Source organism: Vicia villosa, linkage group LG1, assembly GCF_029867415.1.
Source record: "Vicia villosa cultivar HV-30 ecotype Madison, WI linkage group LG1, Vvil1.0, whole genome shotgun sequence".
NCBI lineage: Eukaryota > Viridiplantae > Streptophyta > Magnoliopsida > Fabales > Fabaceae > Vicia > Vicia villosa.
Genome location: NC_081180.1, coordinates 176,071,575 through 176,143,663, shown reverse-complemented (window position 1 = coordinate 176,143,663; position 72,089 = coordinate 176,071,575). Strand labels below are relative to the sequence as shown.

Genomic DNA, 72,089 nt, shown 5'->3' with positions numbered 1-72,089 from the left:
TAAACTTCTTGAGAAGGTTTATCTCTAATTTGAGTGGACGCACGCAAGCTTTCTCCCCTCTACTTCGACTTAAGCAAGGAAAGTTCGAATGGCGTGCTGAACATCAAGAAGCTTTTGATAAAATCAAGCAATACTTGATCCATCCACCAATTTTGTCTCCCCCAAATGGGAAGAAGCACATGCGCCTGTATATTTCGGCTTCAGGTAATACAATAGGCAGTATGTTAGCGCAAGAAGATGAAAATGGCATCGAAAGAGCCATTTATTATTTAAGTAGAGTACTCAATGATGCATAGACTAGGTATTGCGCAATAGAAAAACACTGCCTTTGTTTATATTTCTCTTGTATCAAACTTAAGTATTATATAAAGCCAGTTTATGTTTCGTCTTATTGTGATGTTATCAAACATATGCTATCAAAACCATTATTGCATAGTCGAATTGGAAAATGGGCTTTAGCCCTTACTGAATACTCACTGATATTTCAACCTCTTAAGGCAATGAAAGGTCAGATTGTATCAGATTTCATTGTTGACCATGCAGTGGTTGAGAACCCTCAACAGTATGTAGACTTGAAGCCTTGGAAGCTATACTTCGATGGTTCGACTCATAGAGAGGGAACTGGTGTTGGAATGTTGATAATTTCTCCTGATGGAATTCCAACAAAGCTCAAGTACAAGATTGAAGGTCCCTTATGCTCCAACAACGAAGCTGAATATGAAGCACTGATTGCTGGACTTGAAGCTTTGTTAGAATTGGGGGCAACCAGAGTCGAAATTAAAGGAGACTCCGAACTAGTGATTAAGAAACTAACAAAGGAGTACAAATGCATCAAAGAAAACTTGATCATGTACTTTGTCATTGCAAATAGGTTGCTTAAAAAATTTGAATATGTGGAGTTAAATCACGTCTCGAGGACCAAGAATCAAGAAGCAAACGATCTGGCACAGTTAGCCTAAGGATACAGGGTATCAAAAGAGAAATTAGAGGAACTGATCGAAGTAAGAGGAAAAGCAATCGCTACCAAGCTTTCCCCAAGTGACCTGGAGAATTCACAATTAGGTTTTGCCAGCAAAAAAGAGTTTGAAGTATTAAATATATACTCTTTAGCAGACACAGATTGGAGGAGTCCAATTGTGAACTATCTAAAAGATCCTTCGACAGACACGGATAGAAAGGTGAAGTATAGAGCTTTATCATATTTCCTGATGGGGAACGAATTGTTCAAGAAAACTCCTGAAGGAGTCTTGTTGAAATGTCTGGGTGAAGCAGAAGCATATTTGGCTCTCTCAAATGTACACAGTGGAGCATGTGGTGCACATCAAGCGGGGCACAAAATGAAATGGCTTCTATTTCGATATGGAATGTATTGGCCTTCTATGTTAAAAGACTGCATAGAATTCGCAAAAGGGTGTCAGGAATGCCAAGAGCATGCAGGTATTCAACACGCTCCAGCAAATGAGTTAAGTTCAATAATAAAACCATGGCCTTTCAGAGGCTGGGCACTAGATCTGATTGGAGAAATTCACCCTAAATCCTCTAAGGGTCACAGATACATACTAGTAGGAATAAACTACTTCACAAAATGGGTCGAAGCGATACCGCTGACGAATGTGGACCAAGAGGCTGTGATTGAGTTTATTCAGAAACACATCATATACAGATTTGGAATCCCAGAAAGTATAACCACAGATCAAGGATCAGTGTTCACTGGGCGAAAGATGCAAGACTTCGCCAATGAAATGGGTTTCAAGTTGCTTACTTCTACACCTTACTATGCTCAGGAAAATGGACAAGTCGAAGCAGCGAATAAGATAATAATCGGTCTCATAAAGAAACATGTAGGAAAAAAGCCTAAGAGTTGGCACAAAACCTTGGACCAAGCGCTTTGGGCTTGTCGAACATCTCCAAAAGAAGCTACAAACACTACGCCTTTCCAACTGACATTTGGACATGACGCAGTACTCCCAGTTGGGATATATTTGCAGTCAGTACGGATACAAAGACAGGCAGAAATTCCTCCTAACATGTATTGGGAGTTGATGATGAACGAATTAGTAGACTTGGACGAAGACAGACTTCGAGCACTAGAGATGATAAAAAGACAAAGAGAAAGAGTGTCCAGAGCATACAACAAAAAGGTGAAAGGTAAAACGTTTATCAATAATGACTTAGTTTGGAAAGTTATTTTACCTATAGATCGAAAGAATCAAACACTTGGTAAATGGTCCCCACACTGGGAGGGACCCTTTCGAATCTTGAAAGTATTCTCGAATAACGCTTACGAGATAGAAGAGTTAGCAGAAGATCGCAGGATCCTAAGAGTAAACGGGAAGTATCTGAAGAGATACAAACCAAGCATGCACGAAGTAAAGATTGCAAAAACGTAGATATTGAGGTATACTACGTAAGCCAAAATGGTTGAACTAACACCAAAATGGATTTGTGTTCAAACAAACATGTATGGAAAATAAAGTAAGAAGATAAAGAAACTTCAAAATATTTTCCATTAATATCAAAGGAGTACATTCATTACAGAAAAGGTGGTTCCCAAAACATTGAAGGTCACAAAATCCAAAACATTAAAACCTAAAACAAACCACCTCCTAGTTGATCCTTTGATCTAAACCCTCTGGGGGCAACATGGGCAAGCTTTCCGCCTCGAACATGTCCATGGATCCAGAGTTACGCATCCTCCTTACTATTCCCTTTTTGAGGAATATGTAAGATAAGTGCCTTTCATATGGAAGACACGTTACGACCCCTTGACGAGGAGCAGCCATAGAAACTGCTTCAACAAGCCCTTTGAAAATCATTAAAGGGAAGTTGATTTTCTTCCCACGGAGGGCACAGAGGATAAATTCCAAATTCTCCATCATGATGCTGTTTTGATCATGGTTTCGTGGATGAAAGTTGCCCACGAGGAGTTGATGCCAAACCCTAATGACCTTGGCGCTGAAAGGATCGTTATCCATAAGAGTCCTCAACAGAAGATGAGTAGTCATGTTGAAGCTATTGTCATCAAAAGTCTTACCAGAGTTATTGCATCTCATCAGGTTAGAGATGGTGGAGGGAGTGATTCTAATGTGGGCACTTCGAACCTCAGAGACTATAGTGGTTCTGCCTTCCGGATCTATGCGTAGAGACGCAAACATCCAAAAGTCTGCTAACATGTTGGGATAAACAGGTCCCTCTAGGATTTCATAGTAGAAATCAAGTTCTTGGTTAGAAAAAAGGGCACTGATGCTTATGGAGTTTTCCTCAAGTTCTTCTTCAGAGAGTTTGAACTCCTTTTTTATGCAAGCCCTAATGTTATTGTAAAGGGTTTGAAAAGGGTTTTCTGACTGTGTTTGAGAGAATGCAAGAAGAGAAGCGAAGTTTTGGACAAGAGTTTTGAAGCAAGCGTGAAGAAAGAAGTATAATGCTAATCCTTTATATAGACCTAGGGCAATAAAGGAACGGTTCACTTTTAATGATTGATTAGACTGCATTTGGTATTCCAAAGAGAATTTATGGCTTCCGCCGTTTCCCGCCCTTGGAAGTTGAGTTGTAATCATGAATAACTGGTGCACGCACGTCTCAAAGAGACATTTTGAAGAAAGTGACGTCATCACTTAATGATGGTTACGGCTAAGGGAGTAGAAACGTCAAGTCTAGGCTAAAAGGGTTGCGAAGGATAGTCAGGTCACGTGCTTACATTTATTAAGATTACTGTGGCAATAAAAATATATTTTGGCAAGCTTTGAAGAATTGCTAGATTGCTACTCATGACCATTGCAAAATGAAATAAGTGGATAAATTGACAGATAAAGTTGCACGTATATAGATTCTTGGAGAAACTGACTACAAAACAAAGAAAAGATAAGTGCGCAGCACAAAAAGAGAGTACAAGGTTCGAAGCAACTAATTAAAATCCCTAGGAAGATTATCTTTTATCTTCGAATACTGAGTTTCCCACGAAGACATACGAAGATCAAGCAATGCCCGTTGTCTCTTTAGTTCTTCAATTTCTGGCACTACAGTTAATTCCTGCTGATTGGTTTGCTGAATTATTGCCTGACGAGACTCAGCCTCCTTTATCTTCTCTTCGAGCATTTTAATTTCCTGTTTCCAGGACTTGATATTATTTTCACATTCGTCATACACTTCTTGATTCTTCAAGCGCTTTAGCTTAAGGGTGTCACCCTTTTTGGTTGCGTCAGTAGCATCTTTCCATGAAGAACTATGAGAAGCCATCTTCGCAATGAGTTGTTCGTCAACATTTTGCTTCCGAAGAATGTTAGACTGAAGTTGTTCGATTAGAGAGCTTAGCAATACAATCACCTCTGAGACTTCTTTTGAAACCAGAAGTAGATCCACCTTCTTCAAAAGTTAGTTCAAGCTATGACCTTTGGTAGGATCCTTACTAAGAATTTCGACAAGGTTGGTTTCGAAGAACTTCTCCTTTATCTGATGAAGAAGACCAGAAGTATCCTCTTTGTCACCAGATTCTGTCTGAACAGCTGGAGAATTTTCGAGCTCAGAGTACGAAATATTATCAATATTCATCATGGCCCTGAGGAAGCTGAGAGGATCAGTTTGCTTAAGTTGCTCCAATTCTGAAGGGGTAGGCTTTGCTGGGGCAGGCATCAAAGTAGTTCCAGAAGTAACTACGGTCCCAAAGGTCGAAGTTTCGTGAAGATCGGTTTTGGCCAATTTGGAAGTTTCTTCCATAGCATTTTGTTCAGACACAGTATCTTCACTACCAATTGGTTGTTCAGCTGCATTGACGCTACCTGAACCCTGACGATCTTCTCCCATATTGTCGTTCGTATGAGTAGGAGGAGAATCATTAGTTGAATGGCTTTCTTCAACTGCCGTAGTAGGAATGATAGTTGCAAGAGGCTGAGTATCTTTGAGGACTGGGGAGAGCACGTGAGATTGGTACTGAGAAAGATCTGCGTCAAAAAATTAGAATTAATCATGTTGGAACGGTTGGAAAAAATTTATTCGCCATAAAGAAGAACATACGCTTACTTTGGAGATTATCAAAGTCAATGGCGAGATCGAAAGCCTTAAGATTGGAAGTAGCTGTGCCAGCATCGTCCTACAGTTACAAGGTAAAATGTCAACTTGATCGTTTACGTTAAGATTTACAGAAATGATTATGTTATGAAATTCAAATACCTTGGCTGGAATATTATCTGGACTTGAGTTATGGTTTTCCACAACGAGGACATTACTAGCGGCTTTCAGGGGTGACTCTTCGGAAGACACTTTATCACTTGGCGAAGTAATCTTCAAAGAACCAGACCCCTTTTCTTTGCCTGAAGGAGTGACAACCTTCTATCTTTTCTTGTGTCCTTGCCTGGTGCGAGGAGGAGATTTGTCTTCATCGTCTGAAACAACTATTTGAGAAGCTTTTCGCTTCGAATGTACCGGAGGTTTCGAAGTCTGAAGAATATAAATTGAGCAAAGTAAGTACTATCCACAGAATATACAAGTTGGAATATAAAATGCGTATGTACCGTGGGTTTCTTGCCGGTCGTGGTAGAATCACTCCCACTTGTCTTGTTGCTCATCAAAACTCCAGAATCCTTTTGTACAGCGGCTTCTTTGATCTTTCTCTTTCGAGCAACGGCTGTAGTTGAAACTGGAATCAGTATTTCAGCGAAAAAAGAAAAGTTAGTCGAAAGTTGTCTAAACCCAAACCTTCAGGTATTGGAGTCAAGACACGAACATGTTCAAGATCTATATGAAGATGTCCTTTGAAAGTATCCAGGGTATGCTTAGTCGGGACCACTCATTCAGCGTGTTTTTTAGTGCTTTCCTGAAGAATTTTAAAAGCGTTCCCACACACGAACCAGTCTGGGAAAGGAGGGCTTAAAGCTACACCAAAATCAGCACTTGGTAGTGGAGGGAATTTTGGAGGATTAAGTTTGAAAGCCACTTCATAACGCAGTTCTGGTCGAACAGACGAGGGCAGTTTCAACTTATCCAGTTTAGCAGAAAACTTTTCGCGTAAAATGACTGCAGCTTCACGAACGGTCCGACTAAGATCATCAGGCCTGTAGATAGTCTCAAAGAATTTTTGAAAGGCTTGGATTTCTTTAATATGGGTCGAAGTACCTTTGTGAAAGTTTTCCTGCACATCAGCAAAAGCTGCGGTTAGTTCTCAAGTAAGGCTCTCAGCATCAAAGATTTGTGTGGTGTAGTAATCTGTCCACCATTGATGGAAATCTGGAGTAGAATAAAGGGCAGGTTCAAAAGAAATAGGAGAAAAATTGGTAACACCAGCGTATCTGGCAATTTTGGACTCGCACTCTTCTTCAGTTAGATGTAAAGTGTATAGACACATGTGGTTCCTCTTGTCATACAAGCATTTGGGTTTCATCTGGACTAATCCAAACTGTCTTGATACAAGGTTTGGTTGGTAGCCAAGGAGAACACATTGGCCCTTGGAGGGTTGAAGTCGGTGATAGAATAGCCTTGGAGTGAGAAAAGCTTCCCAAATGGTCATGGGTTCAACCTCTTGATCTTGAGACATTGCTGGAAACTTTCGAGTGAACCATTCAGGACCCACTGTCCTGTTTACGAATAGAGCCATCGAAGGGCTGAATTGATAATGTTGGGCGAACATCATTGTATATGCTAAAACATGTTCACGAAGCTTCCCGGTTTCTTCTTTTGAAGTGAGCAGAGCCAACCGTGTTCCTTCTACAGTTCGATTTTTTATGTTTGGATCTTCTTCGTTGACAATACCTCAAAATGGGAGGTGAGCTTCGAAAGTAGCATTGAGCCACAGTTGCAGAAACCAGAAAGGACCAGCAAAGAGCAGAGATCCTGATTTATAACTCTTAACGAGGTCTGTTGCCTCACCAAGGTTTTCATAGAGGAATCCTAAAATTAACAAGCTTAGGTTTAATCTTTTGCCAGCATGTAGCTGATTAGCCATACAAAGGTACCTCTTTGCTACCTGTATAGACCTAGAACAGAAAGCGCACCTCGAAAGCCATAGCGCTAGAAAAGCAATATGTTCTTCGTCCGAAACTACTGCATTTGCTTCGTCATGGTATTTTTGGATAAAAGCAGTATAAGTAATTGTCGCTTCATTAAAGTTGATGGTATCAATATCCATGACATTGGGGTCAAAGGTTTCTCCGGTTGGTCGAAGCCCTGTGATAGCGGCTATGTCAAAAAGGGTGGGAGTGACCATTCCACACGGAAGATGGAAATTATTATGGGAAGCATCCCAGAAGTGGACTGACGCTACTAACATGGTTTGGTTATATTCTAGACCTGTTTTAGATAATTTAATTAGGTCATAAATCCCTAATTGTTCCCAGAAAGATGCCTTTTGTTTTTCTACCCTTGCTAGCCAGGCATAGTACAATTCATGATCTTTTGCTAAAGGAATAGACCTAAAGACTTTCACAAAATTGGTTACATAGTTTAACCTAATTTTCTCTAAGGTTGAAAGGGTCGCAGTCGAAGTTTCCTTTGCACGGTCAGGATCTGCTAAGATTGGATGACCATCTTCATCTATCCTATTCTTGCTAACTAGAGGCCTAGTTTTATAATAAGCAGGAAAGAATTTATTCAAAGAGGAGTTAGTTTCTCCTGGTAAAGGACCCATGAAGGCATGAGTTTTTCCAGAAAGTTCAAAGGGAATGATTACCTGAGAAGCATAAATGGCACGCACTTCTGCAGTATTTGGGTTTGGTATGTACTCTTGATCCCCCATCTGTGTAGATTTCTGAAGTTTCAAAGCGGGTTGAAGAACGTTTGAAGAAGACGCCATGAGTAAGTTTGATTTGGGAAATGGGTTTGAATGTAACCAGAGACGTTTTTTTTTGGAAAGAATGAGGAAATAGAGGTGAAAGTTATATGAGGGTAGGAGTTCAAGTATTTAAAGGTTTAACGGAAACCCTTTCAAATCTTTTGGGTAAAAGCCAAGAGACACGCGGCAGGCGTTGATTTAATCCAACGGAGGTTGAATAGTTATTAGCTTTACTCCTAGTATATAGGAGTAATGATCATGAAGTAAGACCAGAACGTGGGAATGTAAGTTATGAGTAGACATCTTTCAAAATGACAAGACGTTTTGGAAACAGAGTCATAAATGATTATGACGTCAGTCAATAGTCTCGGAACTCTAAAACGAAATCTTATTATAACAAGAAACGCCTATTTCTCTTGTTTTTCGAAACAAGCATTTATTGGGGGCAATTTGTTAGCTGAAGATTTCGTTTGAGAAGAATGTCTTTCGAAGATTTGGAATTCAAAGGAAGATGGTTACTGATGATCATCTTTGAAGATAAAAATGGCTACTGATGGCCATGCTTCGAGAATGATGTTTAAGTTGGAACAAAGATAGTGAGCGCCGAAGCTAAATTCGAAAAGAATGGTCTTTGGGACTTAGACGTTTTTTGCGAAATATGCGAAGTACTGAAGCTTAGCGTGTTTTCGTGGCATTCTCGATTCTGATTACGTTGCCACGCGTCGAAAGAGGATTCAGGCGGGAGGATTTGAATTTCGAAGTAGTTTATATAACGGCACAAAGACAGATGGCATCCTAGGGATTCTCGAAGAATAACGTGACATCAGATTAGTGTAGGACCGTTAGGGTCAAATTTAGTATAAATAAGGGTCTTAGTATTAGGATTCCGTGTGTTCATTTTGTACAAATCACTCACATATTACTCAAGTATCAAGTGTTAAGAGAAAGAGTTTGCTGAGAAATGTATGTATGACACCAACACCATTTTAAATACATGTGTATTTTTCTTTATTCAAGTATCTTTCAATATTACTGCATTCCATTTACTTTATGTCATTTATATTCCTGCACTCTTTACTTTCATGTCATCTAATTTTCGAAGCATTTAACTTTTCTGCACTTTAAGATTCTTGCACTTTTACAGTTTTTTCTTATGTTTTATCTTTAACTTACCTTTCGCTGATGTTATATTTACGTGTATAACAAGGTGATTGCTAATCTTTATTTCCTTGATTAAGTATTTCTTATTTCGAGACACACCAACCATAGACATAATTCGAACTATCATGAATAACAACCTTTTTGACTATGTCCTAGGATCAATCTATTCGATCCTGCGAGTAACCAAATCATATTTATTATAGTTTGGAAGACTAGCGGTTGTTTACCGGAAATCACCGTAAACACAGGGTGAATCGAAATTTGAAAGAATCCTGAGTAACCATCCAGGTAACAGTAATAGGAATGTTTTGCTAAGCGTTCGAGCATCTGGTCAATAAAGGGAAGAGGGAAATGGTCTTTCCTCGTGGCTTTGTTTAACTTACGATAGTCTATACACATCCTTGCTCAAGTTACCTTTCTCTCGGCTATAGATTCGCCAGACTTGTTTATGGTAACTGTTATGCCTCCCTTCTTTGGCACACAATGGACCGGACTTACCCACTGACTATCAGAGATTGAATATATGATTCCAGCATTCAGAAGTTTGGTAACTTCATCTTTAACTACTGTGCTCAGGACCCTTCTTTGATACTTCATAGAGGTTTTGCAATCTTCTTCCAACATGATGCGATGCATACATATGGAAGGACTTATTCCTTTCAGATCAGCAATGTTATATCCTAACGCAGATGGATACTTTCTTAAAACTTGTAATAGTTTCTCCGTCTCTGTGGCTCCTAGATCTATGTTGACTATTACTGGTCTTTTGAGCTCATTGTCTAGATATTCATACCTAAGAGTCTTGGGCAATGGTTTAAGGTCCAAGGTTGGTTTCTTTGGGCAAGGCATAGGGTTGGGTGTTAAGGCTAAGCATTCGCTTAAACTATCGTCTCGATATACCGGACGCCAATTGTCATCTTCGAAAATCAGGGGCATCGGAATCCTTATAACTTCAGAGTAGGATTCCTCCGGTAATCATATCTCTCTTATACATTCATCAATAACATCCACTAGATAACATGTATCTTCTATAGCTAGGGCTTGAAGGAATTGTGTTAGAATAAACTCGACCTTCTCCTCACCTACTTCGAATGTCAACTTGCCTTTCTTAATGTCTATAATAGCTCCAGCGGTAGCTAGAAAAGGTCTTCCTAAGATTATAGGAGTATTGTCGTCTTCTTTTATGTCCATAATTATGAAATCCGTAGGAATGTAGAATTGTCTGATGCGGACGGGTACATTCTCAAGCACACCTACAAGATACTTGACAGATCGGTTTGCAAGTTGTACTGACATCTTGGTTGGTCTTAGATCTCCCATGTTTAGTTTCTCGCAAATGGACAAAGGCATTAGGCTAATACTAGCTCCTAAGTCGCATAAAGCTTTGTCTATGACAATTTTTCCTATATTGCAGGGTATGGAGAAACTTCCTGGGTCTTTCAGCTTAGGTGGCATTTTATTTTGAATTATGGCACTACATTCAGCAGTGAGTGTTACGGTCTCATTGTCTTTTAATTTCTTTTTATTCGATAAGATTTCTTTTAGGAACTTAGCATACAAGGGCATTTGGGTAATGGCTTCTGTAAACGGAATTGTAATGTTCAATTGTTTAAGAAGTTCGACAAATTTCTTAAATTGCCCTATGTTTTTAGATTTCTTGAGTCTTTGAGGGTACGGGATAGGTGGTTTATAAGGTGGTGGAGGTATGTATGGCGCTTCTTTCTCCTCTATCTCGCCTTCCTTGTCCTTTTGCTCTTTTGGATCATTCGGTTTATCCTTGGGTCTACTTTCCTCCTCAGTTGTCTTCCTAGGGCTTTGGAACATAGCAGGGTTTTTAAGCCTAGGGTCGGTCGGTTCATCCATCTCTCTACAACTTCGCAGAATAATAGCATGAGCATGTCCTTTTGGGTTTGGTTGTGGCTGTCCTGGAAACGTCCCAGCAGGTGCGGCAGTAGGTGCTTGTTGTTGTGCCACTTGAGAGATTTGTGTCTCAAGCATCTTGTTGTGAGTGGCCAACGCGTCTACTTTGGTCGCTAACTGTTTGATTTGCTCATTAGTGTGCACGTTCTGGATTATGAAATCCTTATTAGTCTGGGTTTGAGTGGCTATGAAATTTTCCATCATTATTTCTAAGTTAGACTTCCTAGGGACATTAGGAGCAGCGAATGGTGCCTTTTGGTATCCAGGTGGTACACTGGGTGCTTGACCAGGTGCGTACAAAGCATTATTGTTCTTGTACGAGAAATTAGGGTGATTCTTCCATCCTGGGTTATACGTGTTTGAGTAGGGGTTTCCTTGAGCATAGTTTACTGGTTCAGGGGAAACTCCTGCCAAAAGATGGCAATCAGAAGCAGCATGTCCAGTCATTCCACATACTTTGAAATTGGGGGAAACAACAGCCACGTCGGCTACAGGTACTATAGTGAGGTTTTCAATCATCCGAGTTAGGGCATCGACTTTGGCGTTAACGCAGTCGAGGCTACTTATCTCGTACATCCCATTCTTCGTTGAAGATTTCTCTCCATAAGTTTTCTCTGATTGAGCTCTCTCGCTTCCCCATTGATAATGGTTTTGAGCCATGCTTTCGATAAGTGTGTAAGCATCAGCATATTCTTTATCCATCAGTGCGCCACCTACGGCGGCGTCAATTGTAAGTCTCGTATTGTAGAGGAGACCATTGTAGAAGGTATGGATGATTAACCATTGTTCTAAACCGTGATGCGGACAAAGTCTAAGCATGTCTTTGTATCTTTCCCACGCTTCGAATAAAGCAAATGGCGTCAGTTCGGAAGCTATACGACTGCGCCTTTTTCCTTTCTCACTGAGGGATAGAGCTAGAGCTTGGCTCCAGTCTTTACCCGCCAATTCTGTCATGACCTGGAATGAACTTAAGAAAGTCTTCCTGGCGCTTTATTTTCCACCTAGCAAGACCGCCATGCTAAGAGCCCAGATCAATGGGTTTAGACAAAAAGGCGTATTGCAAGAACACTGACAAATGAAGATTAGGATCTTCCGTCGCATTTCCAGAAAATTGGTTTTGTTGTACAGCTGACAACAATGATGGTTTTAGCTCGAAATTGTTCGCCTCAATAGCAGGAGCAGCAATGCTATTGTGAGGTTCAGCTTGCGAAGGAATAGCATAAGATTTAAGAGGACGCGGTTGTTCTCCCATGGTTGATTATTCGACTGGTTCAGAAGTAGGAGTAGGAACAAGAGTGCGAGTACGTTGTAATCGACGTGATACGGTGATAGAACGCTCCGGTTTGGGAAATGGCAGCACTAAGTCTTCACTTCGAGAGCGAGTACTTGGCATGCATAAAGGGAATTAGAAAAATTGTTGCCTTAGTCTCTACAATGTAACAGTTAATTACGATTATCGACCAAATTAGTCCCCGGCAACGGCGCCAAAAACTTGATTGCGACAATGGGGTATGTCTATGATTATGACTGCAAGTGCACAGTCTATCGCGTAGTTTTAAAAGATATCGAACCCACAGGGACTAAGAATCGACCTAATGTAGTTAATGCTACTACGTAAATTTAATGCTCCCAACGGTCATCTCCTCTCTCAGCGCCTATAAATAGAAGTTCTGATCAGAAGCAAAAGAGAACACTTGTGCAAAATACTGAAACGCTGTCAAAATCAAATCTCACGAACTTCATCTTCAACCTCACAAACTCTTGTAATATTTAGTGAGTGTTAAGCTTAGAACTTAAGAGAAATATCACTGTTGTGATTATAGCTTTATTAGAAGCAATCTTACTCTTGTAAACATTATTTTACATTGTTTGTAAAAGGTTCCTAGAGTGATCAAGTTGTGATCTGTAGACTCTACAAGACTTAGAAGGTTTCTAAGTGAGGATTTCCTAGAGTGATCAAGTTGTGATTTGTATACTCTAGAAGACTTAGAAGTTTTCTTAGTGGACAACCATTGTAATCAGTTGGATTAGTGGATTAAATCCTCAATTGAGGTAAATCACTCTAAGGGGGTGGACTGGAGTAGTTTCGTTAACAACGAACCAGAATAAAAATAATTGTGTTCATTGTTATTATCTTCGAGTTTTTGAAGTCACACTTATTCAAACCCCCCCTTTCTAAGTGTTTTTCTATTCTTCAAGATCTTCCAGGTCAATTAATGAATCCTGATCCAACGCGCTATATGTTTTCTGCTTTGTTTCTTTTTTTTCATTTTATTTTCTTTTTTTTCATTTAACTTCAAAAAATCATATATCCTTTATTTTTATTCCAAAAATTATGAAAAAAAAAGAAACCAAAAATACTTTAAATCATTTCTGGTTTTATGACTATTTTTCCCTATTTTTATTTTATCATTTGATATTTTTAATATTTTCTCTCATTTTCATTGAGTATTTATTATTTTAAAATTGTTTTTGAGTGCTATAAATTCTAAAAAAAATGGAAATGATCCTATGATGGTCCCTAACCTATGGTGATCTTTGGTTTGAATTTATTTGGTGTTATGATATTCCTTAAGTATTTTCATCACTATTTTCTTATTTTAAACCTTTTTTTAATCTTTTTTCATGTGTATTTTAAATAATAATTTGATTCCTTGTGATTGGTTCTGACTTTGTGAATATTTGAGGATATTTTGACTTAACTTCATTAATATCATTGGATCTAGGATATTGATAGGTCATAATATTAGATGAATGATATTAATGATAGTCTAAGTCTTTGTTGGTTTTTGTTATGATGCTTCTCTCCCTCCATCTCTCTTTCTTCTTAATTAGTGGGTGTAAGTCTTGTTTGACTTTATTGTGTAGAAGTTTTGATTCTATCAATCCTATGATGAATCATCAAGATGATGCTCCCTAAAAATCAAAAGAAATCCATCTGGTTATATCCCTCTTTCTTCATCTAAATCCCATTCTTTTCATTTTACATGTGTTGCAAGTTTTAGGAGGATGGTCTTCTATATCATTTCTCTAACTTGTTCTTAAACACATACATTGTTATTGACCGTTCTCGTTGTAGGGTGACTTCTATATAAGTTACCTGGTGATTGCTTAACATAGCGCTACATTTTATCCCTTAAAGAAAAAGATCAAATGGCAGATATTCTATGACAAATGACTCAAGCCTTTTGTAAACTTATTGTGTAGATGTTTTGATTCTATCAATCTTCTGATGAGTTTTCAATAACTTTGAACCGAAGTTCATTAATCACTCACCATTGATCACCAATTACTAAAAATTGAAAATTAACAACTAACTTTACTTTATGCTCTTTATTACGTTGCCATTTATTTTTTATGTATTATGATTTACGATTTTGCATTCATCATGTTTATGTTTATGCAATTTTTCCTTTGTCCACTTGGACATATGTTTATGTTTGTGAAATTTTTCCTTTGTCCTTTCGGACATATGTTTATGCTTATGCAATTTATCCTTTGTCTACTTGGACCATACTTTACTTTTGTGCTTAAAACACTAATAATCAACTTGAATTATAAAAGACTTAATGTGGACTTGGACTTTGGTTACCTTACCCTAAGCTTGGAGGATGGACCTATGGACTTAGAATTAGGATCCTGACCCTAGCACTTTGGAATTTCATCTAAGTTCTTGATACTTTGATTGTATTGTGCTTTCTTATCTGGAAGTCCTTGGAGTTTACTCCAAGGCATTGGGTTATTTCTCTTAGTGTGTGCAAATTATTCTTTGAAAGTCCTTGATGGTTAATTCCAAGGCATTGTAATAAGGAATTCATCTGAACACAATTGTTATTCTGCCCAATTGTTGTCTCAAGTTCTCATGGTGTAAATTCCAAGGCTTTGTGCAAGGTTGTACATAAAGATATCAAGTTCATTTGGATCCCTAGTTGGTATTTTGTTTGCTTGGTTATGGTAGTCAAAAGGATGGGAAATCTACATTGACCCTTAATGTCAAGTGTTGGCTTGTTTGGTTAGATCGCTCTTTTCCTTAGCTTTTAATTTGTGCATTAGGATTGTCTCATCATCTCCTCCCCCCTTCTTTAATTTTCAAAATGTTCTCCCTTTTCAAAAACCTTCTTATGTTTGCAAACTCTTTTAAAAACCTTTTCTTTAAAAATATCTTTCGCCCTTAGTGGCTTTTCTTTCAAAGTTTAGACATCATTAATTGTTGTGGTGAGATATAAATCCCCAAAGTCTTGATATTGATTGATATGATGGAACCTTTCCCACTTGAAAGAGTTATTGGCATACTTGTTGATTTTATCCAAGTTGGAGCCCTTCTTTCATTTGTGATGCAAAGGGTCCATTTGTTCTCATGTTCAAATTTTCTAAGTATTCTCTATTACGACGATAAAGCGTCTATCCAGTTTTTTTTCAAATCTTTTCCTTTTAAGTGGAACTACATTTGTTCTGACTTCTCCATTGCATTGAGGAGGTATGTAGGCACAAGATGTAATGTCTTGCCGAGCATAATTTTAAAATCAAACAAGGCTCTTTCTTTTGCATACAATTCTCTTTTTACACATATTTTCAAAAAAGGTTCATGTGGAGTACCACAGTTATGAGGGGTGCTAACACATTCCCCTTGTATAACCAACACCCGTACCTAGAACCTCTCTTTTTGTTGTTTTTATTTTAAAAAAAAAAACATCTTCGTGTTTATTTCGCTCTTTTCCCATTTCCTTTGGAAACAAGAAAGCGCGGTAGCGACTTTCACTTAAATAATGAGTCAAGTTAATCCTATGGCTTTGATATCAGATTTTCCCCGCTATAGTGATAACGCGAAAACGTATCGTATATTTAGATTAATTTACATGCATTATTATTTTATTTTATTTCGATTTTATTATTTTATTTTGTGTTATGCCTGTATTTCGTTGTGTTTCAGGTAATTGAATAATTATTGGCTCATGTGAGAAAAGAAAGAAAAAGTATTAAAAATTGAAGTTAAAAAGATAAAAAGATGCAAGAAAGAAAGGAGGTGCGAAAAGCAACAAAGGAAGAAGCCAAAGGCCCAGACTGCAAGCAGGCCACGACGGATGGCGCATAGGCCACCTGCTGGTCGGCGTAGCCCCTCCCCATCCGTTCGTCACCCCCTTAATATATGTGTGTGATGTAAGTCTCACACTCAAGCCCAGAAGAGATGTTACACTACTTTCTCTCCTCCATTTTCTCTGCCGAAAGAACAGCAACTGCTACGAGACAAGTTAGAAATCCAAGAATTGAGAGCTCTATATAAACCCTTCAAGAATTATTGAAAGGGTGACGTACTTTTACCCTATTGTCGTCAAGATTTCTTCTGCATTTTCCAGCTCTGTTCTTGTTTCCTACCCACTTCTTGCAATAGATTTCCACACCGGAAATACTATTGCGATTGAGTTTTCTTTTCTAGCTTCAGATTTAGTTTCACTTTTCAGTATTAGATTTAATTTTAGAATTTAATTCAAGTCCCGGATTCAAGATTCGGTACTGCAAGATACAATTTTCCAGTCTGCAATTTAATTCAGGTTATTTATTTGCATTTAATTACTATAGTTTGTTTATGTTAATTTATCAAATTATGTCCGAGTTATTTAATATATGTTATAAATGCTCTGATTTGTCTACTAAAACCATGTCTGGCTAAATACCTTTTATCGGTATGTAAGGTCACATAACCGAGGGAATCGAGTAATCAGTCGATGTAGTTTATTAATAAAATTTATTTGTCTGGCTGATATTTCTAAACGCTTAATTAAACTGTTTTGTAACGAGAGTTAAAAACAATAGAAGTTAGGATCAATAGAAACGAGAGTTTGAGATTTTAACTGGACCTTAGAAATTAGGCATTAACCTTAAATACAGCGAGAGCGCTTTAAGGGTAATTAGTTTTCATTGGTTTTCAAAAATCACTTTGAACTTTAATTGATACAGCGAGAACGCTCACTTAGATTTAATAGTGAAATCATAATCAATAAACACGAGAGTGTGAGAGGAGGATTTTTAAACTAATGATTTCTACAGAAAAGTGATTTTGAATTACGATCCGCATCGATGGCTTACTAGATCCCTGAAGTCCGACCATTGCATACCGATATTATTATCCTAATTTAATTGAATCATATTTCTTTTTCATTCCCGTACCGATTGATAATCAATCGAATAATTAGCCTTAGATTTACGTAGTAGCGATTAACTACATTAGGTCGATTCTTAGTCCCTGTGGGTTCGATATCTTTTAAAACTACGCGATAGATTGTGCACTTGCAGTCATATTCATAGACATACCCCATTGTTCGCCGTTGCCGGGGTCGGTCGGTTCATCCATCTCTCTACAACTTCGCAGAATAATAGCATGAGCATGTCCTTTTGGGTTTGGTTGTGGCTGTCCTGGAAACGTCCCAGCAGGTGCAGCAGTAGGTGCTTGTTGTTGTGCCACTTGAGAGATTTGTGTCTCAAGCATCTTGTTGTGAGTGGCCAACGCGTCTACTTTGGTCGCTAACTGTTTGATTTGCTCATTAGTGTGCACGTTCTGGTTTATGAAATCCTTATTAGTCTGGGTTTGAGTGGCTATGAAATTTTCCATCATTATTTCTAAGTTAGACTTCCTAGGGACATTAGGAGCAGCGAATGGTGCCTTTTCGTATCCAGGTGGTACACTGGGTGCTTGACCAGGTGCGTACAAAGCATTATTGTTCTTGTACGAGAAATTAGGGTGATTCTTCCATCCTGGGTTATACGTGTTTGAGTAGGGGTTTCCTTGAGCATAGTTTACTGGTTCGGGGGAAACTTCTGCCAAAAGATGGCAATCAGAAGCAGCATGTCCAGTCATTCCGCATATTTCGCAATTGGGGGAAACAGCAGCCACGGCGGCTACAGGTACTATAGTGAGGTTTTCAATCATCCGAGTTAGGGCATCGACTTTGGCATTAACGCAGTCGAGGCTACTTATCTCGTACATCCCATTCTTCGTTGAAGATTTCTCTCCAGAAGTTTTCTCTGATTGAGCTCTCTCGCTTCCCCATTGATAATGGTTTTGAGCCATGTTTTCGATAAGTGTGTAAGCATCAGCATATTCTTTATCCATCAGTGCGCCACCTGCGGAGGCGTCAATTGTAAGTCTCGTATTGTAGAGGAGGCCATTGTAGAAGGTATGGATGATTAACCATTGTTCTAAACCGTGATGCGGACAAAGTCTAAGCATGTCTTTGTATCTTTCCCACGCTTCGAATAAAGCAAATCGCGTCAGTTCGGAAGCTATACGACTACGCCTTTTTTCTTTTTCACTGAGGGATAGAGCTAGAGCTTGGCTCCAGTCTTTACCCGCCAATTCTGTCATGACCTGGAATGAACTTAAGAAAGTCTTCCTGGCGCTTTATTTTCCACCTAGCAAGACCGCCATGCTAAGAGCCCAGATCAATGGGTTTAGACAAAAAGGCGTATTGCAAGAACACTGACAAATGAAGATTAGGATCTTCCGTCGCATTTCCAGAAAATTGGTTTTGTTGTACAGCTGACAATAATGATGGTTTTAGCTCGAAATTGTTCGCCTCAATAGCAGGAGCAACAATGCTATTGTGAGGTTCAGCTTGCGAAGGAATAGCATAAGATTTGAGAGGACGCGGTTGTTCTCCCATGGTTGATTATTCGACTGGTTCAGAAGTAGGAGTAGGAACAAGAGTGCGAGTACGTCGTAATCGACGTGATACGGTGATAGAACGCTCCTGTTCGAGAATTGGCAGCACTAAGTCTTCACTTCGAGAGCGAGTACTTGGCATGCACAAAGGGAATTAGAAAAATTGTTGCCTTAGTCTCTAGAATGTAACAGTTAATTACGATTATCGACCAAATTAGTCCCCGGCAACGGCGCCAAAAACTTGATTGCGACAATGGGGTATGTCTATGATTATGACTGCAAGTGCACAGTCTATCGCGTAGTTTTAAAAGATATCGAACCCACTGGGACTAAGAATCGACCTAATGTAGTTAATGCTACTACGTAAATCTAAGGCTAGTGGTCAATTGATTATCGATCGGTACGGTGTTTGAGAAGAAATATGGTTTGAGAAGAAATATTGTTAAATATAATTAAATTAAATCTAGAATAATAATATCGGTATGCAATGGTCGGATTTCGGGGATCTAGTAAGCCATCGATGCGGATCGTAATTTAAAATCACTTTTCTGTAGAAATCATTAGTTTAAAAATCCCCCTCTCACACTCTCGTGTTTATTGATTATGATTTCACTATTAAACCTAAGTGAGCGCTCTCGCTGTATCAATTAAAGTTCAAAGTGATTTTTGAAAACCAAAGAAAACTAATTACCCTTAAAGCGCTCTCGCTGTATTTAAGGTTAATGCCTAATTTCTAGGGTCCAGTCAAAATCTCAAACTCTCGTTTTTATTGATCCTAACTTCTATTTGTTTTTAACTCTCGTTACAAAACAGTTTAATTACGCATTTAGAAATATCAGCCAGACAAATAAATTCAATTAATAAACTACATCGACAGTGTTACTTGATTCCCTCAGTTATGTGACCTTACATACCGATAAAAATAAATTAGCCGTACATTGTTTTAATAAACGAAATAGGATAGATGTAATAGATATAAAATGATCCGGACATAATTTGATAAATTAACATAAACCGTGAATAATAATAAATGCTAATAAATAAACCTGAATTAAATTGCAGACTGGAAAATTGTATCTTGCAGCACTGGTTCTTGAATTCGGTACTTGAATTAAATTCTAAAATTAAATCTAATGCTGAGAATTGAAACTAAATCTGAAGCTAGAAAAGAAATTGAATTGCAATAGTATTTCCGGTGTGGAAATCTATTGCAGAAAAAAAATGGTTTTGGGAAGAAGACTTGAACGTGCTGGAAGTAGTTGCAAAGAAAAGGAATTTGACGGCAGTAGGTTAAAACTGTGTGTAACCCTTTCACTAATTCTTGAAGGGTTTATATAGAGCTCTCAATTCTTGAATTTCGTAGCTGTTCCTGGTCTTTCGGCAAAGAAAATGGAGGAAACAGAAAAACTGCGCTTCTTATGGGCTTGAGTGTGTGACGTTGTGGACCTCCATTTTTTCTCGGGCCATACCTCTGAGCGGGAGAGATACGTGAACTGACTCTTTTTTATCGCTTATGCTTTCGCATTTTTTGAAAATTCACAGAGTCGCCACCGACCTTTTATTTTATCCAATTAAGGAAATGTTTATAAAAGAAACAGAAAAAAGACCTTTAAGAAATTCTGGGTAAGGGGGTAGGTTATACAAAGGGAAGGTGTTAGCACCCTTTGTATCCATGGTTATCCATGGGCTCTTAAGTTTGCTTAGCTCACTTGTTTTTCGATTACTTTTCAATTGCTTTAGAATGCTCATATGTGGTTTCAAATACCTTTGTAAATTGAATTTTGTAATGATCCTTGTGTGGATGTATACAAAATGTTTGTTTATCTTTCGAAAGATGTTTTGAAAAGAACGTTAACTTTGTAATGATCCGTGTTTGGATGTATACAAAATATTGTCTTTTTGGAAAGTTTTGTTTTGAAAAACAACAGTGTATGAGAATTTTGTTTGTTTTGATTTGAGCAAGCAAACTAGGAGGTCTACCCTGAGTTGTAAGGTCTTTATCCTTATTTCCTTTAAAAATCTATCCTTTCACCGGATACAAACAAAAGGTTCGATTTTGTACTCGAAACAGTGGAATTTTGACTTTGATTTTGAAAAGAATGAGAAGGGATTACCTTAAAAGGTGCAAGTGTGATTGTGTTTGTATTCAGATATTTTATCTTTGAAGTTAGTGATCTAACGGTTCAATTTTATCTTTGACATACACGCAGTTTATATTTGCTGGAAATTAAAATGCAGAAATGTAAAGTGCGGAAAGTAAATCTACGCTATTACATCGATTGTGCAGGAAATGTAAACTAGCCTATTTACATGAATTTGACATCATATACATTTATCTAGGAATTTAAATTGCAAGAAAAATAAAAGGCATATTTTTGGATTTTTTTTATGATTGATTTTAATTATAATTAATGCATGATTAATTAAATTAAAATGAAGAAAAAAGATGAAAATATATTTAAACCTAGAAATTAAGTTCAAAATATGTTCAAAATGCTTGTTAATTAATTTTAAAACAAATCTAATTTTTTTGGAATTTTTGAAATTGATTTGAAATTGATTAAGCTAATTAATACATAATTATACAAATAATTATACAAATAATTAAAACTTAAAGAGAAAATTATTCAAAATATGTACAAAATTAGTCTATAATATATAAACAATATTTTATATAAAGAACAATTTTTTTTGATTTTTTGATTGGTTAAAATAATTAAAAAGCAAATATATAAATATATACTAATTAATTATGCAAAATATTTAAATTATGAAGAAAAATAAAATATTTTTATATCAGAAAATAATATATTATTTTAGAAGTCTAAAAATATTTTTTGTGTATTTTTTGGATTTTTAAAACTATTTTTAATTAGTTTTGCAAAGAAATTAAAATAAAATAGAAAATAAAAGGATACTGATCAGATGTGGAAATTCATGAGGGAACATGGTAAGGATGAGTGTTCTGGAACGTTAGATGAGCTGGCAAGTGGATCAGATGGTGGTTAGAGTGAGGGACCATAGCACGTGGAACACCTGCAAAACACTGAATCCAAGGTCAGTTTAAAAAATCACGCGCGCGCCCTCCAGCCAATCAGAGGACGCCACGCATCATCTTCTTCCTCAGGATGGGTCTTTTACACCTCTCAATTGCAGGTGGTGTAAAAACTCCAACCTTTTACACCTGCTGGAAATAACGAATGCAAGCAAACATTAATATAAATTTGGCGCGATGCCATGGTTCAATTCGTCTTGTTCATGCGAGTTTAAAGGTACTACTTAGAGTTCATAATTTTGCATGGATCGTAAAACCCCAAATTTAAAGGTTCGAACCCTAAAATGGTGATCCTTCGTATAGGCGTCCAAACTTCAATTAAGTTTCCAGAAACGATTAGGACCTCAAACCAAACACAAATATATGTCTACATCTTGCTAAACATGCATGGATTATGAGATATAAGTTAGTTTTAGTTTGAACAAACCGTGGCCTAGGTAGCTCGATTTGTGAGGTTTCAGGACTTGGAAATGATTGAGATATGTTCAGTAATGCTTGAGGAAGGTATTAGAATGCTTAGTTTGTATGGAAAGTGACTGGAATTCAAAATTCGAATTTGAAATTTCTTTGAAAAGTTTAAGTGATTACAAGTATGTTACAAGCAGAATTCTGGCTATGATTTCGTGTGTGTTTGATTGTGAAGTGTTATAGCCTTTATATAGACTATGTTGTGCTTAGAATTGAAGCCAAGAAGCATCTAGTTGCCTTTGTGGAATTCTTGATTTTTTTATATTAAAAACCTTTGAATTATTGACCAAGTCTTCTTCTCTTCAATGCTCTTGCCTTGCTCTTCAATTCTCTGCAGAAAATCAGAGATTCCTTGGGTGAGTCATGCTTGGATTGTAAGCTACCCATTATCCATTCATTTTCCTTTTAATTTAATCTTAAAATAAGATAAAATTAAGCAAAAAAATGGATAAAAAAAGGTGTGGGCCTTGTCTTGGTCGTGGGAGGCCCATTATATTATGGAAATGATGTTTGAACCATGAAAATTTGGCCCCATTTGGAAAAAATGCATTTTTGAGCAATGTTGGTTTCATGCATTTTCCCAAAATTTAGCCAACTTCAACAAGGTGTAAATCCCTCAATTTTGGTCATATGAAGGAGATATTGCACTTTTTGGAAACCTCAAAGAGTCCTCTAACCAATGCCTTTGGTCTCATGTCAAAATGATTTTTGATGCTCCTTGTGTGTCCTTTTGAAAAAAGTGTCTTTTTGTTGACTTTGAAAATGACCTGTAATGTCTTTGGTCATTTTTTTCAAATGGTGAATGCAATGACCATGGGATCAATTGCATTTGAAATATAATTGAATTTCCTTCAAAATGAGCTTTGGTTTGAATTTTTTGGATGAAGGATGAGAGAGTTATGATCAGTCAAAGTTGAGTTGACTTTTGAGGCAAAAACCCTAATTTTGAATCTTAGGGTTTTGTTGATTTTTGATCTTTCCTTGATGAATTATGATCATCCAATTATAAAATGATGAATCCTTTGACAAAATATGGATTTTGACAAAAAATTTCATTTTTGACTATCTGTTGACTTTTTGGGTCAAACGGGTCGTCTGTTGACTGTTTGAGCTGCTGACGGTGCGTCTGAGTGAATTGAAGTTTTAAAATTTGTATGATGGTACTTTGAGATATATGGATGTGCATGAAATCCATTTGAGGTCTCAAAAGCTTGTTTCTCCTGTAAAAACAAGAAAACCCTAGTCAGGGACTGTTTGTGTAGGAGACAGTTAAGCGTACCTGATTTTTGTGCAGTGTTGAGTCTCTGCTAATCGCGTGATATTCAGAAGACTTCTAGAACAAAAATCTTGGAATTTTGAATTGTAAAAGATTGATTTGATTGATGGTACAAAACACTGAGAATTGTACTGCCAGCAGTTTTGGTTGTCAACTGACTGTTCAAGTATTGACGTAGCAGTTAGAGTGAAAAATCAACAGTCAAAGTTAATTTCTTTTTTTTTGTTTTTGTTTTTGTTTTATGTGAAAAAATGAAAGTTTATTTACATGACTTGTTAAAAAAAACACAGACATAATAAATAACTAATGTTTACTGTACGCGAGCAAAATTACCGATAATAACCCTGAAAATCATTTAATGCACAGAAAAATGAATATTTGACTGGCAGAAAACACATAAAATACTATCTGAGTAATTAAGCAATATTATGACAAATAGTACAACATTTAGTACTGACAGTACAAATATTACATACTATATTGAACAGTACGACGAATAAACGGTACATTTAAGAAATAAGAAATACGGCAGATTTTAAGAATGACGATTGATAACCCATGCTACAAATAGTAACATGTAGATGATTGGGAGCATAAGCATCTCAGGTCCACAGTGTTCCGGGCTATGTAGACAGAAGAAAGACATGATCACCGTAGCAATGGTGATGACCATAAGAAAACACGTTTCCCACCGCTTCGCCATTTTGTCGGGAAAGAAGAAAGGATGGATTATGAAGTAGAAATTTGAGAGATGAATTAGAATTTGATGTGAGATTTTTATGAGAAAATGAGAGGTATTTATAGAGTGGAAAGAAGGATAGAGACGTTAGGGAATGATGTGATTCCGTACAAAAGGAAAATTTGAGTGGAAGTGAGATTTGAAAGAAAGTGTATGATAGTGTTGGGAAAAAGAGAGATGTAGAGAATAAAGTTAGGATTTGATTTTTCGAAAAAGAGATTTGAAAAGATTTTTGAAAATAATGGAATATAGTACAAAAATTAGTGGGAAACAAAAGATAATAATAATCTACTTATTACCAGTACAGTCTGAGTTTCCTGATTCTGCGCATGCAAAAAGATTTAACTCTGTACCAATTGTGTCAGTACTATTTATCTGTAAATAAATAAATAGCATGTGTGAAGTAATAAACAGTATTTGGCGTTTGCGTAAGAATAAACTCAACTGCAAGCCAAATTACTGTATAAGAAAAATTCTAAAAACTAAGTATTTCATATGTCAGGATATTTGTTGAAATAAAAATCCATGATTATATGAGACTCTTAATTTTTAGATTGGAGTTTTCTTGAAAAAAGACGCGGGCAAATTTTGGGGTATAACAGACGTCCACACACATATTCAAGGGGGTGCCGAACGGCCGGAAGGGGGGTGCGCCGACCGGCGTGAGGCCTGGTGCGCCATCCGTCTGGGCTGCCTCGGTCTGGGCTTTTGGCTTGCCTTGTTTTGTCGCTATTCGCACCTCCTCTCTTTCTTGCACCTTTTTATCTTTTTTAACTTCAATTTTTATACTTTTTCATCCTTTTCTCACATGAGCCAATAATTATTCAATTACTTGAAACACAACGAAATACCGGCATAACACAAAATAATATAATAAAATCGAAATAAAATAGAATAATAATGCATGTAAATTAAGCTAAATATACGATACATTTTTGCGTTATCAAAAGGAAAGATAAGAAACTCCACGCGATATACTATGCAAGTAGGACCTTGGACCCTACGCAAATGAATTACGCCACAACCGAAAAGGAACTCCTGGCCGTGGTCTTTGCGTTGGATAAGTTTCGTTCCTATCTAATAGGAGCAAAAATAATAGTTTACACCGACCATGCAGCCATCAGGTATCTACTAGCTAAACAAGATGCAAAACCTAGACTATTAAGGTGGATCCTACTACTACTACAAGAATTTGATTTGGAAATGAAAGTTAAAAAGGGAGCCGAAAACGTTGTAGCCGACCATTTATCTAGGATGGAAGGTATTAAGACAGAAGAAACACCAATCAACGATGATTTCCCTTATGAACGCTTAATAGCACATTTAGAATCCGAAAGCGACACATTGGAACAACCTAAAGCGCAAACCGTTAAGACACTAAGCACTGGAACCACACCACCATGGTATACCGATTTCGTCAATTACCTAGCTGCAAGAGTGCTTCCGCCTGACATGACTTATCAACAAAAGAAGAAGTTCATCCATGACCTTAAAAAGTATTATTGGGATGAACCCTTACTATTCAAGAGAGGCGCTGATGGGATATTCCGCCGCTGTGTTCCGGAAGAAGAAATAGAAAGCATAATACATCATTGCCATAATGCCCCCTATGGTGGGCATGCTAGCACATCAAAGACATGCACTAAGATTCTGCAGGCAGGTCTCTTTTGGCCCAACTTGTGGAAGGATGTCCACATCGCTGTTAGAAACTGTGACCGATGTCAGCGCATTGGAAACATATCTAGGTGAGATGAAATGCCTCAAAAAGGGATTTTAGAAGTAGAAATCTTTGATGTGTGGGGGATCTATTTTATGGGACCTTTCCCATCTTCCTTCAGAAATAACTACATACTTGTCGCAGTCGATTACGTATCTAAATGGATAGAAGTTGTAGCCTCACCTACAAACGATGCACAAGTAGTTATTAAGCTATTAAAAAATATAATCTTTCCAAGATTTGGTGTACCAAGATTAGTCATTAGCGACGGAGGATCCCATTTCATATCTAGAATTTTCGAAAAACTCTTAGTGAAATATGGAGTCTGACATCGTGTAGCAACGCCTTACCACCCACAAACTAGTGGACAAGTCGAAGTCTCAAATAGACAAATTAAGCAAATACTTGAAAGGAGTGTTACCACATCTAGGAAGGATTGGTCAACTAAGTTACACGAAGCACTGTGGGCGTATAGGACCGCCTACAAGACACCAATAGGAACCACGCCCTTCAAATTAGTATACGGTAAATCTTGTCATCTACCGGTGGAACTAGAGCATAAAGCCTATTCGGCAATAAAAATCTTAAACCTAAGTTACACTGCCGCAGGCGAAAGAAGGCTGTTGGATATCAACGAGTTGGAAGAAATTAGATTAGATGCTTACGAGAATGCTAAGATTTATAAAGAAAGAACAAAGAAGTGGCACGATAAACGTATCTAAAGGAAGGAATTCAATAAAGGAGACGTGGTGCTACTGTTTAATTCTCGACTTAAGCTATTCCCAGGAAAACTTCGTTCAAGATGGTCTGGTCCATTCAAAGTTACCAAAGTATATCCGAGTGGCGCTATCGAAATTAAAGGAAAATCAAGAAATAGCTTCGTTGTAAATGGGCAGCGATTGAAACATTACCATATTGTTGAAAAGAAAGACTACACTGATAGTCTTAAGCTCGTAGAATTAATCGTCGAGTCGTAGAACTAACCATCAGTTCGTCGAGCTAGCGACGTTATACAAAGCGCTTTCGTGGGAGACAACCCACCTTTTAACTTTAATTTTCCGTTAAGTCATTTTAATTTTAAATGTTTTATTAAAAATTTATATTTCTTTCTTTCTGCACTCTTATTTCAAAATACTAACTCTTTGTTTTAAAATCATACTAACTTAAAACTTTTCTTTCTGATTTTATAAAAAAAATTCCAGAGTACTAACCACTTTTCTGACTTTAGAGATGGATTTCACTGATGACATGGTAGTTACTTTTGGGAGTAAGGATCAGCAGAGACGATATGAGATTCTGGCACAGCGTGAGATGGGTCTCACCGCTTTCTCGCATGATTCGACTCTGACAATTCTAGGTATCCGGGAAAGTGTGCACTTTATGCTTCATCAGATTGGATGGGAGGATCTCCTCACCACCCATACACCCACTTTCCGCAACCTGACCTCAGAGTTTCTGAGTTCCCTCCGATATGAGCCTAGACTTGGATTAAGTTTCAATAGAGGAAGAGTTTCATTCAGATTGTTTGGATTCACCTACCGCTTCACCACCCGTCAGTTGGCCGAGTTACTAGGATATCCCACAGGCATGGACGCCTTGATGGAAGTCGATGATGAGTACTTCCCTGATAACATCGTTGACTACTCTCGGAGTACCATATCTGGTAGAAACCAGAATGATCTACGACTCTCTTCAGAAATCCACAATCCCGCCATTAGGTATTTCCAGATGATTCTAGCTTTCACACTTCTTGGAAAACCTCTGTGTGATACTTCAGTGACTAAGGATGAGCTAGGCATTATGATGTGTGTTTTCCAAGCCAGACCAGTTATGGGAGTCTCATTTATGCTTGCTAGGATGGCCACTCTAGCCCAAGATACCATCGGTCCTATCCTTGTAGGGGGTCTTGTTACTAAGATCGCCCGTGCTTTATCTTTGAGAGGCCCGCTTGCTAGATTAACTCCTTATGGAGGATTCAAATCCATGGACATGGAGTTTTGCTTCAACAAGAGCCTGATTAGCAACTACGAGTCTCCACCTTATCAGCTTCTCGTGAACTATGAGCTGGTTGATCATTTTGCTCTACCTTGCATTAGGTTCACGAGTGTTCACAAAAAAGAAAATTGGATTTATGACTTGGAAGGACAAGGTGAGAATGACTTTGAGGAAGAAGAAAGTGATCCGAGGACACCGACTGGCTACTATGACATTGATACTACACCTGATGAGGACGTGCCCATGGTTGACCACACTGCTGCTATAGAGACCCTTCGGAACGACGTTGCTGTACATTGTACCGATTTAGGGAGACTCCGAGGAGATTTCCACGGATTTATGGATTTGGTCACTTTAAATCTCGACAGTTTTCATCAACACTTTCAGTCGATCCCGCCTCCGAAAAGTGGCTAATTGAAGACCGCTAATTTTTGTTTCTAACTCTTACATTTAGACAATGAGGACATCATCTAGTTTAAGTGTGGGGGAAGGAAATGCTTAGTTAGATTTACCGTTTTAACTAGTTTAATTTTCAGTTTTTCAATTTTGGTATTTTGATTAGTTAATTAGTTAGTATTTCTATTTTTAAGTATTTCTATTTTTAGAACAAATTTTAATTTTCAGTTTTTGATTCTAATAAAATTCAGCATTTTCTTTATTCTGTTTTTATATTTTTTCTGCTATATGTTCCCTCTGCTAAAGTTATACTGTGTGTGCATTGTTAGAAATTAGTGTTTCTAAAAATATATCTGCTAAAGATTGCTCTATTAGAAATAAATTGCACTGCTATTAGCTTTATCTGTTAGGCACAACATGTATTTTTTGTCTGCCACCTATACTCCTGCACTGCTTTGAATTCAATTAGTATAGGATAGGACTATTATTTGCTACTGATAACTTATTATGCACCCAATTAAATACTTTGACTACTAGTCAAAGATGTTTCTACCAAAATAATGTTGGTCAAATAGCATCACATGCATTCTGGTCAAAAAGCTATTGGAATCTCTGCATGCACGCTGCACACACGCAAACAGACCACGCCAACACTGAATGCATGCATGTCTGTCGACCACAAGAATGGGTCCCACGCCGGTTGGCGTGACCTCCCCTCAGCCGTTCGGCGCCCTCTTTAAAGGCACAGAAACGCATTTGTTTCGTTCCACACCAGAAGCAAACCATTCCTCTGTATTTTCAAACTTCTCAGTGCCAAATTAAACCCCATTTCTCTTCTGTTCAAACCCCTTAAATCCATTACACATTCATTAAATCTTCTCATTCATCCTCTGCTATATATATTGTACCACTGCCACAAACAAAACCATAAACCACAAATATTTTTCTGCTATTTCTATTACAAATTCTTTCACACTTCTAGCAGAAAACTTGCCATGGCTAACCTCAACAACCAAAACGAAGAAGAGTTCCCCGGTGTTACTTTCTGAATTGGAGAAGCAGGAGAAATTTAATGAAACCGATACCGACGTTTCGCTCAGAGAGGGGTGGAAGGTTCGCCTATATCGATAGCTTGCGAAGTTTGGGGCTGTACGAAACCGGTGTGCAAATATTACTCCAGCAAACGGGTTTATCATTCGTGAGCACACTCGACTACCCCAAATACGAGGCATTGACCTTGGATTTCCTAAGTTCTTACATTTACAACACACTCACTGACGCTTCCCATAACCTTATCAGAACCGCTACCTTCCGATTATTCAACCGAGAATACACCATGAATCAAGCAAGCATTAGTGCTCTTTTTCGGTTCCCACGTGTTGATGGAGCCAACTATAGAATTCCGCCCGAGCTTGACTGGCAAGGAGCCTCAAATGAAACTTGGCGTCGAATATCCAGTAATGATAATGTCGCTTCCGACATGCGCTTCTCTTCACAAATTCATAACCTAGGTATGCGTTACTTCCACCGCATTTTAGCAAATACCATCTTTGGAAGAAACAACATCAACAAAGTCAATTGTAAGGAGTTATACTTCTTTTATTGTGCCTTCGCCAATCATAGAATCAACGCCAACACTTTCCTTATGTCTCACATTCAAGCTCTCGTATCAAGAGAAGGAAACACACCATTCTGTGTAGGATGGGTTGTCACTGGTATAGCTCGAGCCCTCGACCTGAATGATAGGCTCGAAAATTTACCTTCTCTACCGCCCGTTTTTATGGATATCAACAACTGCAGAGCTGGTCGCCTTATCAAATCAAGACCAGACGGAAGGTACAACCTCATGGTGCGAAACAGGGAAATTCGTAGTGTCATACTGCCAAACATCGAGATCACGAGGATAGACCGCAGAGACAACTAGGTCTATGATCTCGACGCACCTGCTCCTGGTGAGAACGTATAAGATAATCAAAATAATGCAGATAATATGGATGAAGTTGAACAAGAGATGAATCAAGGAGAGCCCCAGCCTAAAAACCCCCAACCCAATCCTAAAAATGTTGCAGGACCATCTGTGCCTCCACCTCGAAGAAGGAATCAACCAGTCACACTGGATGATGTGTATAGAGAGATGATACGCAACCATGAGGAAGAAACTCAGTGTCATCAAAGGATTGAGGCGGGTCAGAGTGAAATGATGACGCTGATGCGTCAAATGCAAAGAGATCAACACGACTATGCGTACTGGAATAATCGTAGCATTGCAGACCTCACTGAAGAAATGCAATGTTTGACATATCATGTTGAAGGCTTACATGAGTATGTGTACCATGCTGGGATAGTTCCGCCTAGAGATGGCGATGAAGGTCAGAGAGGAGGAAGAGCAAGAACCCGAGGAAGAGCCCGAGGAAGAGGAAACGAGTAGTGAGTTTTCATCGTTTCTACCACACAAAGTCGCCTTGAGGACAAAGCAACGTTTAAGTGTGGGGGAGGAAGCTTGCTGCTTTTCACTTAATTATTGTCAGAGACATGGTTGTATGGTGGACATCAGACAAAGCACACTCACAAAGTCAAATAAAGTCAAACCAATATTAACATTTCAAATGACACTTTCTCATTGAATGAAGATGACACGTAGGTCATCTTCAACCTCCAGCCAAGAATTTTCAAAGGATTTTGTAGGAAATCAAAGATTCTTCAAAATGTAACCAAATCAAATGCTAGTGGTATCATTGGATTTGTCTCATCTGGATGATATCAACAACATCCTTGAGAAAAATGTATTCAAAGTGCAACACACTTGTTTTGGAAAAAACCAGAACAAGTTTTAAAAAGGGATTTGAAAACGGATGCACCAAATGAAGCCAAACCTTAATATTAACTATGCAGTGAGTATCAATGAGTCAAGAGCTTCATGTTAGCCACAAATTTGAGTTGAATTAATGGAGATTTATACTTGAACGAAGTAGAGAAAATTTGCTAAGAAACTTGACTTAGTCTGAGAAAATAGGGCATGATTTGCTTTGGTTTTGATGTGGTTAGCTTCAATGAAGATCCAGGAGGATTCGAAATCTGAAGTCGGAAGCTCTGGAAAGGTGAATTCAAATTTGCAGAAAAGTGAGTTGAGGAGAGAGTTGGTTAGGGTGTTTTTGGCTCTCAAAATCTTGGGGAATGAGAGGAGAATGATCCTCTATTTATAGTTGATCTCATGGAATGAAATGCGTGTGAAATGATCAAGATTTGAGGGAGTTTATGTCAAGGTCGAAGCATGGAATGTGTGACTTGCAATTCACTCAAAACACAGCCAAAACTTGAGTTTCATGGCACTAATCACCTTCTGGAAGGTTGCTAAACATGTTTAGATCAAATTTGAACCTCAATTAGTATCATTAATCAAGTTTTAAAAGGAATTGCAAACTGATCATGGAGAATTTTTCAGTTACAAGGTGCCTTGTTCATCAATGCATAACTCACAATGTATAAGGCTTTATGGCATGATTCTTTTTGCAATTGGAAGACCTTGCTACAAGGAAAACAACGTGCCAATAAAGTATTCATTTGGATGCTTGATCTCGAATTTATGTCTCTTCAAAGTTGGGGAAAAATAAGCACCTTTCGTACTTAGAAAAATTTCTAAGTTAAAGAGCCTAAAGTGACCTATAATGTTTTGCATAATTCCAATGCCTTACTCAATGATTTTGCTCTTAATCCTCGAAGATGATTTGAATAGAACATCAAGAAGAGTTCATAGCAAAAATAGTCACTCAAAAATGTTGAAAAATGAGCAAGTTATAATCTTGGAAAGTTGATGAAAATTCCTTAAAAACTCCATAGATGACATATAATCTTTTGCAATCATTCATTATCTTCCACTCAAAGTTAACTCTTGAACCTCAAATATGAAATGAAGTAGACTCATTCAATATTTTTGTGTAAAAAGAGTGGACATAAAATGATAAAAATTGAGCAAGTTATGATCCTTTGAAGTTGACACAGAATTCTTTAACTTTTCAAAGAGGACCTATAATGTCTTCATATTTTTGATGGCTCTCTTATAAAATTATCTCTTGAATTGTGAAGAGAAGTTGTTGGTGATGTCAAGGAGAGTCATTTTCAAAAATAAACACTGAAAAATGTTAAAAATTGAGAGAGTTATGCCCTGTAGACCATGGGATCAAGAACTTGCCAAATTAGGTCAAGCACCTTAAACCAACTTTGAATCTCTTGAACTTTGCTTGCACTCTAAGGAATGATGAGGTGCATAGGACCTTGAAATGATGTTATCTTAAATCACACTTGATGATGAGGCTCAAAGCTTGATGAAACTTGTTGAACAAGGCATGAAAATAAACATATGAACCTATGGAGTTTCTTGAGGAATCAAGCCACGTGATCTTGATATGAACTTGATTAAATGAAGTTAAAAGACACTCAAAATATGATACTTTGATGATGAAGGTGTTAATTTGAAGTTTAAGACATTAAGCTTCAATGTATGACCAATTTATTGAGAGTTGATCCTCAAAACTCTAATTTGGGAGAGGAGATGGGTGCTCTTGATTCAACATCCACAATGTTCAAAGAATAAAGAGAAACAAAACATTTTTTGTGTGTTAGTATAACATGTATTCACAAGATAAACAAACATGGGTGCTTGGTGATCCAACAAAGGCAAGATGAGCACAAAACCAAAGGACACTCTTAAGACTGTGATCTTGATGTGTTGTATGGATGCAAAATGATTGGGGATTCTTAAGGTAAAAAATTGGGGTATAACAATGTTGTCCCTGATATTTGTCTCTGCTTAATTGTACAAGCTATTGATCTATGTTAATGATGATGTAATTATATGATTATAGAATTTACAAAGTTTACATGTTTTCATGAAACTTGTGTTGTTATTGTGGTTTAATTCCTATGTCCAGAATTAATTGTGATTTGATTGTTTTAGCCAAAATTTTCCAAAGGGGGGATTGTTAGATCCATGGTTTTAGGGTTGGCAAAATTTTTGCTTAAATAGAGTTCATGACAGATGTTGAACAAGATGTCGTAACATCTTTATCATATTGATACAATAGAGTTTAAGCTTACATTGAAAATAGATGTTCTGACAGATATTGTAACATGCTGAACTAGAACATCAGTACATGCTATTTTGAATCTTGACAAATTTGATTTGATTTTTTGATATTTATTTCAGATATATCTTAATAATATTCATAGGTCAAGAAGATTTATTCTAGAACTAGAGAATCAAATCTCCAACATAATTAAAGATTCTAAAATTGGATGATTGGACAATTTAGGAAACTTGGAGATTTTTTCCAAGATTCAAAGAGATTTCTCTGCAGATATTTTATAGTCATCAGCTTATGGATCAAATAATATTTGGGTAAAGGTTTCGAAGCCCATGGATTGATGAAGACTATTTAAAAAGAACCCAAGACCTAATGTAAAGATAACTTTCACACAATTGTAAAATTAGGGGAATTCTTGGGTCTGAAGTTTTGAGAGTCTCTTGTGTGTGTAAGTCACCCACGTATCTTTTGATATAGTATGGTAGACTGATTGTTACTTGACTGTTTGTCAAGTTATTGTTCTCAATCTTTAAGCTTTTAAGCATATAGTTGAGTATTGTTCTTGATTCAAGCTTTTAAGCAAGATCAAGTATTGTTCTTAGTTGAAGTTGTGAAGCAAGACTAATTATTTTGTTTTGGAAGTGTGATCTTCTTTTATCACGAGTTTGTGAATAGTTTTGTAACTAGGTTTACGACATGTTTTGAAATAGTAACTAGGATTGGGACTATTTGTTTCTATCAATGCGGTGATTGGGAGTGAGATGTCGATTTCTCACATCTAAATGTTGACTTCTAGGTAGAGGTTGCACTAGGTAGTGATTAGGAGAGAAGTCATAAACTGGGATTGCTTAGGCTTTGAATTAGACTGCTAATAGTGAATTTCCTTCCTGGCTTGATAGTCCCTATATTAGGTTTTATTGCACTGAAGTGAGTTGACAATTCTCTGTGTTATTTACCATTCTGCAATTGGATTCTACATGCTTTTCTGTTTGGTAAATATGAGTTCTATCAGTAGATGATGTCAAGACATCTCTCCTGACATTATGGTTTGTGTTGAGACATTGGTCTTAACTTGTGATTTGTGCTAGTTTCCATTCTGTGATTTATCTTTCTACATAAATTAGAGGTTGATATGATTATTTTGTATCAGGAGCAGATGCCACAACATCTGTCTTGATATCATGTTTTGATGTTGGAACATCAGTATTAACATGTGGTGCATGTACCAGAAATTTCATGTGTGATCAGTTCCTAAGTTAAGGATTATCTAGCTTTGATAATCTTCTCTTGTTTCTTGGTTGGTTGAAGATTAGCCAATATAAAAATCTTCATAGGTTTTGAGATCAACTCGGCTAAAATCTCAAGGTTATTTGGTTATCTTGTTAAAACCAAAAGGGAGCTCAAATATATTTTGGAACTTGAAGACTAACCTCTACAAGGTCTGTGTTCGTGGAGATAAGACTAACCGCTTCAATATATACTGGGAAGGAATCTTGGCCTCTTCACTTAAAACAAGTTATTAGAGAAAAGACACAAACGCTCATATCATTCGTCTTGTAATATATTGGTTGAAGGAAAATCACCATTTACTTTTATAAGGGGGTTCCTGAGCCTTTCATACTAAAAGCTCTCAAGTATTATTTGAAACTCTCAAGATCAAGTCTTGGGGAGAGGAATAGGTCTTTTTTATTTTGGTCGAACCTCTATAATTTCTAGTGTTTTTCTTCTTCCTTTCATTTTTTAAATTTCGCACTATAAATATTTTACTTCTACTGCATAGACTTAGAAAATATTTCAAACTCTAATTTACATTGTCAAAAGTTTTCAAAACCATGTTTTTTCAAATCATACAATTCAACGCCCTCTTGTGTGTGAAGTCTCAAGTCCAACATATACTATATCTTTTTCCATTTCGCTTTTATATTTTGTTTAAAATCATATGTTTAGGTTTTAATGTTATCTTAGAAATTGCCTAATGTTAGGTTTTACCAAATTCATAGAGATTTCACATATAAAAATTAAGTTGGTGTTAGATCAAGATTTTGAACATTCTTCTAATAAAATCTTGAAACGGTAATAGTAGATTTCTAATCAATTGAATAACTTCAATTTGCACATCTCGTGTAAACTAAATTTAGGGAAATTGACGTGTAGATTGCTTTAGTCTCTTCATCTTTCATTCATTTTGTATCTAGTTTAAGTTTATACGAAAATCATTCCAATCACATATATATATATATATATATATATATATATATATATATATATATATATATATATATATATATATATTATGTTAGATCTCGTGTACGGGGTATGCTGCAAAACATTAACAAGAAGAAGATTAAAATGATATGACGAAAGTGTTAACTGGGAGTTTCAACGCTAAGCTTGATTTGATATGATGAGTAAAAAGGAAATATGTTTTGCGATATTCTGGGTTTTTGAAAGGAAAGTTTGTTGAAAAGTTCCAGTAAAAGTCATCCTTGCACGAAAGGGAGATGTAGGATAGGACTTAGAAATATCTTCTAAGTTTGAAGTTGCAGTTCGACGGAAGCAATGCTGAAAATGCATTTGACGAAGAGTTTGTATTTGAATAATAGATAACTATTTTTTGTCCTTATCCAGTTTCGAAGAGGAGACACGTGTAATCTCAAGATAAAAGGAATACATGTTGAGCAAAATGTGTCACTTTCTAGGAGAGAGAGAGAGACTGTTGATAGTAGTTATTTCGACTTAGTATATATAGGGGTCTTAACGTTAGGATTTTTGGGTGTTCTTTCGTTGTACAAAATCTCACAAATACTCAAAGTATATGCTAAATTGAGAAAAGATTCATTGAGAATGTACGTGTAAAAACATCATTTTTACATTCCAATTTAAAGTTTATTTTACATTTCTAGAATTTACCTTTTATTATAATTTACTTTAAAAGGTACTCTTTACTGCCTTTCCTTTATATTCTGCAAGTTATATCAATTGAAACGAACAATCTTTAAACCATGAACATTGTCGAAGTGTTCAAAACTCATGAAAATATAATATAAACAATAGCACATGTCAAGATTCATACTTTCGTTGATGGCTAGGGCTAGAGACACTAGTATCATCTAGGTCTCTAGAGGCTTCTTATCACATAGTCTTTTGTGTTTATAGAGATTTGTTTACCACAGTCACCGTTGGAAGATGTCTTATCTCTAGAACATACACTTTTGTGTTTTTGAATCAAACTTGTTTAGGCGTTCTTGGATGTTTAACGTACAACAAGTACAATCAAATTGATGAAAATATGACATATTGAATTTTCTACCTTTCCATAATTCATAGAGAGTCTTGCTCAATATAAGTCTAATATAGATCTTATTTTGAATGTAACATGTTGTATTTATTGCTTCTTCATAAAAATGATTTGCAACATTTTTCTCATTGATCATAGTTTTGACCATCTCTTGAAATAATCTATATTTCTTTTATATAACTCCATTGAGTTATAAGATATGAAAAATCACAAAAAATATCATATTTTTTTTAAAAGATTTGTTTTCGAATTCCATGCTATGATCACTAATTATGGTTGCAATTAATTTAACTTGCACTTATTTTTGAACACATAGCGAGCATCATCTTCGTGTCTTAGAAATATTACTCTTATCTAATTGTTATATTCATCAAATATGACTAATCCATGTTTTTTTATCATTGGCCGGTGTAATTTTTCACCGCGTATCACTTGTTTTTGCATCATATTATCTATATTCCACTTGAAAATTCACATTAACTTGTCTAAATTCATAAAAATATACATCAAATATAATTCTTCAAATTCAATAGTTGTGACAAAAAAGTCATTAAGGGTGTGTTTGGATTGGCGGTGGACAGAATTGATTCTAGTAGAATTGAGTTTGGTAGAATTGATTCTAGCAGAATTGAGTTTAGCAGAATTGATTTATGTTTGGATACATTTTTGTAAAAGTGAGTTGAATAATAAATTACAGTGTAAAAATCATCCAGAATCAATTCTGGAGGCAGAAGCTACAAATTCTAGCTTCAAGTAGAATCAATTCTAGAGACAGAATCAATTCTACTTTTGTCAAACCAAACATCTTAAAATTATCCAGAATTGATTCTTCACCTCTAGAATTGCTTTTGCCCTTTTCAAAAGCCAAACCAAACATGCACTAAAGTTATCCCTGTACAACTTACCACTTAATCTCTATCTAGAGCCAAGCATTTAAAATTAATTATTTTTTATTAAAACTTATCATTTACTCTCTAGAGTTATAAAATCTTCTCCCATTATTGTGTCCAACTTTGCAATAAAAATGCCCAAAATAGTATACAAATGTCCAAAATATTACATATATCAAACATAAAAAACAGCGCGAGAAATATTTGACCTAAAAAAAACTATTAGTTAATTATTACACTAAGTCACACATTTAAAAATAAATAAACAGTATACAAATGTAAAGTTCACACGTTAGTCTATCTAATTTTCTATATCTTTCCACCTCCATCCTCCATAGTAAGTCCAAGGGCTTGATAGATGCCACTAACAAACTTTGAATAAAGAAAAATTTAATAAATAAAATATATTGGTGAAAAATAATAAATTTTTATTGATATTGAAAAATAAAACAAATTATTAGAAAAAATACATAACTACTCTATATATATTGTATTTCATGAATAAAGTAATTACCATGAATTATTAAACGTGTATTATTTGCACAGTAATCTTTCTTAGGAAGCTAAACATTTTTCTTTCACCGCATTTATTGAATAATGAGTAATTGTTATGGTTTTTAAATTATTTTTACAGCATTAATTAGTGATTATTACATTTTTATATTTGTGATAGACGATAAATAATCTAAGAAATTGATTATTAAAGTTTTCAATATAGAGTAATAAAACTTATTTTAACATTTCCCTTATAATAATAAAACAATTACTTTAATATTTTTTATATTCATTTTATAGTGATAACTATAACAACCAAATATATATATATATATATATATATATATATATATATATATATATATATATATATATATATATATATATATATATATATATATATATATTGATCTCGATTGATTTTTCAAACATAGCATTAAAAATGGTGTTATATAAAGTTTAATTGTTATTTAAAGTCTTGATATAACTAAATATTCTTTTAAAATAATTGATGGAGAAATATTTAACTATTGAGTATCATATAAACAAATTATTGTAATTAATTTTTTATAATTAAATTTTTTATTCTGTTCATCTCATAAAAAATTCCTTTTTGAATAATACAGTGTTCTTAAAAAATAATAAATATCTGAATAAATATATGATTTTTTGAGCAATTTTAATATTTCTATTAGGATCACATTTATTATAATAAATATAGTTAATGAAATAGTTGAATAAAAAAGCTTAGTAAATAAAAAAATTATTGGTAAAAAATAATAAATTTTGAACAAACATAATGTTAAATTTGCAAGTAATTCGTCATAGTATTGAAGTTATTTCACTTATAATAATAAAAAAAAAATATTTTAATGATAATTTTACCTATGCAAATTGTATTTGGTGATGATAAAATGGTAATATTTATACTAAAAATTGGTATAATAATTGTTTCAATAAAAAGCATAAACAATCATGATGTATGAAAATCACAACTTTTTTATGAAAAACATAAATTTGTCATTCTTTTTATTATATATTAAATATTTATAAGAAAGATGGATACATTCATACTATATTTTTGTTTGTGTAAAATCAAACTATATAAATTTTATATTCATATTATATTTTTCCTTACTTAAATTCATTCATGTATCTTTGTAAAAAAAATATATCTTAATTTTAAAACACAAGTCAACAAATAAAATGCATTTTCAACATTCGAATTTACTAGGTTATGCTTTATAAGATAAATATATAATAAATAACTAAGTCTGCATCATTATATTATATTTATTTACTATTTATAACAGTATTACGTGACTCATGCGAATGCACATGTAGATGACTACATAATTATTTTCTTTATTTTTTTCAACTAAAATATAGGTCGATACTACTTAATTTGTATATATTTTAATTTGTCTATATTCCACTTGAAAATTTCAACTAAGCTTCATTGTCATTTGTCTAAATTCATAAAAATATATCTGAGATATAATTCTTCAAATTCCATAGTTGTGACAAAAAAAAAGTCATTAAAGTTATCCCTGTGCAACTTACCACTTAATCTCTAGAGCCAAGTATTTAAAATTAATTAATTTTTATTAAAATTTACCATTTACTGAGTTATAAAATCTTCTCCATTATTGTGTCCAACTTTGCAATAAAAATGCCCAAAATAGTATACAAATGTCCAAAATATTACATATATCAAACATAAAAAACAGCGCCAGAAAAATTTGATCCAAAAACTATTAGTTAATTACTACACTAACTCACACATTTAAACCTAAATTAACAGTATACAAATGCAAACTTCACACGTTAGTCTATCTAATTTTCTATATCTCCCCCATTTGTCCATCCTCCATACCACATCCATACCACTCAATTTGGTGGTATAAATGGACCCCACTTAATATAAAATATTATTTCACACTTTTCAATTATTTAAACCACTAATTAAAATTTGTAAATATCCATACTACCCATCTAAAAATTTAAAATGGGTCCCACTAATCACACAATATACACTAAAAAATTGAAAAGCACCGTAGCATTATTTGGATATGGTGGTTATGTAATACTACACCATTTGCATTCAATTATCCATACTATTATAACACAAGTGGTACATGTGGCAAATACCACCCCCTATATTTATGCTCTAAGGTCTTGATTGATGCCACTAGCAAACTAAAAACCAACCCTTTCCTACACAGTCACGACAAAACAAGCAGAACCACGCCACACCACAGCGACAAAAACCGAACAATAACCGGGTCTCACTCACCTCACAGCTCACAACAAGTACTACGATTTACCACCTGTCTTGTTTCCTAGTAACCACGTCGTAATCACTCTCCCTAATAAACTAGTACCACCCTAAACTCTTCCAAGTTAAATTAACTAAAATATCATATTACTGTTCCATCATTTTTTTACGTAGCCATATTTTATTAGGCTTGTCCTCTCCACTATACGACAAAAAATAGTCACAAACCGAGAAACAACACACCCAAATACAACTGGCAATATTTTTAGTTTTTTACAATTCGTTTACTTATTTGCCTCGATATTTTAACTCATCTAGATTTGAAAATCACCAACTCTTCTCCCTCATTCCTCTCTTTCTTCTATTTAACTCTCTCTAAAACAAACTTCAAAACCTCTTCAACTTTTCTCAACTTCTTCTTCTTTAGAATCACAACACACTTTTCATGATGGCTCAGAAGCACTTACATGAACTACTTCAAGAAGATCAAGAGCCATTTCTTCTAAACAACTACATTTCAGATAGACTTACCCAACTCAAAAGATTTGCACCAAACAACACTTTACAATTGAAGAAACATGAACATAAACCAACAACAAACGTTAACTTTTGCAAACACGCTTGTTTTTTCTCATTCCAAAACACACCGGATATAAGAAACTCACCGCTCAAAAGCCCGGTCAGATCCTCTAATGATCTCTTCCTCCAAATCCCAGCCAAAACGGCGTCGCTTTTACTCGACGCCGCTCTCAAAATCCACAACAAGAAACCCCATAGCAAAAACAAAAACAAATCTTTCGGGGTTTTCGGTTCATTTTTCAAGAAACTAACACAACGAAGCAGAACCAAAACTGAAGGTGATGTTTCCGTGAAGGATATTTTGAGGTGGGATTCAAGAAATAGGAAATCTTTCAACAAAGGTGGCACTGAGGTGTGTTCGTGTGAGGTGGGGTTCACGTGTTCTTGCAATGGAAGACATAGCAGTAGCGCCGTATGGTCTGAGAGCAACGAAGCAGAAACTTCGAGCAGTGGCCATTCACATTCTTGTGACTCTGTGGAAGACGTTGAGTTTGTGATGATGAACACCAAGAAACAAAATGTAGCAGATTGCGGTTGCTTTGATCAGCATGGGTTTTTCTGCGAAAGTCCTTTCCGTTTCATTCTTGAAAAGAGCCCTTCCACTTCCGGCCGTCGTACGCCGGAGTTTTCCTCGCCGGTGGAGTCACCTAGCCGCCACCAACCAGAGGTTTGTTATTTTCTTATATTTTTTTATCAAACTATACTTGACATGAATAATAAGATCCGGTTCAACTCGCCGGTCTGACTCGGTACTTTTGGTGAGTTGGAGCAACGAGTTAAACTCGTGAGTTTACCGTGTTTGTTTGTTTGTTTGTACTGTGCTGTTTATTTTTTTTGTCGGCAAATAAGATCTTGCCGGAACTTTGTTTTTCCTTTACAATTACAAGCATACCCTCCGAATAATCTAAATCTGTTTTAATAAAAATATCTTTAATAGGGTTAAAAAGGTCAATTCAATGGTTTTATATTTTGGTGTATTTTACTTTTCACTTCCATAAATAAATTGTTGTATTGTTATTATCTGATTCCGACATTCTATTTACTAATGAATAGTTTCTTATTTGTATTTTTGTTTGGCATTTAATTGTACTATTCTGTAGTAGCATGTAACCAAAACAAAACAAAAGTCAATAACAGTAACAACCCAAATTTATGAATAAATTAATAACCCAATTATGAATCAAGTGTTGAGTCTATATCATATTAGATATTATAAGAATGATTAGGAAATAATGTTAACTACCGCAATATACATCATCATATATTATTCTAATCAAAGTTGTTATGAATTTTCATAGGACAAACAAAATAATGGAGTTGATGATGTTAAGAAATTCGAATCAGGAGAAGATGAAGAAGAGAAAGAACAATGTAGTCCAGTATCTGTTTTAGATACTCCTTTTGAAGATTATCATGATGATGATTGCCATGAAAATGACAATGAAGAAGATGATTTTGATTTGGATGGTAGCTACGCCAATGTACAAAGTATGTCATTTATAATTTAATTTTAAATTTAATTGTTAATCTTTTGATAATTGGATTATAGATTTAAATCTGCGCCTCTGCAGTTAGATGTGCTGCCTGTACTACCAACTAAACTGACTTAATATAACAAACTAACCATCAATTTATTTAATAAAACATGTTTTAATATTTTAATGAAGATATATTTTTGTTGTTGTATGGTCATTTTCCATGAACATACACCATGGTACACGTTTCTTCCAAGTTGATTGTTCGTTACAAAAATACCATAAGAGGGACTAGTTGGTGAAATGATTGGAAACATATTAACATCTATGTTAAATTGGCATAGTCTGTTTTTACGCTTAGAGATTACTACTTACTACTGTGTCGATATAAATTTTAACATGACCCACAAAATTTTTACGTGTCAGAAAATCTGTCCTGATTGTGATGCTTCTATTCAATGTGTTTATAAGGTTTCAGTAATATGAAGTTTTTTATCATGTTTTGATGGTAATTTTCGGTTGTTGAGAATTTACTACTCTTGTGATCATGTACTTAACTTGGTCAAAGTGTTGCAAGTTGTGCAACCCATGTGAGTTATTGCTTCATTCACATGTCTGCATTTAATCACTAGAGCTATTCAAGGCCATTTTAGGCTCCAAGAAAGATACTCCCTCCAATTCTGGTCCTCTTTATAAGAAAAAATTAATTAATTTTTTAAATTTATTGAATTATTAATGTATCTGGTCTGTTTAGAGTATTTATTACTTTGTGTATTAAAATTTCAGGGACCAAGCAACAACTATTAGACCGGCTTCGAAGATTTGAGCAACTTGCGGAGTTAGATCCACTAGAACTTGAAAAAAGAATGCAAGAAGACAATGAGGAAACATTTTTCGAAGAGGATGATGATGAAGAAGATTGTGAAGAAAAGAGTCTTAGAGAAATGGTTTGTGAAATACTCTGCCATTCAAGTGATCATGAAAGATGGCAAGAGCAAGAAGCTCTTAAGAGACTTGTTTATGATCTCATTAAGGAGGAACTTAATTACTCACAAGATATGAACAATGTAGTGAAAAGGGTATGCAAGAAGATGGATTTGTGGAAAGAAGTGGAATGTAACACTATTGATATGATGATAGAGGAAGATTTCTCTAGAGAGAAAATTGGGTGGAAGAAAAATGATGAGGTGACAAAAGAGTTGGCTAGAGAGGTTGAGGTTGCTATCTTTTGTTTTCTTGTTGATGAATTTTCAGAGGAATTAGTATGTTAATTAATGTGGGTAAATTTTGATGCAGTTGAGGTACCTAATTAGTATGAATGATTATCTTTATTCTTTTATTAGCAAGACTTCAACCTTTAATTAAAAATAGACTAGTTAGTAAAGAAAAAGAGAGAAAAAAAAAATAATAATTTGGGCTTGAGAGGAAGCAATGATATGTAAATCACATTTCTTAATTAAACTATGTTTGAAGACAAATTTAGATTTATACTTGCGATTCTAGTTCCTACTATTAAACATGAAACCCTTGCACATTTGTAAATGTCAATAATGGACTTAGATCATCTCCTTGTTAAGGACTTAGATCCTCTCCTTCATTTTTCTCTCCTTCCCTCTCCATCCCCAAAGTGGTCAATAATAATAATTTTCTCATAATTTACATTTCTAAATTATTACAATTTTTTTTATAAAAATTACTTTAAAAAAAAGGCAGTTAAGATAAAAAAAATCCTACCATTATAAGTAATATCGATAGAAACACGTAATACTGAAAATGATTTTTTTATATTAGATTTATATTGTGATTTATAAATTCGATATGTGTTTATATATAAAATATATATAAACACGATGCAAATTTTTTTTCACCGGATTTTTTTAAAAATTCGATGTACTAGATTTTTCTCTTCTCCATAAATTTGATGGCCTTAATTCTTTTTATTAAAATGTCTTAAATGAATGAATCTGGATGGAAGAAGTTCTAGAAGATTTTACATCATTCTTCATCGTTACAAATGTATGTTTTACTTACATATTTTATCTCAATTTTTGATCGAATTATGGAAGTCTATAAGAAATTTATTTTATGTTATAGTTAGTAGATATTTTTCTTTTGAATAGAAGTGTTTTCATGAACATAATATATTGGGCAACAAACAATATTATTGTAGTTACCATTCACTTTGACACAACAAGTGGTCTAAAAGGAAGGAATAACAACCTAATTATTGGTTGTGAGAGATGAGTAATTACAAGAATACAGAAAAGTCAGAAATTACTTAGAGTATAAGGTGTAAGGGTCGATTTCGATTGAGATCTATGCCAAGAGGTTGTGATTGAAACATAAAAGTTAGATGTGATATTTACGACCACAGTCTAGCTGAGGATTTATACGGTCAAGACATACTAGGCCGTTTAAAACCCAATGAAAGATAGTTTCCTGAACGATTTGATAAAGTACAACAAGACACCAAGGTACACCACGGGTTCATTAAAAGATGAGAATGTTGAGAACCTGACAAGTGTCAGACAATTGTATAGAAAAAGAGCTACATATCAGTCCACTATTAGAGCTTCACTCACGCAAATGTAACATATTGAGCTTAATTAATCCTTAGAAGTATTTGTGTTTTACCTAAAATAGGGAGCTCAAATGTTGTGGGTGATATATTCTGGACACATGTTGATTCACTAGAGATTTTGAATATGTTTTATTTGGTTTTGATCTTTGAGTGCTCATATAAAACCACATGCAAAGGATACCATTACTCGAGATTGTTGGTGTTACATCAACTAACTTGACATTCTCTGTTAGGTTTGCTTACTTGGAACATGAAAATGGAAAAAAATTTCACATGAGCACTAGATAAGCTAAAGTAGTAGTTTACATCAGAGAATTTGTTTCCCAAGGTCATTGTGAGTGATTGGGAACTTGCCCTAATGAATTCCATTGAAGTTGTTTTCCCATCCTCGGTTTACCTCTCACATAGTCAAAGCTATATTGAAGCTGCAACTACATGTAATTAAACTACCATTTCCAAAGGTTGTTGTAAACACTGAGCATTGATATAACACATATTTTTATTCGAGATTGCATGGCTCCGTCTTAAGAAATTGTAAATATTACATTGCCAAAGAGTTTAAATGACTGAATGAGTTGGTGTTAACAAAGTTGTATGTGGATGCTTCATTAGGACCGTACATGGATTACCTTGTTCATGTTAACTTGCATTTATTCAAGTATAAGGTGATAATGTTCCCTTGGATTTCATTAATGTATTTTCAAGAAAATTACATATTAAAGAATATGCAGTCGTTAAAGAAGGAAATGGGACACAACTGGACTCAAACAATGAATGTGAAGATTTGAAAAAGTATTTTAGCACATTAGATATTGTTGCGCAGAGGATGATGAACAAAAAATGTGTGAGCATACATATGCATGTACAACTTTTATGTGTCTGCTACCCATGAAGTTCAAGCCTAAAAAGGGAGTCAAGAAGAGTAAAAGGGAGGCAATAGGATAATGTGCGTCGTGATCCTTCATATTGGAAATATGTTGATTCCTCACAGATAAGTCAAACATCCAAGAGATCATCTAGTAAAGCTTCATTAAGTCAAGTCTAGTAGGTCTTCAAGACACCTAACCTTATCTTAGTTTCCTATTTTCTTGCATGAATATATTGGATATATTATAGACGTAGAGGATAATGGAAATTGTGGTTTTCGTGCTATTGGAGATTTACTTGGATAAGGTGAATAGTAATGGCCATTATTTCAGACACACTTAGATGGTAAAGTTTTTCACAACAATAGTTTGTATTCAAAATTATTCTACGATGACACGATTTCAGAAGTTACTAGTTTATTAAGAATCTCAAGCTTGCGTGTTTAAGGGATAAACTTATTGCTTCTGGGTATACGAGAAGACATAAAGTTATTATAATTGGTTTTATCAACAACAATCATTGAATTCAATTAAAGTTGAAGCCCAATTGTCCATTGCATCTTGTCAATGACCAATGGAGAGAGAACTCTAGTGAAGGTTAAAGAGAATGAGAAATAACATATGCAGGACATATAAGGCACTGAGAAAAAAAAGTCAGAGAGGAAACATAATTGAGATTGCACCGACACTTTTGTATGGTTGAGATTGCACTGACACTTTTGTATGGTTAATATTGCACTGACAATTTTGTGTTGTCCTGGTTGTACCAACACTTTTCTATGGTCCATAATAATTTATAACTTATACAAATATGCCTCATATATGAATTAATATTGGTATATTGCATTTGTTTACTTCAATGACATTTCTTGATCCTCCGCCTAAACTCCTGAAGGCGGCTTGGATAAGAATACTTGAAGCCTATCTTGTAGCTCGTAGGGAGCCATCTGTGATAAACCCCAATCACGACTATCACAAAGGGACGGAAAATTCTCATATATCCAACATTGCGGCTAAATATACAATTTAAACACAACAAATTAAACATACAATTTAAACATAATAAATACATGCAAATAAAAACACAATAATTATTTATCCTGATATAAGCTCATATAATCAGCAAGTTACCTCGACTCAAAAGTAGTCGCTTATCTAATAGCATGATAGAGTAGTGTCACAACAACATAATGCAGACATGTGAATTGTCTGCCAAAATAATGCATCCAACATGATGCAACATGTATACCCTAGTTGCCCATTGGCGTATATAACACTTCACTAATGGCGCATTTCTCCCAGAGCCAAGAGAGACAAAAATAATCAACCTAATTAAACCTAAAATACTTAAATAGCACCACTCGTGTAACCCCCAGGTATGTCTCTACACTCATATTTGCAATCTCGGCGCTCATCAACGGAGGGGGTGAAAAAGTTACCTGCAATTGGAATATGGAATAGATTGGAGACATCGTTCATGGTAATCAACATCTCACCAAATGGAAGATGATATATATATATATATATATATATATATATATATATATATATATATATATATATATATATATATATATATATATATATATGTCTCCTTATGTCATCTCTTAAAAAAAGCAGATACTAATTAATCGTCAAGCATCGTGGGCGAACAATCCAGCAACGACAGCAGGTGATCAACATATACCAATCTCATAACATCCTCCGACATTTACACTAGCGAAAATTGATTCAACTTCAAACCATTAATAGAGAGACCTTCAATGGGAAGCAGCCCTATAAAAAATTAAAGCATAAACCATTTGTTACTTTCAATTAACCACTAATACATAAAATCAACTTAAATTAAAATATTTTTAACTCCCCCTTCTATAATATGGAGGAAACATGATTGACATACACTATCATCATATAAGGCAACTCTGCATGCATCTCTGGCTTAACATCAGGGCCGGTCCTTTGAATTTGGGTGCCCTGGGCGAATTAAAAGAGTGGTGTCTCAAAAATTGTTTTTAACAATAAATACATAAGAATAAAAGAAATAATTGGATAAAAAGACATTTTCATTTGACATTGTGCAAAATAAATACAAGTATGGATCTTTGAATCAATGTTTATACTACATCAAAACATAAATCACTATAAAGAGACTTATTCTTCTTCTTCTTGATCATATATTTTTTTCTATAAAAAAGTTTACCAAACCTTTAAAATTATTTAAATATCGTCCTCTTAGTATTTTTTCATTGCAAAATCATTAATAATTTGCTCATACTAAAGGTTCTTCAAAATATAATTTTCAATTGAAATCAACACAAGACTATTTAATCTACCATGTGACATAGTAGATCTCAAATAAGATTTTAATAGTTTTAATTCAGAAAAACTTCTTTCAGCAGATGCAACACTGATAGGAGTAGTCAATATTATTCAATAAGTTATGCGTGTGTTGCACCCTAAATTTTGCCCGACTTTTTACCTACATGCATTTTTTTTCATTAGATTTATAGTTAATGTGATTTTTTGTACATTTTACTAACTGTTTATGATTTATAATTTTAATTGAGATTCAATTTATTTTTTAGATTGATTCTTTATTAAAATTAAGATTTTTTTCTCTATTATTGTTTGTTTTCTTTGTTTTATTTCAATTATGTAAGTTCAAGTTCTATTCAATATTCAAGGCCCAATATCCACTTGTTCCAAAGTCAAAAATGCAAGTTATTAAGCCATTTGGTTTATAATTTGAAGGCCCACCGCACAACGATTTCATACATTGTTTCTTGTCACTCAGCAAATAATTGTCACCCATTTTACACAAAGTTCATTCATTTATATTACAAAAAAGGTCTCATCACTGTTCAAAAAAAAATCAAGTAGGACAAAGTTCTAACAGGCTGCCAGCTCACTACACTATCCCATCTCCAAAGTCAACTCCAAAACTTGTACAAACCCTGGGTTCATTGAGACAAACTAGCTCTGCATAATACAAACAAAAATAACACTGTCCCATTCCTGCAAAAAACGGCCAAGAGTTGCACAAAATGGGAACAACAAAAACTTGCACCAAAAAGCATTGAGACAGTATACCAAAAATGTTCAAACCCTCTCCTAAATTCCCTCCAAAATTCAACTCTCATTGATCTATAAAAGAGACTATTCAGCTTACAGAAAAGGGAGGAAGAAATTTGCAAAGAAACTCTGCTCAAATATCTCTAGAACTCTTCCTCCAAACCTCAAAAATTTGAAAAAAAAGCCAAAAAGAAACCTTCATAATCTGAACCTGCTCCACACACAGTCCATCGTATTCCTTCATCATCATTTCACAGTTTCACAATCTGCATAACTAATCTCCATCATCCTTCAACTTCCTGCACAAAATGGACTAACCTATCACTACATATTAACCTTCATCCAACACCTCATAAAACTCCATATGTTCATCAGCTTTTCACCTTCATTTACTCAAAACTAATCGATCCACACCAAGCTTTAACCCACCCTCTAAAACTTTCAAACTGTTCTTCACACCTTCATATCACCATTTTGTTTCCTTCATCACACCACCAACTCGCTCATACCATCTTCATCCACCTTGTTCAAGCACAACAGAACCAATAATCTTCCATTCCTTTTCATCGACCAAATCATACACATCACAAACCTTCAACAGAGCAAACTCACAAACCTGCATCAACGAAACCATCAACAACAACACTGACGCAACCTTCACGGTACACTCACAAATTTCCTTCAACCATCATCATCACCGACGAATACAACTTCGACGAGAAAGAGCAGAGCTGAAGAGGAATCAAAAACAAATTATACCAGCGTGGACCTTCACCTCGTTAACGTACGAGTTGGTAATTCCTTATGATTTTCGTGATTCGTTTGTTGTTGTGATTCATCATCGTGCTTGTTATACTTGATCGAATTGCTTTGCTTGAGCTTTAGATTGTTGTTGCTTTGTGGTATGTGCATGACTGAGTTTATTAGTTTGAGAGGTGAGAACAAGCGGATGAGATCGAGAGCGAAGTGGAACTGAGTGAGAGATTAACGGAAAGAACAGAGGTTTTGTTGTTGTTGTTTGTTCACGATGAAGAAGTTAGGAACAGAGAGAGATCGTGAGAAACAGAAGAACCAGAGAGTGAGAGAAAAAGCAGATTGAGCGTGAAGGGAGAGGGGCGGACCGGTTTTGCCCATTTTAGATTTTAGGGTTTTCCAATTTTTGACTTGGGCCTTATTTGTTTCAACCCATTCCGTTTTGCTATTACCAACCCGATTTACTCACATACACTATTGTTCAGCGAATACACCCCCACTTTTGAGTTTATTTTGTTATTTTGGGCCTGTTTCTCTATAAGCCCAACGCCCTTGCTTATCATACCCTCATGTTTTACTGTTTACTAGCCCATTTTATTTTAATTGTTCTTTTTAGTTTTATTAATTAAATTTTCTTTTATTTCAAATATTAAAAATACAAAAACATGTTTTTTTAATTAGATTTCTTTTATTTTCTCCTATTATTAAATTTCCAAAAACATTAGTTTAGCCTTTTAATTTCCCAATTTTAGTTAGAATTAATTTAATTTTAGGATTTAGAATTCTCCATTCGTCTTTTAGTTTTAGTTTTCTTCTTTCTTTTCAACTTTTAAAACACTTAATAATGATTCAAAAGTAGAGAACGGTGAGCATCCTTGCATTGGGATTCAGTTCACAACTATCTACATTTCCCTTTAAAAAATACACAACCATTAAAAAACACATAATTTACTTAATATTTTCAGACTTTAAAAAAGTAGAGAAGGGTGAGTATCCTTGCATTGGGATTTAATTCACCATTATCTACATCAAAAAATACCAACCAATTCCATTTTTCTTTTCTCTTTAAGAACGTGTTAATTCCTTTCCACGACAATTGTGTAAGTCTCCAAAGGTCGAGCAGCAGTGGAATGTGACGTTTAACATCGTTCATTTAAAAAACACAAAAACATACAAAAATTTGTAAGCCGAACTGATCGGAAAATTATAGCAAGTGCACTATTTTCTCGATGTAGTAATAATTGGGGTTATCCCCAGTGTCGATCTCTTGAGGACTGCGCAGAAACTTAAGTGTTTTAACCAATTCAATTGAACAAAAACTCCTTGGTTTGTTTCAATGTTGTTTGCAAAATTATAATACATGAATAAAAATAACAACTAAATAAACTTGTATTAGACAAATAAGAAAGTAATGCTAGGGGATTGTGTATGAAATTCCTTATAGTAACAATACTCTTAAAATTAGCCAGATCATCACTAATTCATATCATCACCAGATTTTGAGTGAGACTTTCCAAAATTCCTTTAAAGAAAATCATTTAATATTTCTTTTATACCCAAATTCCTTCGTGGTATGATAAGAATACTAATCTCTTTGTTTCAACAGAAAACTTACGGTTACAAATCTATATCTCAATTCCTTGACTATACAGATTTATATTTTTATACAAAAGCATTAACCTTGGTTTTCCAACCTAACATTAACCATAAATCAAAACCTTATTTTCCAATAATGGTTTGCATTAAGAACACTATATAAAAAGATGATAATGAAAAAGTTATGAAATTACTAATAAAATAAGCAAATTGTCATTACAATAGGAAATCAGGGACACCCCCTAGCATTGGGGGGTTTAGCCTCTCATGTTCATGAAATTAAAAACAAACATAGTGAAAGAGAAAATCATTACAATATAATTAGGATGACTTTGATCTTCAATAGCTTCCGCGGTTGAGAGATCTCCGTTTTCCCAACAATTGCATGTATCTGCTCTTCTCCCAAATTGTACGTGAAAAAAATTTCAATTGCCAAAAAATGCCCTCTTCCCATGAAAAATAGGTTTAAGTAGTGATACTATGTTTCCATCTGGTGCAGAATGACAAAATTGCCCTTAATGAGTCCAAAGTGAAAAATCAGCAAAAAGGCTCCAATGCCACACATCCACGCTGACACGGCCGTGTCAAATGACACGGGCTGCCCGTGTCAGCTTCTGCCCATGTAACTCTTCTTCAGCTTCTGCCCGTGTCAAATGACACTGGCTGTGTCAAATGACACTGGCCGTGTCAAATGACACTGGCTGCCCGTGTCAGCTTCTGCCCATGTCAAATGACACTGGCCGCGTCAAATGACACTGGCTGTCCACGTTTTCTTCCGCTCTTGTTCTAATTCTTTTAGAAACTTTCCTATTTCCTGAAATCAATAAACACTACCAAAACAAGTCTTAAAAGCATCTAATTAGCAATAAAAATAAACAAGAACTCATTTGCAAAATGTGAAGAAAATTAAATAAAAAGATTGAAAACTAAACCATGATGTTACCGGAATGAGCGATTTCTTACCAAATAATCGATGGAAAGTAAGTAAAATTGGTGACCGATCACAACCCCAAACTTATCTCATTGCTTGTCCTCACGCAATGCATGAATAGACAAAACTGAGGTCACCCCTGAATTAAGCTTACCACAATACAACCGTGCTTTTCGCAACTCAAATTCCACCATTCCGGTCAATCTTGTCGGTTTCACAACCCGAATTGCCCGCTTCACTACCACATCAAATTACCATTTCACTTGTAAGCTCTATCACACATATCACCAATTCTCTCGGGGTTCAGAATAAAAATTCACTCACAAGTTCATAATATGCAATACCAACTTTTAAATTCGAATACATTCTACTTTCATACACAAACACTTTGCACACACTTTTTGAGGTCTTTGGGTTGAAACGGGGCTTAGGACAGGTGGGATAAATAAGGAATAGGATATGCAAGTGGTGTAGGCTCAACATTCGTGTTGTTGTTCTTGTTTTAGTGCTTCGTTTAGCATCATGGGATTCAATCACACCATTTCTACTCTTTTTCTTCACTCAATTGTTGCCTTGAGTGTATGCTTTGGCGAGTGCTAATTCCAATTCCTCTCTTTTTTTTTTTCATATGCATTTTGATGTCTCAACACTTTTCTTCTCTTTTTTTTTTCAAGACATATATTTTTTTTTTCGCACTCGCCTTTCTTTTAGGCGTACTACCCCAAACTTATGATTTTGCACTGATTTAACAACAACATCAAACACTTATGCTGAGCAGGGTAGGCAAAGAAATTGAATTTAAAGATATATTTTTTTTTCTTTTTGGCCAAGGGTTAATAGATGTGGTTAACACAAACAAAGGATACAGGCTCAAAGGGGTTTGCAAAGGATAAACATAATACAGGGTGGCTGGAAAGGCTCAATGTTAACACAAACAACGTGCCTCAGTGTGTGTCAATGTGTAGTGTCATATGAGTAGAACATACGCAAATTCAAAGTGGTAAAGTCATACCTGACTATTCTCTCATGATGATGCATATTTGGCTTTTTTGAGCTCTCGCATTGTTGGGCATAACTTACAAGATCCATAGTATTTCTTGTGCAATGTTGCTTCTTTTTCGGTTCATGGATGCCAACTTTCAATCTCAGTCTGGTGTTGTTAAGTTGCGTCCCACAATAATTTTTGGTTGTATCAACTTCCAGGGATGCCTAAGGTGCAAGCTTGGGTTGGATCTTTCATCCTTTTACTACCACTCCATCAACCATCCGGTAAATCACATCAATCTGTAACACATGGTAGACATAATAGCATAGAGATACTAGGAACAAACACAAATAACCGAATCTAAAAACTGAATGCAATAAAACCCCCCCACACTTGAACCAAACATTGACCTCAATGTTTAAATTCGAGATAGCAATGGTGAACTCACAGAGGGTATTGCGATTCCAGCTGCTGCTTTCTAGCTTTCACCAGAGAGACCCACTTTTCTTTATTTTTTGGAAAAAAAACAAACAAACAGAAAAATTTATTATTAAAACCGTGGGTTGCCTCCCACGAAGCGCTTCGTTTAACGTCGCATGGCTCGACGGTCCATTACCTTTTATTATGGAGGGTATTTCCTTTTCCAAACCTTGTTGCTTTTCACTTCCACAACCACAAACTCATGAAGATGAAGAGCATGGATAACTTTTCTCTTCAATTTACTTCCCAAATTCTTCTTGACTTCCTTAGCTTTCTTAGGACTCTTGACAGCTACATAAGTTGGTTCCACCTGAGAGGCTATGCTTGAAACGTTTTCTTGGAGATGTTTAGGCTTTTTGTATTTTTCCTCACTTTCTGTCATACCACCAGAAGTTTGATCATTTACAACCGCCCTATGTTTCTTAACTCCTAACATCTTCAAGGTTACTTCTTCATCAAAAGATCTCAGTGTTAGTGTCCCTTTTTCAATGTCGAGGTTGCAGCGGCCTGTGGACAAAAATGGTCTCCCAAGAAGGATAGGAGTTTCTTCGTCTTCCGGAATGTCCATGATGTGGAAGTCAACAGGGAATACAAACTTATCAACTTCCACTAGTACATCTTCAGCTACCCCATATGATTTCTTAACGTTGTGATCGGCGAACCTTAATTGTGTCTTACTTTCACTAATCTTTTCCAATTCAAGCTTTTTGAAAATGGACAACGACATTAAACTCACACTAGAACCAGAATCGAGGAGTACTTTTTTAAATGTTATATTCTTGATAGTGCATGGTATCGCCACCGCTCCAGGATCTTTCCTTTTTATTGGGATCTTTCTTGCTGACGAGACTATTCCACACTTCTCAGTTTCAATTTTTGATCCTCCTCCCAGTGATCTCTTTTTCGCCAACACCTCCTTCATAAATTTCTTATACAAGGGCATGTGCTCAAGTGCTTCAAAGAATGGTAGATTTACCTCTAGCTTTTTGAACAATTTAGTGAACTTCTCAAAGTCTTTCTCTTTTGAATTCTTCTTTGTCACTCTGGAAGGGAAGGGTAGTTTGATCACCGGTTCAGCATTTTTCTTATTATTTTTTTCTTCAACTGGTTTAACTGGTGGTATCACAACTTCTGGCTCTTTCGGATTCTCTCTTATTTCCAGATCCACCTCTATTACCATAGGGTCATCTATTTCCTCTTTTTCTTTTTCCGATTCTAAAACCTTTTTACTCCTTGTTGTAACAGCATTAATCTTCTCTTGATCTTTCGGATTTTTCACAGTTGAGCTTGGAAGGGTACCTTGTGCCTGTAGAGTGAGATGATGTGCCATTTGACCCATTTGAACTTCTAGATTTTTGATTGAAGCTGTGGTGTTCCTGAGGTTGGTTCTTGTCTCTTCTTGAAACTGAGAATTTTGAGCTGCCATTATTTTAATAGCGATCTCCCAATCTGCTTTTTTTTGTACCTGTTGTTGCCCTTGAGTTTGGAACTGTTGTGGATGGTGTTGGAATTGTTGTTGATATTGAGGTTGTTGTTGAGTTGATCCTTGCTTTTGAAAGTTTCCTTGTTGTTCTTTCCATGAGAAATTTGGATGATTTTTCCATCCCGGATTGTAAGTATTGGAATAGGGGTTGTTCTGCTTCAAGAAATTAATTTCCTCCACCTGTTGAGCTGTTGCCACACAATGCATGGCAAAATGAGGTCCTCCACAAATATCACAATTTACCGCTTGAATTGGATGAACTGGTTGAACCTGTGCTACAGTTTGCTTTTCGAGGGCCATTTGTTTCAGTCTTCGTTCAACTTCAGCTGCAATTTGGTCTTCCATCTTAACAACTTGGTTTGACAATTTCAAATCAACTAACCCTTCAGGCTGATTAACACTGCGGTCATATAACTCCAAGTGTTCATTTGCTGCGATAGCATCAATGATCTTTTTTATCTCCGTGGCTGTTTTGAAATTTGTTGAACCACCAGCAGCTGTGTCAATAAGTTGCTTCGTCTTCAGCTTAAGACCATTCACAAAATTCTGCATTTGTTCAGTCACATCCATGTTATGAGTGGGACATGCAACCAACAATCGCTTGAACCTTTTATATGCATCTCCCAGCGATTCCCCTTCTTTCTGCTTAAAATTCACGATATCATATCTTTTAGGAATGAAGACTGAAGCAGGAAAATACTCATTCAAGAAGGCGGTTTCCATCTGTTGCCATGTTGTGATGCTTCCAGCTGGAACTGAGTAAAACCATTCTTCTGCATCTTCGGACAAAGTAAATGGGAACATCACAAGTCTCTTGGCTTCTTCAGAATGGCCTTCTATTTTTAATGATGTTGTTGTGGTGAGGAATCTCTGTAAATGCTTATTTGCATCTTCATTGATTCGTCCAGCAAAGGGCTTGCTTTCTAACTGACGGATAGTGGAAGGATGTAGTTGGAAGTGTGCCACATTAACCGGTTGGTTTACTATGGTCATTCTTCCAAGCGGTGCATTATCCCTTCCATAATCACCTAAAAGTCTCTCTGGAGGAGGTGGGTCAGCTGCCATAGTTTCAGGCTCAGAATCTGACTGCTCGGACTGAATAGATATTACTTCTTCGTCTTCTGATTCTGAAACTACAGGTGATTCTTCTTTCGATGCCAGTCTTTTCCGCTTAATTTCTCGGAGTCGTGCTCGCAATAATCTTTCGGGTTCTGCGTCAAAAAGAAGTTCAGCTGAGGCCTTACCTCGCATACAAGATTAGACAATCGTTAGCTTGGAAAAAAAAAATTTCAGAAAAATAAAATTTTAGTTGCAGAGCAACAAAATTTCAATTGAATAATTAATCACTTATATTTTGGCAGTCCCCGGCAACGGCGCCAAAAACTTGATCGGAAAATTATAGCAAGTGCACTATTTTCTCGATGTAGTAATAATTGGGGTTATCCCCAGTGTCGATCTCTTGAGGACTGCGCAGAAACTTAAGTGTTTTAACCAATTCAATTGAACAAAAACTCCTTGGTTTGTTTCAATGTTGTTTGCAAAATTATAATACATGAATAAAAATAACAACTAAATAAACTTGTATTAGACAAATAAGAAAGTAATGCTAGGGGATTGTGTATGAAATTCCTTATAGTAACAATACTCTTAAAATTAGCCAGATCATCACTAATTCATATCATCACCAGATTTTGAGTGAGACTTTCCAAAATTCCTTTAAAGAAAATCATTTAATATTTCTTTTATACCCAAATTCCTTCGTGGTATGATAAGAATACTAATCTCTTTGTTTCAACAGAAAACTTACGGTTACAAATCTATATCTCAATTCCTTGACTATACAGATTTATATTTTTATACAAAAGCATTAACCTTGGTTTTCCAACCTAACATTAACCATAAATCAAAACCTTATTTTCCAATAATGGTTTGCATTAAGAACACTATATAAAAAGATGATAATGAAAAAGTTATGAAATTACTAATAAAATAAGCAAATTGTCATTACAATAGGAAATCAGGGACACCCCCCTAGCATTGGGGGGTTTAGCCTCTCATGTTCATGAAATTAAAAACAAACATAGTGAAAGAGAAAATCATTACAATATAATTAGGATGACTTTGATCTTCAATAGCTTCCGCGGTTGAGAGATCTCCGTTTTCCCAACAATTGCATGTATCTGCTCTTCTCCCAAATTGTACGTGAAAAAAAATTTCAATTGCCAAAAAATGCCCTCTTCCCATGAAAAATAGGTTTAAGTAGTGATACTATGTTTCCATCTGGTGCAGAATGACAAAATTGCCCTTAATGAGTCCAAAGTGAAAAATCAGCAAAAAGGCTCCAATGCCACACATCCACGCTGACACGGCCGTGTCAAATGACACGGGCTGCCCGTGTCAGCTTCTGCCCATGTAACTCTTCTTCAGCTTCTGCCCGTGTCAAATGACACTGGCTGTGTCAAATGACACTGGCCGTGTCAAATGACACTGGCTGCCCGTGTCAGCTTCTGCCCATGTCAAATGACACTGGCCGCGTCAAATGACACTGGCTGTCCACGTTTTCTTCCGCTCTTGTTCTAATTCTTTTAGAAACTTTCCTATTTCCTGAAATCAATAAACACTACCAAAACAAGTCTTAAAAGCATCTAATTAGCAATAAAAATAAACAAGAACTCATTTGCAAAATGTGAAGAAAATTAAATAAAAAGATTGAAAACTAAACCATGATGTTACCGGAATGAGCGATTTCTTACCAAATAATCGATGGAAAGTAAGTAAAATTGGTGACCGATCACGAACTACGACTGCTCTGATTCCTTAAAGGGATACGTAGGCATTGGGTCGCGGGGCCTGAACGAGCACATCTTTGTAAATATTTCTTTCTTTTCCCCGTGTTTATTTTCTTTTCTTTCTTCGCGCGTTTTCCCTTTAGCTTTTAGCTTTAGACTTTTAGATAACACCCATAGATTTAGACTAACAAGAGCGGATCCCGTCGAGTACGACGGACGTGAGGAGTGCTAATCCCTTCTCCTTGCGTAACCGACACCCTTACCCTTTTCTCTGGGTTGTAAGACCTTTTCTTTGTTTTCTCCTTTAGGTTTTAGTCGATGTTTTCCTTTCCCGTCTCTTGGGATAAATAAACAATCGATGGCGACTTCATTGATTTTTAAATATTCATTTGATGTTCGATCCGGTTGTCACAGCGTGCATTAGGAAAACAATTAAAAGTATTTAAAGAACTCAATATCATATAGCTTGATTTTGATTCAATTGTTAAAACATTTTTAATAACTTTAAATTCTTCAAACAAAATTCCACCATCAAGATCAAGAGAATCGTCATGTTTTAAACAAGTTTCACGATGTTTACAACATGCTTTCAAGTCCCTACCAGATAATGATCTAAGCCTTTCAATACTAAACAAGAATTCAAAAATATTTTCATATGTGCTATACTTCTCAAATCTTCTATCGAGTGAATCAATTGTTTGATCTACAATATATAAGAAATAGTTATTTCGGAAAGACTCTTCAGCAGACTTAAGATTCAGTTGTGTGAGTTGAGACGGATTTTCATCATAGTGTTGTTTTTAGGGGATTTTCATCATAATATTAATTGATTTTATTTTAGGGGAATTAATTGATTTTATTCTACTTTATATTTTATTTATGGGAAGTTACATTCTTTTATTAATTTTGACATTGTAGTGCCCCTATAATTTTGTTAGTCAGTATTTTTCAAATATAAAATTCTAGCAAGTATTTTTATATTAGGGGTAAAACAATATTTTGGTGCCCCTAAAATTATGGGGCCCTGGGCTCCCGCCCCACGAGCCCGTGCTCAGGGCCACCCCTGCTTAACATGTGGTCTACGAGTCTCTTCGACCCTCCTGTATGATAATTAGTGGGAGCTACTCTACCCGTCTTAGTGCGCAAATGACCATCAACATCATCTTTGCGGTCTCCTCTAGAACTTTCTACAATAACACTAGTAGTTATGTCGCTCAATCTAGGTATGATGCTAATATTTCTTCATCTTTGTAAGAAATCGATGTCACCCTACAACTATCGATTTTCATAACTATCCAATGTCATATGCATTTCCACCGGATATAATGACAAATCCAATATAAACTAAGACATTTACACCAGATATATTAAATAATCCGGTATAAACCCATGTATTTGCACCAAATATATTAACCAATCGGGTATAACCTATGCATTTATATCATATTTGTTCAAAAATAAGGCATGATACAACATATTTGGTACATCGAATTTTACAAATCCGTATAAATGCATGTGTATAATCTATTATTCGATTTCTCATGATTTTAAATAATCTGATATAAACATAAAAAACGGAAGAAAAAATAGCCTTCTTAAGTGTGTATATCCGGACAATTCCATTTAAATCTGGTGAAATATTACAAATTTTTTTGAAAAATATTTGATTTTACTTTTATAATTTTACTTTTTTTTTTTTTTAACATTAGAAGAATATTTCAATCATTTGAATCAAGTGTAGGGGTACCATGTTAATATTAAAAGTGTCTAAGTATAATTCTTTGACAAACTGCATGGATTTATTAAAGTGATTGATGGAAAATTCACGAGAATTGAACATGTCACCCCTAAATTATATCTCGTATCTTCCAATTCTTTTTATTCTAAAATTGTTCATGAATAAATTTGGGGTGGCAAGAACAAAATTTCCTGTAGTTCATGTATAAATTTTTGATATGATTTTTTCAAAAAATAAATTTTTTTTATACTAATGGAAATTTTCGATAATTTTTAAAAACGATTGTAATTTATCGAAAAATTTGAAAATTTTAATAGTATAGTTTTTTTTTTTTTGTCGAAAATGAACTATAAAATTTTTTCAAAAAATCCCCAAACTTTTTTTTAAATTCAATATTTTTTAAAATTTCCGATAAACACAAAAATAAATTTCAAAATTTGTTATAAAGACATAAGAGTAATAGCATTCAAAAGTGAGGGATGTCAGATTTAATTTTGAAGGTGTGATATTGAATCCTGAAAATTCACCTTTCAAGGATATGGCCCATTTCAAATATATTGCGATATGAAACCGCCCAAAACAAGGAAGCAATCTTACTCTATTAACACAAGTTTATCTTATATGACTGAAATTTTTTCTTCCTCCTACATTCTTAAAAACCTCTAAAATTATTTTATTTTGTCAAATTTACATTCCTTTGGATTACACATACATATGGAATTTTGTGTACATGATCGTATTTCTAAAACGCATCATTTTCATATTTTCGGTGAATGGATTAGACAATCCGGATACACATATTATTAAAATACTCATTCAGATTGTATTATTTTAATACATTGAAAATAGAAAAACAATTTCATATTCATAAATTCAAGAACCACAACAACATATTATACAAACTAATTAAAGACATAAATTAAAGCTAAAAATTGAACACACAAAATATTATGAATAAGTCAAGCTAGTGACATTCTAAGTAGAAGATGTTGTTTCTACTTCAAGTTCAACAACGCACCATTATTTCTTGCATTTGGATCCTCTCCTGTTTTATATTTCCTTCTGCTCATTCTACTTCAATCTAAGTCTTTAGATTTATCTATTGATAAAGAAGAGAAAAAGGTAAAAATAGTTTAAACCATTTGATTTACATCTAATGATCAAGCATTGCACGGGAGAGGAAGCTGCAGAAAGAATGCAGGAGGGGATCCATATCCTTATTTCTTGGATGATCCTAGAATAAAACAACCTAATCTCAATAGCATGAACAAAACTAATCAACGTAGCGTATAATTTGTTCCTTAGACAGAATCCTTTTTTTAGGTTTCTTAGAGATTACCGTTTTTGAAAGTGTGTAAGATAGTTTAAAAAACCAAAATTTGTATTTTTTTATTTATAATTAAACTATGTTAAAAATGATTTTTATAAACATATTTTATGATTAATTTATATTTAATAGAATTCTTTAAAAATATTTACGATCCAGTTGAAAATATTTACGATCCAGTTAAAATTAACTTCAACTTTAATTTATGACTATTCAATCTTTAAATATATATTGAGTTTGAAATCATTATACCCAATATAAAGTCCATAAATAAATGACAATATTCAATATAAATAATCCTTCTAATATCACCAAATGTAAGATTGTGGAGTTGTCTCTTCAAATAAAAAATGGTATTATCATTGTTTCTAAATAAATTTGGTTCACCGCCATTGCAGTAAATTATATTTAGGTTATAATTAATTTTAATAGTGTAATGTTTGTTAATAATGATGGATTAAAGGCACTAATTTATAAAAATTTATGTTCATTCTAAACCATGCACTAGCGATTCATTCAAAATCATGTTCAGTGTCAGAGCCTTTTGGTAGAATTTAGAATCACAAGACTCATAAAAATGGAGTAATTGAGTGTAGAGAGAGATAGAGAATTAGAGAGAGAAAAATTGAGGGTGATAATATAAACTTTCATTAGAAAATGATATTGATACTTCTAAGATATTTATACAACTTACAATGGACTGGGATACAAGTAAGCCAAGATAAAATAATTGAAAAACTAAGTTTGCGTGTCTGTAATCGGTTACAAAAAACTTGTAATTGGTTATAGTTGCTAAAACAATTAAAAATATAAGTGATAATCGGTTACTTAGAATGTGTAACCGGTTACACCAACAATAGAATCACTTATTTTCTAGCTTATTTGGCCTTTTCACATACTTGTAACCCATTACACCCCCGTGGTAACCGATTACAACACTTGAATTATGAATTTTTTCTTAACACACCACCTTAATTCAAGTGCTCAAAGTCTTTCATGCTCATGTTCATCTTCAATCTCTTGAACATTTCAATTGTAACTCCCTTGATCAACAAATCAGCCACTTGGTCTTCACTTATACAATATCTCAATCTAAACCTTCCTTCACAGTTTTCTCAAGTAATGGAAACTCATCTCAATATGTTTACTCCTCCCATGTGCATTTGGGTTCTTAGCAAGGTTTATAGTGGAAACATTATCAACCAAGAGCATTACAGCGAGACCCACATCGTTGCCCAACTCCTTTAATAGATTCATTAGTCACACGGCTTGGGAGGCACACAACAAAGCGACAATGTGCTCGGTCTCACAAGGCAAAAGTGCTACTATTGGTTCCTTCTTTAAACACCATGAGATTGGTGTTTCACCGAACATAAAGATGAATACACCTTTAGACTTTCCATCATCTTTATCTTCGCACTAATTGGAATTGGTAAAACCGAGGAAATTGCATTTTCTGCGCGTGTCCGCTGCGAGAAAGAGAATTTATGCCGCCAATAAATCCTTTGACGAATCTTAGAATCCTCTTGATTGCTGGTAAGTGAGACACCTTTGGACACTCCATGAATGTATTCACAATACCAACATTAAACACCATATTCGATCGCGTATTGCACAAGTTACATAAGAATCCAATCAACTTCCTACACTGAGTTAAATTAACATCTTTCTCATCCTCATTCTTTGACAATTGTAGCCTCGTTTCAGCTGGTGTAATGAAAACATTACAATGCTCCATTTGAAACTTCTTCAAAATTTCAAGCGCATACCTTCTTTGGTACATGAGTAGTCACTTGGACTTGTGGAACTCAATACCAAGGAAGTATGTCATGAGACCATGATCGGTCATCTTAAACTCTTTCATAAGCTCACTCTTAAACATAGAAATTCATTTTTTGTCGTTGCTCGTAATTAACAAATCGTCTACGCATAGGCAAAGGATTATCACCCCTTCACTTGATCCTTCTTCAAAGACACACAATGTTCAGATACACACTTATTGAAGTCATCTCATTTAAGAAACAGTATATACTTTTGTTCCAAGCTCTTGGAGCTTATTTCAAATCGTACAACGCTTTCTTCAACTTATAGAACTTCGATTCTTAGTTTTTCACAACAACACCAGGGGTTGTTCTACATATACCTCCTCTTAAAGCGGCCCATTTAAAAATGTAGATTCGACATCTATTTCATAAATGGACCAATTTTTGTTATTCACAATACCAACAACTAGCATAATGGTTTCACTTCCAGCATCCAGTGCAAATACCTCTTCAAAGTCAATTCCTTCTCTTTGAAGATTCTTCCAAAGTGGTCTTTGTGAATGTTTATTTTTATCCCTCTTATAGAAGTTTTTAGTGACATTCCTACAAGTTTTAGGTTTAAGTATAATTCTTTTAAAAGATTGGGAAATAATTTATCTGGCACCTGGGTGAAGAAATCTTTCAAGGAGGATTGACAGATTTTGATGATATGGTTTATGGCTCTTCAGCATGTTTGGTTCCATGTACCAAGATTGAAACATGTTCTTCTCTATAATTATCACTATTTCATCTTGTTTTCTATTCATCAATCGAATGGTGAATACTTTTCTTATTGGTGTTTCTCTAGGTTTTTGGCTTGAGGAGGAGGCCATGATGATACCGACCACAAGAGAACTTGCAAAAATAAAGGAAGCTAGAGGAGATGAATTTTGAGATTTAAGAATTAGTGAGAGAGAATACCTATTTATAGTGTGCTTTCTAAATATTTGATCATGTATTTTTAGAATGTAATCAATAAAATTAAATCAAAATATTTCAAGATTGAGTGCGCCAATAAATATGCTTAGGGATCCGATCAATTAGTTTGCTAGATTTTTCACAATTTTGTTCGCTCTTCATCAATGTTGAGATTTGATTTACTTTAGGCACAATTTTGACTTGGATTTGATCTAAATATATGCACGCCAAGCTCTTGCAGTTGATTTCCATAATACGCCCATCGTAGTTCAGCCTCCTTGGTGCATTTTGGGCATTGTGCTAAGTTTGGTTTCTTTTCTGCAACCCCGCTTAGCTTATTTTCACCTCCTTTCTAAAAACACTTGAAAAACTCATCTTTTGGGTTATAAAAATATTTATTTAGATGAGAATTAAATAAATTCATTATTTTAAGGATCTTAATCAGAGTTTTCTGATTAATTTAATCTTTAACTGATGTATACCTCTATTATCAAGAAATCTTGATAAATACTCCCCTTAAAGGGAAACACTAGTCATATTATGATGTATCCTTCTCTATTCATCATTGGACACGAGATTTGGTATAACTAACAAAATGAGCACGTCCATAATAGGCGTATTTGTTCAACTGACCACTAAGGATCATAAATTTTGGGATATTCTCAAAACCTTTGCTCTGATTGACATTTTCCATCACCGTTCATTGTTGGACAAGAGACTTCGTAAAATCTGAATACTTGGAAATATACTCTTGTTTTGCACAGCTCTATTGATAATCCTTTTAAAACCTCAAGCTGCAAACTTGCAAAACACCAAGGTTTCACCTTTAGTACCCATATCTTCTTTGGCCCAGGTGCATTAGTTCCAGAAAAGCTAAGGTTGCTGTCTTTAGATCTTTTCAATTTATCAAAACAAAAAGGTTCCAAAATGACCGTCTATATGTGCATTTTATCAAAACAAAAAGGTTCCAAAATGACCGTCTATATGTGCATTTATAATGTGGACGATTCTTTTTTTTTATTATAAACTTTTACTAGGTTTTCTATCCTTTTTAAATCCTAATCCATTTTTGTTTAAGGAAGGTCTTTGACTTGATAGGGTCAAGTCAAACTTTTCTTTCCCTTTGGTAAATTTCTCTAGGGTTTCATGTAGATCAAGTATTTTTTTTCAAGAAGACACAACTCTTATAATCTTTTCTTTTTAAATTTCTAATCATAGTTATTTCTATCTTAAATAATTTATTGTTTTTTCAAGATATCTTATAGACTCCTAAAGACCTAAGTCACATTCTCTCAGTTTGTGATTTTTTCAACTAACTGACCCCTCATCATAAGCAGTTGATCATCAAGTGGTTTGGTTAATTGAACAGTATCTACCTCGTAGGTTTCTTTAAAGTAAACTTTGTCTTCTTCGTTGGAAGATAATTCTTTTATGTTTCTCCCTGAAGTTGATGTTTTTCCTCCTTTTTTCCTTTCGAAGATTTCACTTAAAGATACTTTTTCTTCACATTTCGTCAAACACGAGGTTCCTTCATTTGGTGTTGAATTTTATGAAGATCGTTTAACTACTGAGTATGTGATCGGTCACCATTTCTAGTAAGTTTCTGCACCTTTTTCCGACAAAAATTCGTAATCTTGGTAATACTAAGTGGCATTTGCATATGTTTTTAAAGTAAGTTTCATGTTTTTCGGTTATGTGACTTTGTTGCATTTTAATGCATTTTGAGTATTACAAAAGTGTCGTTTTATGCGCTGGTTGTTAGTTTGTTTTTGGCCAGGTTGATACACGGGGAAGATAGGAACTTGTGGCGCGCGCGAGCGGAAAAAGAAGCCAAGTCTGAGGTTAACACGGGCACCCGTGTGCATGCACACGGTCCGTGTCAAAAGGTGGCTGGAAAGGGCAATTCTAAAGCAAAGGCAGAGGTTTCACACGGGCACCCGTGTGCATTCACACGGACCGTGTGAAAAGATGCGTGGAAAGTGTTTTTTTGGCCCAGGAGCAGACAAACAACACGGGCACCCGTGTGCAGCAACACGACCCGTGTTGTTGAGGCGTGCTGATTTTATTTTCCTTGTTTTCCTCACTTGAAGGGGACCAGTAAGGGTATTTTTGGTACTTCAGTTTCAACCTGAATGGAGTGAGTTATAAGAACAACCTTAGGGCAAAGGAAAATGGACTTTTTGGAGATCGTAAGAGAGAATTGCAGAGAAGAAAAGAGACGGAAGCGAGATTTTGGAAGACGAAGAGATTCAACGGTGGACACCATTGAAGATCCTAGTTCTGCCAATTAATTGTAATGTCTAAACTTTTCCACTTGTGTTTCTTGAATACTATGAGAGGCTAAACCCCCCAATGCTAGGGGGTGTCCCTGATTCGATTTGTAATAACTCTGGATTTGGTATTTCGTTGATTTAAAATTTGTATTGTTCAATTCAATTGTATACTGTTTATAATGCTTTCTTTATCGGACCAATAAGGATTGTTCCGTGGTTAACAATTCGTAGGACTACAATTGTTAGGGTTTGTATGTAATTGAACCTTATAATTATCACCTAGGACTAGGGATATAGTCAGGTTATTCAAAAATTCTTGATAAACTAACGATTTGGTTTTGTCTTATTTCTCTAAGGACTTAGGTAATCGGATTTTAAACCAAACAAGATTTTTACTAAGGACTTAGGAAAATCATGCTTGAGAATGAATAATTGAATCATATGAACGGATTAAAGAGATCTTCATCCAGAGGAATTAGAAAGAGAATCACACACCCTACCTTAGCATTATTTTCTCATAATCAAAAGTTCAGTTTTAATTTCCCTTATTTCTTAGCACTTTAATCTCTTTTGTTAATCATTTGAAACAACACCCTTAAGATCTTTTGTTTAATTGACTGAGTACAACCACTTGTATTTCCGACGCAATCCTCGTGATCGATACTTGGGGTAAAACCCATTATTACTACATCGGTAAAAATAGTACACTTGCTATTTTTCCGATCAAGTTTTTGGCGCCGTTGTCGGGGATTGCCAAAATATAAGTCGTTAATTAGTCAATTAAAATTTTATTGCTCTGCAATTAAAATTTTATTTTTGCTGAATTTATATTTGTTTAGTTTTATTTTTTTATTTACTTCAAACTAATCGACTTCTAATCTTGTATGCGAGGTAAGGCCTCAGCTGAACTTCTTTTTGACGCAGAACCAGAAAGACTATTGCGAGAACGACTCCGAGAAGTTAAACGGAAAAGACTGGCTTCAAAAGGAGAATCACCTACAGTTTCAGAATCAGAAGACGAAGAAAGAATATCTATTTCATCCGAACAGTCAGAATCTGAGCCCGAAACTATGGCAGCTGATCCACCTCCTCCAGAGAGGCTTTTGGGAGATTATGGAAGGGCTAATGCCCCGCTTGGAAGAATGACCATCGTAAATCAACCGGTCAATGTGGCACACTTCCAACTACATCCTTCAACTATCCGACAGTTAGAGAGCAAGCCGTTTGCGGGAAGAATCAATGAAGATGCGAATAAGCATCTACAAAGATTCCTCACCACAACAACATCATTGAAGATCGAAGGCCATTCTGAAGAAGCCAAGGGACTCGTGATGTTCCCATTCACTTTATCCGAAGACGCGGAAGACTGGTTTTACTCACTTCCAGCTGGAAGCATCACAAAGTGGAAACAGATGGAAACGACTTTCCTTAATGAGTATTTCCCAGCATCAGTCTTTATTCGAAAAAGATATGATATTGTGAACTTCAAGCAGAAAGAAGGGGAATCACTGGGAGATGCATATAAAAGGTTCAAGAGGTGTTTGGTGGCGTGTCCCACTCATAACATGGACCCAACCGAGCAAATGCAGACTTTTGTTAATGGTCTCCGACTAAAGACAAAACAGCTTATCGACACTGCTGCCGGTGGCTCAATAAATTTTTCAACAGCCACTGGTATCAAGAGAATCATAGAAGCAATTGCCGCTAATGAGCACATTGAGTTATATGACCGTGCAATGAGCCAACCGGAAGGAAAAATTGATTTGAAGCTTGCTGATCAGGTAGTTAAAATGGAAGAACAAATTGCGGCTGAGGTAGAAAGAAGATTGAAGAAGATGAATATTGGTGAACAGAAAGTAGCTCAAGTTGAGCCAGCCATCTCAGTTGTTTGTGAAATATGTAGTGGACTACATTTTGCTATGCATTGTGTGGCAACGCAAGAACAGGTGAAACAGATTCATATGTTAAGGCAAAACAATCCATATGCCAATACATATAATCCAGGATGGAAAAATCATCCTAACTTTGCATGGAAGGATCAACAAGGAAACTTTCAAAAGCAAGGATCAACCCAGTTTCAAGTTCCAGCTCAGACAAAACAATACAGACCTCCACAACAACAATCTCCATATCAGCAACAGTTCCAGCACCACCCACAACAGTTCCAAACTCAAGGTTAACAACAGGTACCAAAGAAAGCAGATTGGGAAATCGCTTTTGAAAAGATGGCCGCTCACAATTCTCAATTCCAAGAGGAAACAAGGAGCACTCTTAGGAACACAGGAGCTTCAATCAAAAATCTGGAAATTCAAATGAGTCAGATTGCACAACAAATGACCAACACTCAACCACAGGGTGCTTTACCAAGTGTTACGGTTACTAATCCCAGAGACAATAATCATGTGAATGCTTTGACAACAAGGAGCAATAAATCTAAGGAAACACATGAGAAGAACTCTGATGAAGAGGATATGTTGATTGAAGTGGATATGGAGATTAAAGAAAATGAGGTTGTAAGGAAAGAGGTCACAGATGAAGAAGGTGTAGTCCAAGAAAAAGTTGCTACACTTAAACCAGCGGTTAGACTTCCTTTCCCCACAAGGAATAAGAAGAAAGAACAACATGAGAAAAACTTCGAGAAGTTATTAGAGATGTTCAAGAAACTTGAGCTAAATATTCCATTCTTAGAGGCACTGGAGCAAATGCCTACCTATGCGAAGTTCATGAAAGATATCATTTTAAAGAAGCGAACAATCGACAGTGACCCGATTATTCTAACTGAAACTTCTAGTGCTATTTTGCAGGGAATGAAGATCCCAGTTAAAAAGAGAGATCGAGGTTCAGTAACGATTCCATGCACAATTGGTGATAGGTCTTTCAAGAAAGCGTTGATCGATTTGGGAGCAAGTGTGAGTCTTATGCCATTATCTATTTACAAAAGATTGGGAATAGGTAAAGTACAAGATACACGAATGACACTTCAGTTTGCTGACCAATCCGTTAAAAGACCCTACGGAGTGGTAGAAGATGTGTTGGTGAAAATCGACAAGTTCGTATTTCCGGTAGATTTTGTTATTCTAGAGATGCCCGAAGATGAGGAGATACCAATCATTTTGGGAAGACCTTTTCTAGAGACCGGGAGATGCTTGATCGACATAGAAGAAGGCACAATGACTCTGAAAGTTTATGATGAAGAATTGAAGATTGATGTGCGAAACACTATGAAGTACAAAGATGATGTTGCCACGAGTCAACACATTGAGGTAATTGAGCAAATTTGTGATGAAGAAAACTCTTTGACAACACAGAAGCTACCTTTGGAAAGAATTTTGAGTCTATCAATCTTCGAAGAGGCGGAAGTAATTGATGAAAAAGACAGTGAAGTTTTAGCCATGATGGAAACATCATTTGTCAAAAATTCTCGCCACAATCGATGGGAGGATCTAAGGCAACCGTTAGTGGAAGGAAGTAAAGACGAACCAAAGAAGGGGGCTGAACTAAAGCAATTACCGGAGAATCTCAAATACGTCTTTTTAGACACTGAAAGTAAGTGCCCGGCTATCATAAGTTCTCACCTTGAATTCCTTCAAGAAGATAAGCTTGTCAAAGTCCTTAAAAAGCATAAAAGTTCTCTTGGATGGTCAATTGAAGACTTGAAAGGGATAAGTCCAACACTTTGCATGCACAAAATCTTAATGGAAGATGATCACAAACCGGTTGTCCAACCTCAACGACGACTAAATCTAGCGATGAAGGAGGTGGTTAGAAAGGAGGTGGTAAAACTTTTGGACGCAGGGATGATCTATCCAATATCTGACAGTTCATGGGTGAGTCCAGTTCATGTGGTGCCTAAGAAAGGTGGAACTACGGTAATTAAGAATGAAAAGAATGAGTTGATTCCCACAAGAACAGTTACAGGGTGGAGAGTCTGTATAGATTACCGAAGATTAAATTTGGCAACTAGAAAAGATCACTTCCCGTTGCCTTTCATCGACCAGATGTTAGAAAGGTTAGTGGGTCATGACTATTATTGCTTCCTCGATGGATACTCGGGGTATAATCAGATAGCTGTTGCACCAGAAGACCAAGAGAAGACCGCATTTACATGCCCTTTTGGTATTTTTGCTTACAGAAGAATGCCATTCGGGTTATGTAATGCCCCAGCCACATTTCAGAGATGCATGCAATCTATTTTTGCAGATATGCTTGAGAAACATATGGAAGTATTCATGGATGATTTCTCGGTTTTTGGTAAGTCTTTTGATAATTGTTTAACTAACCTTGCTCTTGTTCTAGAAAGATGCCAACAGACCAACTTAACCCTCAACTGGGAGAAGTGCCATTTCATGGTACGTGAAGGTATAGTTTTGGGTCACAAAATTTCTCACAAAGGAATAGAAGTTGACCAAGCGAAAATAGAAGTCATAGCGAAATTGCCTCCTCCCATGAACGAAAAAGGTATTCGAAGTTTCTTAGGGCATGCGGGTTTTTACCGTAGGTTCATAAGAGACTTCTCCAAAATTGCAAAACCATTAACTACATTGTTAGTTAAAGACAAAGCCTTCATTTTTGATAAGGAGTGTGCCATATCATTTGATACTATAAAGCAAAAATTAGTGTCGGCACCAATTGTTGTAGCCCCGGATTGGTCTCTACCTTTTGAGATCATGTGTGATGCCAGTGATATTGCAGTAGGGGCGGTTCTAGGACAGCGTAGAGAAAAGTTATTACATGTTATTTACTACGTAAGTCATGTGCTGAACCCTGCACAGATGAACTATGCAACTACTGAGAAGGAGTTGCTAGCGGTTGTTTATGCCTTTGATAAGTTCAGGCAGTATTTGTTGGGTTCTAGAGTCATTGTTTATACTGACCATGCTGCCTTGAAGTATCTTTTTGCTAAACAGGACTCTAAACCAAGGTTGCTAAGATGGATCTTGCTCCTTCAGGAGTTTGATGTGAAGATTCGTGACAAGAAAGGGTCTGAAAACACTGTGGCCGACCACTTGTCTCGAATGTCACCTATTGCAGAAACAGAAGATACGCGCCCAATAAAGGACGAGTTCGCTGATGAATATATCCTCGCTATTATTGGTGTGCCTTGGTTCACCGACTACGCGAACTATTTGGTAGGTGGTATTATACCTGACGATTTTGACTCTAACCGAAAGAAAAAGTTTTTACATGATTGCAGGTTCTACTTGTGGGATGATCCATTCCTATACAAGAAGGGACTCGATGGCTTGATCAGAAGATGTGTACCCGAGGAGGAACAAAGGGATGTGCTAAAAGCATGCCATGACTCCGAATATGGAGGACATTTCAGTGGTGATAGAACGACTGCAAAGGTCCTACAATCTGGTTTGTATTGGCCCACACTATTCAAAGACGCTCAAGGCATTGTGAAAGAATGTGACAGGTGTCAAAGAACAGGGAATATCTCCAAAAGAAACCAGATGCTGCAGAAGGGTATACTTGAAGTGGAATTGTTCGATGTGTGGGGGATCGATTTCATGGGACCTTTTCCACCATCTTTTGGAAAGAACTACATCCTTGTAGCTGTTGACTACGTCTCCAAGTGGGTTGAAGCAGTCGCTCTACCCACAAATGATGCGAGGGTGGTAGTAAACTTCCTCAAAACCAATATTTTCTCAAGATTTGGGGTTCCCAGAGCACTCATAAGCGATGAAGGCACCCATTTCTTAAACAAGTTGATGGAGAATCTGTTGAAAAAGTACAATGTGAAGCACAAGATTGCCACTGCATACCATCCTCAGACCAGTGGTCAGGTGGAGGTTTCGAACAGGCAAATCAACCAGATTCTCGAAAAGACTGTTAGTGGTTCGAGAAAGGATTGGTCTCTGAAACTCGAAGATGCACTATGGGCATACAGAACAGCATTCAAAACCCCCATTGGTATGTCCCCGTATCAACTAGTTTATGGTAAGGCGTGCCATCTCCCTCTTGAACTTGAGCACAAAGCATTTTGGGCTACCAAATACTTGAACTATGATCTGGCAAAAGCAGGTGAATTACGGATTCTTCAACTCCATGAGCTAGAAGAATTCCGTGATCAAGCCTATGAGAATGCTAAGGTCTATAAAGAGCAGACCCGAAAATGGCATGATCAGAGAATAAAATAGAAAGTATTATGGGAAGGCCAGTTAGTGCTTCTATTCAACTTTTTTCTGGGAAATTGAAATCCCGGTGGTCTGGTCCGTTTGTGGTACAAACGGCATTTCCTCATGGTGCGGTG

The 72,089-nt window shown here is 35.7% G+C and overlaps 3 protein-coding genes across 3 annotated transcripts; 1 reads left to right on the top strand and 2 right to left on the bottom strand.

Annotated features, from left to right (window-relative positions):
- Positions 1-9,895: 9,895 nt before the first annotated feature.
- LOC131659980 (uncharacterized) lies at positions 9,896-11,794 on the bottom strand. The gene has a single exon (XM_058929088.1). The coding sequence runs from the start codon at positions 11,792-11,794 to the stop codon at positions 9,896-9,898; it is 1,899 nt and encodes a 632-aa protein (XP_058785071.1).
- Positions 11,795-16,325: 4,531 nt separating this feature from the next.
- Positions 16,326-18,200, bottom strand: LOC131659975 (uncharacterized). Its single transcript, XM_058929082.1, has 2 exons — positions 17,150-18,200; positions 16,326-16,351 (listed from the first exon to the last, which is right to left on the bottom strand). The coding sequence occupies exons 1-2, from the start codon at positions 18,198-18,200 to the stop codon at positions 16,326-16,328; spliced, it is 1,077 nt and encodes a 358-aa protein (XP_058785065.1).
- Positions 18,201-40,487: 22,287 nt separating this feature from the next.
- On the top strand, positions 40,488-43,827 carry LOC131620657 (uncharacterized). The gene is made up of 3 exons (XM_058891793.1): positions 40,488-41,431; positions 42,063-42,252; positions 43,026-43,827. The coding sequence occupies exons 1-3, from the start codon at positions 40,631-40,633 to the stop codon at positions 43,508-43,510; spliced, it is 1,476 nt and encodes a 491-aa protein (XP_058747776.1). The 5' UTR covers positions 40,488-40,630; the 3' UTR covers positions 43,511-43,827.
- Positions 43,828-72,089: the final 28,262 nt, after the last annotated feature.

Coding starts and splice junctions, on each gene's coding strand:
- LOC131659980 (XM_058929088.1), bottom strand. CDS start 11,794: ATGACAGAATTGGCGGGTAAAGACTGGAGCCAAGCTCTAGCTCTATCC.
- LOC131659975 (XM_058929082.1), bottom strand. CDS start 18,200: ATGACAGAATTGGCGGGTAAAGACTGGAGCCAAGCTCTAGCTCTATCC. Junction 16,352..17,149: donor CGGCAACGGCGAACAATGGG/GTATGTCTATGA, acceptor TGTATCTTGCAG/TACCGAATCTTGAATCCGGG.
- LOC131620657 (XM_058891793.1), top strand. CDS start 40,631: ATGATGGCTCAGAAGCACTTACATGAACTACTTCAAGAAGATCAAGAG. Junction 41,432..42,062: donor CTAGCCGCCACCAACCAGAG/GTTTGTTATTTT, acceptor GAATTTTCATAG/GACAAACAAAATAATGGAGT. Junction 42,253..43,025: donor TAGCTACGCCAATGTACAAA/GTATGTCATTTA, acceptor TTAAAATTTCAG/GGACCAAGCAACAACTATTA.